At 45.7% G+C, this 60,948-nt stretch overlaps 1 protein-coding gene and 2 long non-coding RNA genes across 3 annotated transcripts in view; 1 reads left to right on the plus strand and 2 right to left on the minus strand.

Annotated features, from left to right (window-relative positions):
- Positions 1-9,160, minus strand: part of LOC309679742 — a 15,223-nt gene extending 6,063 nt beyond the window's left edge. Inside the window, exon 1 of the long non-coding RNA XR_014269844.1 lies at positions 8,969-9,160. This is a non-coding gene — a long non-coding RNA (uncharacterized lncRNA). The remainder of the gene's footprint in view (positions 1-8,968) is intronic.
- Positions 9,161-17,530: 8,370 nt separating this feature from the next.
- Positions 17,531-20,436, minus strand: LOC309679824. Its single transcript, XR_014269851.1, has 4 exons — positions 20,296-20,436; positions 19,620-19,680; positions 18,873-19,003; positions 17,531-17,628 (listed from the first exon to the last, which is right to left on the minus strand). It is a non-coding gene; the product is annotated as an uncharacterized lncRNA (long non-coding RNA).
- A 10,280-nt stretch (positions 20,437-30,716) lies between these two features.
- Positions 30,717-60,609, plus strand: TADA2A (transcriptional adaptor 2A). Its single transcript, XM_082493130.1, has 16 exons — positions 30,717-30,738; positions 32,667-32,851; positions 33,688-33,794; positions 34,904-34,963; positions 35,605-35,696; positions 37,119-37,276; positions 38,729-38,817; positions 39,591-39,663; positions 48,655-48,718; positions 50,655-50,698; positions 51,234-51,344; positions 52,721-52,792; positions 53,418-53,550; positions 54,274-54,317; positions 56,903-56,976; positions 59,046-60,609. Exons 2-16 carry the CDS (start codon positions 32,827-32,829, stop codon positions 59,229-59,231), a joined length of 1,332 nt encoding a protein of 443 aa, XP_082349256.1. The 5' UTR covers positions 30,717-30,738; positions 32,667-32,826; the 3' UTR covers positions 59,232-60,609.
- Positions 60,610-60,948: the final 339 nt, after the last annotated feature.

The raw sequence follows: 60,948 nt of genomic DNA on the forward strand, positions 1-60,948 counted from the left end.
ATGCAGAGCCATATGCAGATAGCACAGCTTTTATTTGATGCACACATATTCCAAGAGTCTGGGCAAATGCCAGGCAATCACCCAGGAGGGGATCACTCAAACTACAGGAAGAAGTACCTGGAGGGAAAGTGTCACTTTAACGTGATGACAGTGTGCAACCTTGAGCCCCGAAGGGCAAGGTGAGGTCGCTGCAGGAGACAGGGAACTAAGAATAGTCCAGGCGATATGAGCAACGACCAACACAGCAAGTGCCATGTGTCTGATAAAGTGCAGGCAAACAATTCTCTGGGGATCCAATTTCTTCCAGCATTGTCAGCAGAAGGGTAAAGGGGACAGCGACACACTGTGGCAGTGAAGAAGGCAGTCACAGTGGAATAAATCTCTTCACCGGACAGCGGAGACAAGAGATACCAGGGAACAAACAGAGTTCAAACAAACAAAAAAAAACCAACATCACATATCTACCTAATAACTAAATGCCTCTCTCACCTGTCAGCCTCTGTTCCTCTTTGAAGAACTACTCAAACTAGTCAACTATGAAGTACAGCAGAAATTTGCCATTTAATTGATTTTGAAACAGAAGTATGTAAGAAAAAGCAACTTGTCTTGAAATGTTTTCCAGTACTGGCTCCATCCTGAGATGCCCCCGTCACCCCACATTCCCAGTGTGGTACCGACCCTGGGTCCCTGCCTCTCGCACTCTGGCACGCACCACTCCGGCCACGGAACTCTGCTCCCCCAGGTTCTCTGGGCTCCTGCTCCCCTCCACCTCTGCAGGGAGGCTACCACCAACCCACCGTTTCACCAGTTCCAAACAAGCCATCAGAAAGATAGAGAATCATGAACCTAGAGACTCTGCTTGATAAAATCTGTGTCACTTTCTCTCCTGGTCATCACTAGGTAAGACCAGCAAAACCCAACAGACTTTACGTTACTCCACTGGGTATGTATTTCATGTAGAAACTGATATAGAATCATAGCACGGTTAGAGTTGGAAGGGACCTTAAAGACCATCTAGTTCCAACCCCCCCTGCCATGGGCAGGGACACCCTCTGCTAGCCCAGGTCGCTCAGATATATTCCATCATTTTCCAAATAGAATACTTGCATGATCCATTAGATTTCCTCAGTTCTTGATCCTGATTTGAGATTAAAATTTATACACACTATAACTGAAATTTTATTTTTCAGGTTTTGTGAAAACCGCTTCCCAAAGACTTGTCTGTGCACCTAAAAACCCCACCCACAGCCCCCAATCCAAACAGTTCCTGACCATTGTAGCTGCAAGGAAACAAATCCTACATGTCCACACAGCTCGATGTTAGAGGAGCAGGTTTAGCACTGGTTAAAAACATGCACCGTGCCTTCTGCCAGCTGAATTCCCTGCTATGAAATCAATAGACACGATTTGCTGCAGCATCCCTACAAAAATCTGCTACACAAGGATGTGTCATTCTGATACAATACTTACCATCAAACACACACACACGACAAAGCTCGTTTCTTAAATATAATGCTACTTCAAACCCAAACAGCAAACACCCTGTGAAAACCATCCCCCTAGGCCTGCTGTCAGACAAAAGGAAAGCCTGCGCAGTTCTCTTCTGTTCTAGCCTCCATGAAAAAAAGCATTCATTACGGACACATACCTGACGCACATCGCAGCTAGGAGCCCGCATCGATCCCAGCACTGTAACATGCCAAGTGCTATCAGTGACGTAGCCGTTTATTCCAGAGGCAGTGATGCATTAACTGGCTTGTTTGGAAGGCAGCCTTAAGGAGACTGCAGCACACACACACCCCCCGAGAAAGGATGTTTTTCCACCCCCCCTCCAGACTAGGCCTGTAAAGGGTGTGGAGAGAAGGCAGCTCTCATCATCAGTTTGGGCTTTATGTTTTGTAAATATGTAAGCGCTGATGTGGACACATATCTGATCTGGGTGGTAAGACTCAAGCCAGCTGAAGCATCCGTATGATCTGCTCCGGTTTTAGATCTGCCCATGCAACCTATTTCACATAAAGGCAGAGAGAGAGAGCAAGCATATATGTAGTCCACACAGCAATACAGAATTATGCAGCTGGAGTAAATGTTTTTTACTATGTCTCAGGTAAGGGACACGGGGAGGCAGCATTCTGCACTGATTCAAAGACAGTTTTTGCCTGGGAGTTTAAAGAGACAGAACAGTTGGCTTTAACGCAGACACTGCTGGACATCAGTGCTTCAACCTGTAAATCAAAACAAAATCAGACTTCACTCAGCTCTGACAAAGGACTGAGCCTAAGGACTTCAGGAAATTAAATAAAGGATGCAGCACACCAAAAAAATCAAAACCAACAGTCCTCTTCATGCTCTCTGGCTAAATAACTTCACTCTCATGCTAATACATATTTTGAATGGCCATCAAGGCAGGTCTTTAGCTGCAAGCAGTAACTTTGGTTCCAAAACTACAGACCCCAAAGTGGCCCAAGCTGCTAGAATTCCCCTCAACCAACCAAGTACCAACAGCTGCAATGGATGCAGATTCTAAGTGCCGAGACATTTGTTTGTCAGATATTTTCTTTTCCTAAACCATCTGCCATGCTGTACACATTCGAAACTGGACCATACCCACAGGATGCACACACCGAATCACCGGTGTTCCCTGCAAGTCTCAAAGCAACACCACAGTTGTTACTACAGGAGGGAACCTGTTGATTTAAAGTTCACTGAGCTCCTCTGGATCACACACTCTTATGTATACTGCGCTCAAAACCACTTCACTCCTGAGCATCTTCAACACAGCCCACGACCTGCTCTCCCTGACTGCTCCAAGGTATGCTGCACTCAACTTTATGAGTCTCGTGCCTAATGAGCCTCCTGCCTCCTGCACGTTCCGAGCCCCTCCCTTCTCCTTCAAATTCATCTTTCAGAACCCATTTCTTCATCATGTCCTTCCCGCTTAGAGCGATGGCGCCAATTTTCGCCCCTCAAAAATAACCAGTAAATCCAAATGTCAATCCAAATAAATAGCCAAATTTAATTGATATCCATACTCCAGTTCCTAAAACCACAAAGTACTGAAAGATCTTTACTTCTACATCCTCATGAAGTACAAACTTCCACAGATTCCTGGAGTAACAGCCTAACGCACTCCAGGTCAAGCCCTGCCACCGGAATAAGTTAACACCAACAACAATAGTTCTGCAACTGCGAAGAGAGCATGACTGGAGTCTCTGGCAAGGAGCCTTCCCAGCCCTCTTGGACAAAGTTCAAGTGTTGAACAGATCTGGTCTGCATGAAAAAGAGAATATATGTTTTTTAACAACCAGAATTAAGGGGATGGGTGGGGAAGTTTTGCATAAAATTTATCACTGTTTTGCCTCGTGTAAGAGACTCCAGTAGAGAAAGCACAGTGCAGCCCATCTCAGCAACTAGTCTTACAGACAGTTACCACATGGAGTCAAGAGATCCAAGTTATTCCCTAGCATGGAGATTCTTTGCTTGCCCACCTAAAATCAGTGTAACGCACCTCTTCTTTTCCCAGATTTGTTGCAAGCCTGCATTCACTGGGGATACAAGCGCTTGGCTGTGAGGGGATCCTGCAAAAGCACTTGCCTTTGAACACCTTCGCTACCTTTCCCAAGCTGGATGAAAAGCGAGGGCATTCTGCAAAATACAGAGTGGGGGGCCTAAAGTATTCTGATAGGGACAAAGTATACTTCCTTATCTTTTCAATTAGAAATACCAGATCAGTACGCAAGTAGGAGACACTGTCACTGCTGTGGTATCTCAGCCAGCTAATCTTTGCAAATTCTCCCTACAAATTACTGAATTTGGAGATGTTTCCAACGTTAACTGAGGTCAGAGAGAGTAAAACACATTACAGCAAAATAAAAAGAAAGCTACTTTTGAGAGGTATGCAGATCAAAAGCCCTTTAAAGTGCATTTGTTGACTAAATGGAGTAGAAAAAGTTATAACTGACAGGTTATCAGTACAACCAGAAACAGTTCAGAATCCAAAACACCTTACAAGCTTCCTCTTTTTCAACAGATACAGGAAGAAATTCAACTTTTCACTCCAGGTGGATGAAGTTCAAAATACAAAACACCACATCACTCACTGGCAGTAGTGGCAACAAAAGGGAACTAAATCCTTTCTTTTGGCAGGGGTTCCTCGAGGATGCACAGCTTTATTTCAATAACTTGCAGAAACACGCAATAACAGTATCACTCTCCCCCATCTGCTGAGCCAACAGCAACTGATCACATGCAAAGGAAAACCTCTCGGCGAGCAGCAATTCTGGTTTCATTAACGGCCTTCTGGTCCTGGAGACGCAACCCCATGCGAGTCGCCCGACAGAAGAACCTCAGCAGCACCATGGCAACTGAGAGCACCGACAGCAGGGCAAGAGCAGCCAACCGCAACTCCAGCAGAGAGCCTGGAACGGGATGGAATCAGTTCGGCAAAGGAGAAATCCTTTTGGATGCAGCTGGGACAGTCTCGGACACGGCAGTGAGAGCATCAGCCCTGCAGACACTGAGGCATACTTGTACTTCTGTGCACACATTTGTGCATAAAATTACAGTGGCCCTTATCATTTTACAAGATCAGTGCCCTATAGTGTAATCTCCTAACCGCAAACAGTTGGACTGGAAAGGAATTTTTTTTTAATTCAGAACAAGCTCAAAAGGATCCTTTATTACTTTTAGTACTCTGCGCAATCACTTCGCAACTGGTTTCTAAGCAGGCACCCTGTCCCCATGCCAGGCTGGGCATACTCAACACACTACTGCCCCAGTAAAATCGAGGCATTCTTCCAAAATTACTCTAATAGATGATTAGTTCTTCTTAAGCGTCTCAATAATTTATTGAGATTATTTACTGAGAAGTCCAAATACTATTGGGTGCTAAGAGCTAAAGTCTCTGTGGGCTTCACATCAGAGTAACAGTTGAGCCGCTTCCAAAAATTTGGCTTTCTGTTGATGCAAGTGAATTGTCAGGTGACTCTGTACACCCACTTCATCACTTATGAAACCAGAGCCCTGATGTATAAATACCAGAAGACATGCAGGTTTTATTCTATTTTAAACAAGAATTTGATACAAGATGCCATCTTTGAAGCCAGCAATAGTCAAGAACAATTTATTAAACAAAACGGACCTGAAGTACTTTCCAAGCAGCATTTATAGACAAGTTACTTAATCTACCACTAACTTGTAGATTGCTCCTTCAGAAAGGAGCATAGCATCTAACAGCTCACTACACTACAAACAAAAATGTATCCCAACAGGACTACTGCCTTCGGCTGGAAGTGCCGATGGAAATTTCTGAACTCAAAGACAACACAATTATGCCTGGAAGCAAACAGATTAAGAAAAAATGGTATGCTTGGTTTTGTTATCTAAAGGTGCAAAATGCAACAAAGGGCAAATTTTGTTGATGTAAACTGTACATAAGTAGAGTATTTTCTTCAATGTTAGATGCAATAATTAACAAGAGTGAGGAGGGCATTTACATGGTTTTTATTACTGATACTCCTAAAATAAAGCACAACTACAAGAGAAGAATCAGAACATTTCAGTCTGTATAGTTACCCTTCAAACACACAATTTCTGTTAAGTGCTAATGTTCCACACACCAATTTAAAGTTCATTATCAGAGCGTGGATTTCTCAATCCTATAAAGTCGCAGCCAACTGGCACAATCAAAGGTCTTCATAGATCTCCAGTGGTATGGAGGCCTATATTGTACAACCTGTCCCAGCAACACTGTCTTTAGCAACAGCATAAACACTTAACAAGATCAATAAGGTGATAGATGAAACAACACAGCGCACACACGCTCTGCATGCTCAAATGAAGAAACATGAGTTGGCATACAGACTGCCCATCGCTGGGTCAGGATATATCGATTAGACACCACAACCCCATCAGATGATAAGGCTCTCAGCAATGTTTTCCAGCCCAGGCAGGAGACCTGCAAATCTCAGGTACTGAAGATGTGCCAAACAGCCTACCAAAACACCTATGCTTCACAAACTGGCAACATGATGTCAGTTTTTACGGGGGTCTAAGAGCAAGGGAGAAGCAGCAATGCTGTTACTACACTCACAAACCCTTCTTCAGATGACTAAGTTCTGGATTTTAGACATCATTGTCCCCTGAACAGAATTGTTCCCTTCTCTGCAGCAAAGCCCCTCACCTCAAATACAAGCTTTCTCTATCTGACCAAAATTTCCTGTGTGAAACTAATCAGCAAATGGAAAAATTTCTGGCAGCTTCTTCAAGAAGATATGCTCCCTTGGACTTGCACCTTGTTTGACCCACTAGTCAAACTGTACAGAACTCTCGCTGAATTCATCTTTGTCACTTTTAGAAAGTGTTGTACCTTTGTGATCACCAGAAGGAAGCTGGAAGCAAGAATACCCATGTTCCACTAATTCACTGTCACAGCGTGACTTCAGGCAAGCTGTTGAACTTGTCTTTGTGTCAGTTTCTCCATCTGTAAACATTATTTGGAAATCTCTTGATGAAAGGAACTACCATCCTGGAAAACTATTTCAATACTTTATCTTAGAAAAACAGCCTATAATGCTGTAACTTTTTTTATTTGAATTGGCATTTCTCTCCAATTTAACTGAAAGCCAAGTACCCTCCAAAGAGAGTGCCAAAGTAAGCAAGTTGCAACAGAGGCGCTCAAGGTCGCACACCTATTGCATTATGCCTGGCTCTCTGATGCCAGGCAGTGCCCTAGAAGTTGCTTGATTTTCTTGCTCTCCTCTCGTCTGTTTCCACACTAATGGTTATGTGTTCATCCAGTTTCTTCTGTTCCTAAAATATACATAGTTACAGGGCTACATATTTTCCTGCTTCAAAATTACCTTTTGTGCTGCCAAATTATTATAACTGGCAGTCATTGGAAAGGTAATCCACTTTAAATTTGCGTTAAGATTTTACATCTGTCATATTACTGCCAGCTGGCTAAAGATGTCCATCAGTACAACCATAACAACTCTGTAAAGTACTGACTACTATCCCTCCTCTGCCTCAACCCAAAGAGTCTGCTACCATTTGTTTTCAGAGGCTGTCTCCCTAAAGTGGGAAGGGAACCACCAATAAAAGGGCAGATTAAAATTCCTTAATCTGCACAAGCAAAGAAACCAACAGAACAGAAGAACAAGCTGAAAGGATTAGCTAGTGGTATAAACATCTACTACTGATCAGTAAAAGCCAGAAGCCTTTTTGGAACCAACCATTTCTTCAAAAGCAACAAAGTAAAGGTAGCGAGGGATTGTTCGGTAAAAACTATAGCAGGATTCAGACTGTCCTGTACGTTCCTGAAATGGGACAACACCTTTTGAAAAAGCAGGCAGAAAGAGCAGCTCAAGAGGAGGCTCCCAGTTCTGACCACTGGGAGGAACTGCTGGGAGAATCGAGGGCTGAAAGGCCCCAGAACGAACAAGCACAAATCTATTTGTCAGGAACGAGCAGCAAAAAGGTAGTGAAGTTACAGCCAGCTGGAAGACATCAAGGACAAATCTTTCATAAACAAAAATGCATGTCCTTCCTTACATGCTAAAAGACTTGCAAACAAGGGACTTTGATTGCCACAGTAAATTTGGATGTTAGGAAGAATTTTAACACTGTCCAAAACTACGTTTTCATAAATAGAACAAGTATACATGAAACAACTGCAGGGTAGTCAGAAATTCAGATGATGGTGAGCAACTGTTCTGTTAAACTGGAAGGATGTATGAAGTGGGGCTTTGGTAAGGATCCATTCCAATACTGTTAACATTTTCTTTTTACATTCATCAGGTAGGAGCTTACCATCAAACTAGGAATGACTGAAGATGCTTTGGAATCATGAATCTAATTCTAAAGGAACTAGACAAGGTGGCAAAGTAACCTGAAATGAGCTGCTGCAATTCAGTAGTGCCACGTGCAAATATTACACCTGGTAAAAGATAACTTTATCAATATTCAGTGCGGTGATTGTTCATGGACTGCTGCTCCCCGTGTAAAACACCTCCTCACTCTGCCCAGCACTGACAAGGTCTCCGGCACAGTACTGCACACAGGTCTGGGCACCAGACCTCCTGGAATACAGGAAACAAATGAAGGGGACATGGAACCGATCAAACACCGAGAAACTGTCATCCGTACACACACGGAAAAGTACAAGACACCCAGCCTACCAGCTTATAACAGAGAAAATCCAATGGGCACGTCCCGCTAGTGGTATGCAGATCAGCAACACGGTAAAAATAAAGCGGCCTTTTGACAAGGAAATATTAACAACACGATCTCAAAAGCCCAACTTCATAACTCATTTGAGCCACAAAGAATTAGTAAGTAGGACTGAAGCAGCCCTTCTCCCAACTGTGAGACCTACATCTCCCTGAGCTGCAAGCAGCAGCTACCATACGAAGTCTCGGCTTATCACCACTTTGCAGGATAGTTTTCTTTAACCATCAACAAAATTTTCCCTATCCAAAACGAAAAATATTCCAAGCAATATGGAGTCACTGATCTTACCCAGGAGTACTGCAAATTCTTCGGCTACAAACAAAGCAGTAAATCCCATATGAAGACAAAATAAGCAAATAACACCCTCTCAGCAAACACGGCCCATCTAAAAGACATACGCAAGTGAAAACTTTAAAGATCTCAGTCAGCACATTTCAGTCTTCTGAACACCAGGACAAGAGACAGGCAGTATAAGCAGGCCCACCATAGCGCTCAACAGCTGAGATGTCTGAAGGGTGCTTATGGAATTTAGGCACGGATATTTCATTAAAACTAAAGCAAAACAGAAGGTTTTGATACAGACAAACATACAAGAGCTCATTTAGAAACAGAATGTCAGAAGATGTCTTGCGACAATGAAAACATCTGAAGCTAAACCTGAATAGAAAGTTGAATCTTTGAATTATCTTTGGAACGGACGGGATAAAAAGACTGAATCTGAGTACTATTTTATCCATACCTCATATGGCTTGCCAGGCCATCTTGAGCGTTAGAAAGTCCTAGATCAGAAAGGGAATCCGAGCAGACAGATACAGGCGACAAAGACCTCTCTTTCTCCTCTAGCAGATCAAGTTTCACCAAGGAGCTTGTCTCGTCTTCTGAGTTATCCTCTGACACAGAGCCAATAATAAAGCGAGAGTGAGGGTTCATCTCCAGGGGTTTATTGGGTTGGGAAGACTCTTCCATGGCTCCTACAAATTGGGCTCTCAGCACTGTAAAAGGGCAAAAAAAGGCGAAAAACCAAAACCTGAGGTTAATACCTGCTATTGCAGGACAAAGAAGAGAACAAAGCAAGGTTCACTTCTGATAGGAAACGCAATGTTAAAACACCACAGCTGAACCCAGAGAGGAGTCCAGGATCAAGAATAGCTACTTCTGCTACAAACATTGACTTTTCTATTTGCGCAAGGACTATGAGATCAAAGCAGCTGGTCATTCTGATCTGTTGCAGAACCTGTTAGTTTAGATAAAGCTGCAGTAGTCGCTTAAAAGGAAAAAAAAAATCATATACAAATGTATGACTAGAAATCTAAAATTTTTGTTTTACTATTATGCTTTGGTGAGTTATTGGTGACATTTAAAACCTGACTGGGCATGGTCCTCTGCAACCTGCTCCAGCTGACCCTGCTTAAGCAGGGGGTTGACTAGATGATCTCCAGAAGCCCTTCCAACCTCAGCCATTCTGTGATTCTGTGATTAAAAATCTGTATTTCAGCAGCATCTGAACGCTGGGACTCATTGTGCTAGGTACTGCACATAGCATTATTTACTGCTATTCAAATGATGGAGCTGATTGGTCAGAAACGCCCTTTTCCCAGCCCTTCCCAGCTGCAAGACACATTCTCTCTTATATTTTTTCAGAAGACCTTATGTTTCTTAGGATCCCTTTAGGAACCTGAGCTGACCTACCAGGATAAGGCAAGACCTAAGATCTGTTCAGCACACAAGCCCACCTCCAAATGTGGTCAACGGCAGACACTTGGGCAAGAGAAAAAGAACAGGCTGAACATATAGTTTGCCTCCCCAAAATACGATCTCAGCTTCCCATGCCAAGAGCTCAAGCACATCTCAAGCCAGAATTGCTGCCTTTGGGTTTGATGGCTTGAAAAGTTTCAACTGAGGCAAAGTGAGTAATTTTGAAGGTTTTACTTATAGAAGCATCCACAGATTCTGGAACAACTGCAAGATTAACTGAGTATCTTATAAAAAAAAATCTGCCATCTGCTTTATCATTAACCTGAAAAGATTAAACTTTAGGAAGACTTCAGACTTCAAATCTTGTTCCAAGTCTGAGGATAAGTCACCACCAGGATGACTGTAACAAATCTAACAAGCCACCATTGTCAAAGGGAAAGGTCTCGCTACTCTCATACCTACCTCTTCCTTTCTCTGCCCCAGCTACATGCTCACATTGCTGGCTCCCCACCAGCTCTGGAGCGTTCCAGACCACCCTCTGATCTGATTCTACAAAATCATCACAACTGTAACCAACAAAACAGGACAATTTCCTGCAAGGTTTGCAAGAGGAACTGGAGCAGCCAAGGGAGCAGATGGGAAGATACCGATAGGGAATGATGGGGACAGAAGCAAAAACTCCAGTTTTTGGCAGCAGTGAACTGTCAGAGCCATCTTCTGTAACTTCACCCTGACTTTAACCTCTTGGTCCCAGATCATCCATATCAGTTAGGGGATAGTATCTACTTTACAGTAGTAATACATTGAAACTTAGTAGCATGGTTTACAATTGTCAGAGGAAAATACAAAAGTTGAGGACACCATTTCCCATTGAAAAAATCATTACATAGAGAGAGAAGAATCTCTTAATACGGGGAGCTCTGAATATCAAAAATTCAGTGTTGGTCCAACAGGGGATGAATTCACTTTCTTCAAAATTAAAAAAAAAAAAAAAAAAAAAGAGAGAAAAAGAGAGCATGACGGAGAAAACAAAGGAGCACTTCACGGCACAAAGACAGGTGGGATGGGGGATAAACATTTGATACGCCCTGCTCTGCCTGACTTTGATGCCCTTATATGATAACTACACACAGCTGGAAGTCACATCATTATAACATGAGGAATGTACTAACCTCTTGTTATTCTTGCAATCTGAGCAGTTATCCACTTCCAAAACGAACTGGAAAAGAAAATAATTAACAAGTAAATATTATTATCGTGAAGAATACTCTGTATGTGTTTTCTCGACTACACCAATCACTGAACACAAAACTACTGTGAAAAAAACGACATGTACAAAACAGACGGGGTTGCTTGCTCCGGGTCGCAGAGTCAGCCAGGAACTGCCCCTGTGATGCTCAAGCCAAGCCATGGCACCTCCTCCTCGTCCGTCGTTCTGGCAACTTCCGAGCAACATGTTAGCACACACCTGATCATCCCACGTATAGTTTAGCTCTTGTTTCTAGCAGAAACCATGCTTTGTGCCAGTGTTATCTACTTCTAACTTTCTTCTCTGTCAGCTCTGAACTTCTGAATCTGCTGGTGAATTTCAGCAGAATTTGCTGGTCAGGAGTAAATCTCAACAATAATTAGAAATCTCATGAAAGCTGGTGGCTGGAAGACACAGCTGACATACCATATTTTTATATGAAAAAATCAATAGTTCACCTGTAAAGCAAACTGTGATACAGCAATACAGACAAGGACGAGACGAGGGGACATTTATCTCAGGGTCCCATTCTCCCAACAGGTACACACTACACAGAAAGGACTGTTTTGACACCCTTAACTGTCATGCCACATTGACATTCTAAACCGGTGGGAAAACCTTGTCAGTCCTGCTAATTATAGCCATGTTATGCCAAGTACAGGGATGCAGCATAATTGGTTTGATATGAACATGACAGCTTTCATTTGGTACACAAGCAAAACTGGACCGTGTTATAATACAAACAGGACATGATCGTAGTTTTAATTAGAGCACAGACAAGGAATCTATAGACAGTGCAATCCTTAAACACCATGCTCTTCCTTTTCATTAGTAACTGAGAATTAAAAACTGATCCAACTGGCTTATGCACTTTTACCATGAATGTACTTGACTGAATTATTTAGATCAAACCCTGTGTTGACACCACTACTCCCACAAACTCCAGTTTCACTGGGGCCACGGACAGTTCACTTTACAGACAAACATACTTAACCATTTTATGACTGAAAAGCCACAAATATCTGGCCAACAGAGGCATTAAAAGGGTGGATCGATCTGCCTTTTTCGAGGCTAGAGATGGAGAAGAAGGGGAAGCAGACTGTAAAGTCTCCATACCTACCTGTGATTTGCAGAAACTAAACCACATAGGAAGATTTCTTTAACGGAGGTGCTTAGGCCAGACTTATAGCTCAGATAGCACAAATTTTAATCAAATTTGGTTTGTGCCTATAAACATGAAGATAATATTTACATGTATATTTATCCTGGCATCAGATCACTCCCAGAGAAGTTCATCCAGACGGATTTATTGTTGGCACAATCAGTAGCACTGAAGAATCTGGGATACAGCCAAACTAACTTCAACTCTTTCTTAATGAAGAAAAACTTTTTCTAATTTCAAGAACTTACATGTTAATAAGCAAGTTTCAAGGCCTTTTTTTTTTCTTTTCTAAGCAGAGAAGGAAACAGAGGAACAGGCAGTGAAGCATTTCACTCAAATACTCCATGAGAAAGCATGAAACCAATGCCAAGGCTCCTGATCCCCAATGCCACGCTCAAACAACTTGACTCAAACATCTTGTTTGTACAACTCCATTCCAAAGCAGTAACCCAGGAAGCCCCATTCAAGTCCATTTACCAACGCACTTCCAGCCCCTCATAGTCCAGTCCCAAAGTCATGAGTTCCGCTAATGTTTTGCAATCAGCTGGTAACTCAACATTGCATTGAATTAGACATAAGCTCAGCTTGTTCTCAGCATGCTGAAATTCGTTATTTATATTTAAATTAATTTCAGCATTGTCTGGAGCCAAATAAAATGTAGACTTTCTCAGAGATCTCCTCACAGAAGCTTCTTCCTTTCAATGCTGCAAACAGAATGCACAAGTCTCACCAAACCTCTGCACATCGTATTCCCTATAGTTTCTAACACAGCATCCAGCTGACCACCCAGACAATGCTCGTGTACCACTAACCATTGCAGATGTACTGGTTGTTTTAATAACAGAATCACACAGAATCACAGAATGGTGGGGGTTCGAAGGGGCCTCTGGAGATCATCCAGTCCAACCCTGTGCCACAGCAGGGTCACCCAGAGCAAGTTGCACAGGACGGCGTCCAGGCAGGTTTTGAATATCTCCAAAGAAGGAGACTCCGCAGCCTCTCTGGGCAGCCTGTGCCAGTGCTCTGCCGCCCTCAAGTAAAGAAGTTTTTCCCCACTGAATCATTGAATCATTATGGCTGGAAAAGACCTTTAAGATCATCAAGTCCAAAACGTTGAACTAGACCATAAAACCCAAAATTGTCTGGCTCTTCAACTATACACAGGCCCTACACTTATTTTTGCAGGTCTGTCAAGCAAGCTAACTTCTGCAGAGAGAGAAGGTTTTCCTGAAAAACCCCTGTAGGTTACAGAAGGATACAGACTGAGAACTCAATCCTGCAAAGATGTAAGAACAAGTAACATCCTGCACTGAGCATATTCAGTTACATAAACATGTTAAATCACAGTTGAATCTCTACAGAACCTGAGCCACACTGTCCTCCCTCCTCCCAAAGAAATCAGCTCGAGAGAGGTCTGAAGACACAGAGCCCTTTCCTAACTCCCCAGCACTGCAGCTATCAAGGTGTTTGAGACCCAAATCCTGTTCACGCCACAAGCACTGAAAACTGCAATCCAAATTCAAAAAGGAATGTATCTGGTTTTGCTTGAGGTGAAACAAAACGCAATTCACTTCTCCACAGCTCTACTACCACCATCAGTAAAATTTTGGGCTTGACAGTGAAATGCACATGTAAAAATATTAGACTGTAGAGGTTTTTATAACAGTTTCACTTTAAGATCACTTTTGTGATTGTAACATAGACCTGGACATGAAACTTACATAACCCCAGCTGCAAATTAAGTTTCTGGTTTTCTTCAAACCACCTCATTCCGAAGACAATTACATGACTGAAAAGAACATTATTATTTCAGTGAAAATGAGTTGTAGGTTCTTTCAAAGCCTTGGAATAGTGCCTCTACAATATTGATAAGTCATATAAAAAGGAAATTAACAAAATAGTTTTATTTAAATTTCTCCTGCTTAAAGCCCAGGGATCTGTGGTATTGCTAATCAACACCAATAATTTTAAAACAATGAAATGGACGTGTACTTTCACTACCCTAACCAGGTAACAGAAAACAAAGGAACAAAAAAGGTAAAAACAAAATAAAAATAGATAGTATCTGTGTAACAAGTTGACTACTTAATTGCTTTTACCAAACAAAAAAAAATCAGCAACATGCTCACCTATACCAGGGCTGGAAGTGAGTTTCCAGATTAGAAGAGGGCAGAGACACAATTTTTGCACCAAGACGGGCCACCAAGCGTCAAACCGTTTCCCTGCAGAGCTCCCTGCCCGTGGTCTTCGGTCAGGCCAGCGGCCGCTGCATTTTAAGACTCACTCAGCCTCAAAACCTCGCCAGCAAGTACCTCTAGGCAACCGGTGGGCCACAATTCAAACTCTGCTCCGCCTGAGCCATGCCTCCTGGTTAATAATTGGGCATTGCTTCACTGCCCATCCTAAAATGTTGTCAGCAAACATCGAACACCCCGCAAGGTTCTTCTGCTTCTTCGGTCTTGAAAGGTGTTTCACAAACTATACGTCCACCAGTTAGAAGTTCTAGTTAGTTAGTTTTTAGGTGTACTGTATCAACATTAAACACATAAAGCTAAATATCCAAGTGGAATATGCCTTTCCTAGGTCTCCTCAGGTAAAATATGTCTGTGTCACTTCCAAAAAGAACAAAAAGACAAAAAAGCCTATATTTACAGCTACCCTAGTTTGCTAAAACACTCAAGGCTGTGTCTAAACCCTGCTGTCTTTGAGAAAACTGGGCATAACTGAAATAGTTTGCTGAATTTACAGCCCGCAAAACGGCAACAGGCGACAATTTCACTGTGGAACGCTTTTTAAACGTCGTCTACTTCATTTTCGAACTTTCAGGGGCAGATTTGCGGGACGCGGCGGAGGCAGAGCACAATAACACGCTTTGCTCCGCAAATCCGCTTTTACAACTTGCTATTTCCGAGCGCCCGGCGGCGCCTTCCACGGGACCTCCCCGGGGCCCCCCGCGGCCCCCCCCCCGGCCCAACGGCCCCCGGCGCTGCCCCGGGGACCCCCCGGCCCGGCGGGGATGGGGGACTGGTGGCGGGAAGGCAGCGGGCGGCCGGGGCGGGCGGAGCCGGCCCCGCGCCCCGGCCCGAGGCTCGTCTGGCGGCTCCCGCGGGATTTTTGGGGTGAATTCCCCCGTTCGCACGAGGCGAAGCCCCAACCGAGGCGCCGTTCCGTGCCGGCGCCGCCACCGCAACCCCCGGGATGGACGAGGCGGACGGGGAGGAGGTGTGTGTGGGGGGGGTGGGAGTGAGTTGGGGACTGGACACCGGGGAGGCCCCACCGGCGGTCGGACCGGCGGCACGCGAGAGCCGCCCGCGCCCGGCGCGGCCCGGCGGGTCTCCGCCTCAGCAGCGAGGCACCGGGCCGGCTCTTCTGCTCGGCGGGAGCGGCCCCGCGCCGGGCGGCTGCAGTCCCCCCAATCCCCCTCCCTTCCCGCCCTCCGCAGCCCCCGAGCCCCGCGCCCGCCCCGCACAAAGCCGCCGCCGCGGCCCGCGCTCCCCACACGGGCTCCGGGCCCACACCCCTTCCCGCCTTCCCCGCCGCCACGCCGCGGGCTGCCGATGCCCCGCAGGCCCGGCGGGGCGGGGCGGGGCGCTCACCTCAGGGTGCCGGCAGCGGCGGAGGCGCGGCGGGCCCCCGGCCTGACGCTGGGCAGCCGAGCGGGCGGGGACGGGGCCGCGGCGCCACCGCCCCGTTCGCCGCCCCGGCCCCGCCTCCCGCCGCCGCGGTGGTGTGATGCGAGAGGTTACCTCAGGTCAGACACCTCTAACCCCGCCCCTCCCGGGGCCCGGCCCTGCGCCGCTTCCATTGGCTCTCCGGGGGAACGGAGCGGGGGGGCGTGACCAATCAGGCGGAGCGCGCGGGGCGTGGCCAATGAGGAGATGTCTATGGCCTGAGCGGCCGGTTGGGCGCGCCCACTGACTGCCGGGGGGGGGGGGGGAGCGCTGCTGGCCGGGCTTCCTCACACCCACACACCCCCCCCGCGCCCCCTCAGCCCCGCCGGGCCTCGGTCCTGCACACTGGAGTGCCTCAATACCCCCTCCGGACCCAAAATTGCAATTCTTGGGGGGACAACTGCACTGTGGGGGGCTGCAGGGCCAACAGGCTAACGGGGCCCACCCTGCAGTGGGGGCCTGGCCCGGGCAGGGGGCCGGCGCAGGCCGCGGGGCCGGGCGCGAACACGGGGCCGGGCACAGGCCGCGCACGGCCGGGCCCGAGGGCCAGGCGGGCCCCGGGCGGTGGGGCGGGACACCGGGCCCGTCACGCAGCGCTGCGGGCCCCGCACCTCGGCACCCTGCGCCGGGGGACATCGACCCGTCCCCTCCCGGCGCGCAGAGGGAGCAGAGAACGTGCAGTTGGGAGCGGGTCCAGCTGGTGCTTCGACCTTTAGCCACTTCTGTAGATGGACAATGCTTCAAAGAAATACCCCTTCTGCTATTTTTTTCTTTTTTTTACTTTTTAAGTTTTGTTTAAAGATGGCTGCATTACAGGGTTGCCAGAATTTCAATCAAAGAAGCGATGCAAGTTTTCATTCCTAATGCTACGGGAACCAGTGATCTGTGTAGGAAGATCCTCTTCCTGCTGGGGGTGGCAGTGGTGCCAAGGAGGTATAAAAGCATAAGTACCTGCACAAGGGAGTTTGGGGGTCCATCCAGTGTTCAGGCGGGGTCGTCCCTGTGAGCACCTTCCTGCGGTGCTCAGAGGGCCAGAACCGACACTCGCATGTCATGTACCTTCCTCCCCACCATGGGGAAACGGGGGTTTGTTGTATGATTGATAGGTGCACTGTGCTGTTTGTTCCTGCGCTTCGAACAAAGGGTGGTGCCAGGTTTGAGAGGATGCTCCTGGCAGAGCACGTCCCAGGTCTGGGGACAGCTCTGGGACAGCTGTCTCGGACTCACAGAAGCTTCACTCCAGCAGCATGAGTGATAGCAGAACAGTGAATTTCCTCAGCCACAGACTTCAGTTTAAAACTGCAGGCAATTTCTTCTTAAAATGCATTTTAAGTTGGAGCCGATGGTTACCGGGGATGTGAGACTCTGCTCTGCCTCCTCGGAGAATACCTGGACTTGGGAGCACGTGTTGGAATATGTGCCTACTGCAGGCATGTATTGCACATCTAGAAAATCTTGTTTGTAGCTTTGTGGCTAATAATATTATTAGAGGGAACAGACCATTTTCTCCATCAGGACTAAATCTGGACAACTGTTCAGGGCGTGGACATTTTTATTTAGATTTCTGTAGACTGGCTTTTACACAAAGACTCTTCCTCCATTTAAATATTTGCATGAAGGAGCTAAAAGAGAAGGCCAGTTGATGTTAGCTTAATCATACACAGCACTAAATCCCAACTCGGGCAAAGTGAGGGGGAGTACTTGGCATGCTGAGGGACTGTGTCCTAAATCACTGGTAATAACTATATACAGAACTTACAAAATCAGAGATTACGACAGGTGCTTAGTTCATCCTGTCTAGTGTTCGAGTACTCTGGTCATGCTAAAACCTGCATGCTGCTTGTCTGCCCTGCCCATTTCATCCATTCAGTTAATAGATACTATTCAAATACTGCTGGAGGAGTGATTGCTACATATAATTAAATCCCTTAGCAACTCCCCCGTTCAAGGGCAAAGAGAGAAGAGAACATTGAAAACAGCAAATGAAATACATTAACCTTAAAAATAAAGCATAGATTTGGATGGTGCTTTTGAAATTAAACAGTAATAATAGCCCTGGGCTACCCTCAGCTTTGATGGCCTCAAAGCAGCACTTCATTTATCATTGTAACATTAACCGTTGGGCTTTTTCACAGACGGGTCCTAGGGCACATCGCACAGAAGGACAGTTGTTAGTAGCCTATATACATACACCACAGAATGGATCCCAAAATATACCATTATGTGAATTTGACACAAGCAAATAAAAGCTTTGGGCTTTGTCTCTTTTACCCCTGCTCTCACCCAGTGAGGCCAGCAAGGAAATCTCGCCACATTGTGAACGAATGTCGGTAGAACACTTTTTACAAGGAAAGACAATTTGGGAGGAATATACTGCAGGGTAAGGAATAGCCAGCAATTACTACTGGCCGTGCTGAATCAGATCCCATATTTAGGACACCTGGTGAATTTTGCTGTGACTTGCATGGGAGCGGAAACAGGTTCAAAATTTCCCTCAGCTCTAGCTTGAAGTAGTTACAAAGGACTAGTTAAAAATGTGTTCAAGCTTCAAATTGTGGGCAGCAATGATGCATGTTTTCATGCGAACACCATGTTTCACAAAGTTCAGATACACTTTCCAACAGTTGTATCAGATTTTGAACTGTAACCGTATTTCTGCTTTGGGGGAAGGGGGTTGATTAAATGCATGTCCTTTTTCTATTGTGTGCAGAAATTGGACTCAGGACATTATTTACTCTTACATGACTTTCGAGTGCATGCATTGTTTACACATGCAACCCCCCCCCCATTTTCTCAAAAAAGCGAGTGTAGCCTTAATAATGCAAGTAAATCATTTCCAAAAAAAATACAGGGAAAATGTTATTACCTTTTATGATGCCAAGTCGGGGTTACACGTCTCTTCCTCGGGCCCTGATAACATCGCAAGCGCAAACACAGGAAAGATCATCCTAGGTTAGGGGGGTTAGTGACGCCATCCAGCCTGGCACAGCTCACGTCCTGGCAGGCAAGTAAAAGAGAGAAAGGTCAGATCACTTTTTAAAGCAAAATCACGTTTTAGCTATTTAGAAAATGTTACAGAAGATTTTGAACATCAAAACTGAAATGTTAATCCTCACAACGCTGACGATCTCTGCCCGTTTTCAAGGGTAACCACTAACAAAATACCTCCTCCTCTCCAGTTAGCAGGTTAGCTGCCATCGCTAACTCAGTCCACAAGATGTGCTGTTACTGGTCCTAAGTTTTCTTACAGCTTCAGGAAGCGCCCTAAATCGTCTTGTAAAACCGCACGGTTATGCTCGTCTCGGCATTCCCAGCCCAGGAACAGAAGCAGCAGAACTAATCAGAAAGCGAAACTGAGCACTGTAGATGAGATGGTGAACATGTAGTAATGGCAGTGGATAAACACGTTAAAAATAAACATTTAGTTGTTTGAAATTATTCATAATCCAATTCTCTTTCCAATATTTTTGAGGTTTTATTTACAAGGCTGAGGAATTTTGGATTCCTAACGGTTTCTATCTTGAGGAAGTTGCATAAAAATTAGCAAGTCCGGAAATATACCTTAAAAAAAGGCTACAGAAGTGGCTGATGAGCTGAGTGAGAACACACTTACTGACAAGCTGATGGAATCCTCCTCTATAAAGGCTCCTAATAGGTCTCCCTTGATCTATGCACTGCAGAGAAATGGGAGCAAACATTTTTATTTTGCATTAATATGCTATTTCCAAAATAAAAGATTCATTAAAACGGATAAGCATTTAAATGTGTTGATTTGCAGCTACATATTCTTCATGCTACACTTGATGTGAGGGATCGTGTGGGGTTTTGTACGTCTCAGGAAGATTCAAATTCTTATGATTTTTTTTACACTGGAAAACAGTGAATGGTATCCTCATTCTGCATTTGTTCTTTATGGTTGGTGTCAAGTTACAGTTTATGGTAACTGGACCTCAATTATAAACAAACACAGCGCTTTAGAAAAATGCTTACTCATAAATATGAGGGTCAATTTATCAGGAAGCCCTCCTAGGTACAGAGCGGATGAAACGTACCTCACACGAGCCATGATATTTGAGATTCTAGAACTCTCTTACCTTTTCACACCTTTACCATAACAGGATTTTTTTTTTCAATTCTACTATTGCTTTTTCAATTTGAAACGAAAAGATCGTTAAAGTAAAGCAGCTGAATACACTAAAATAAAAATCCCGCAGAAGATAATCTGTTTTTTACACCACCTGATAGATTGTAAATATTGAATATTTATACTAAAATCCATCCTTACCCACCATGAATATCTAAACAAAATCGCCATGCAAAATGAACGCTGACAGGCAAACCCTTGCCACTCCATTGCTCTCTTTTTAAAGATGAACGTCTCCCGGCATCACCAGTGCTTATGGAACGTTTTCTTGAGTCTCCAGAGTATGAGTCACTTGAAATGTCAGGCGTTATTTTTGATTGAACAGGAATACGCTATCCTTCCGAGACCGGGGACATAAGCCTGTGGTTACTCAGCATTTTCAAGCCAGAGGCTTCGGGGGAAAGAGGGATTTCCATCGCCACCTCGTGTCCAATACAGAAAATGCCCATTCTCCAAAAACACCCAACAGCCTACAGAAACCTCACCGGGACTTTTCCATTCACGCTGCAGACAGTAGCCTGATATTTTTCCCACTTATTTCTGGATGCTGCCTTTATGTATTCCCCCTGAATTTGCTGGGCTCGGCCGCCCCCGGGAGCTATTGCACTGCCCCCCACGGCACGTGGGGCTCGGCCTGGGCTCCCCCCTGGCTCCGGGTGGCAACCTGCACCGGGGCCAGCAGGAGAGCACAGCCCTCCTTCATTTCTGAAGCAGTTTTAGGCTTTATCTATTATCTAAAAAGCCCAAAATGGCCTGGGACCGGCCTGCGTGGCATCGCTGCGCCCTGGGCCAGAGCGTGGGTGCACATCCCCACCAGCGCTTGTGGCCCTTTGCAGTGGGTCTGTGCCCCGGAGCCGCCCAAGGCAAGCAGGAAGGCTCAGAGAATCACGGAATCACAGGATGGTGGGGGTTGGAAGGGCCCTCTGGAGCTCCCCCACTCCCACCCCCCGCCAGAGCAGGGGCACCTCCAGCAGTGGCACAGGACACGTCCAGGCGGGTCTGGAATGGCTCCAGAGGGGGAGACTCCCCCCCTCTCTGGGCAGCTGTGCCAGTGCTCTGCCGCCCGCACAGGAGAGAAGTCCCTCCTCAGGTTGAGATGGGACTTCCCACCGTCACGTTTGTGCCCGTTCCCTCTTGTCCTGTCACCGGGCACCACTGAAAGGAGACTGTTCCCATCCCCCGGCCCCCTCCCTTCGAGTATTGATAAACATTGATGAGATCTCCCCTCAGTCTTCTCTTCTCCAGACCGAAAAGCCCCACGTCCCTCAGCCTTTCCTCGTAAGAGAGATGCTCCGGTCCCCTCATCATCTCCGTAGCCCTTTGCTGGACCCTCTCCAGCAGTTCCCTGTCCCTCTTGACCTGGGGAGCCCCGAACTGGACACAGTGCTCCAGATGTGGCCTCACCAGGGCAGAGCAGAGGGGGAGGATGACCTCCCTCGACCTGCTGGCCACACTCTGCTTGATGCACCCCGGGATGCCATTGGTCTTCTTGGCCACCAGGGCACATTGCTGACTCATCTTTACAAAAATCCCGTGAGGGCAGGCGATGCCGGCTGTGGGATTACCACGTGCTGGTTTTACTTCACCCAGCGGCATGGCCACGCTGGTGCACCCAGGCTCGCCGTTGTGGCCAGTGCCTGGGAAGGCTCCAGCCACCCCACGGCTCTCAGGAGCTTGCGAGGACCCTCTCTTTGGGGGAGAAGGCTGTAGGAAAGGGTTCTGTTTGCCCCCCCAGCAATGGGGCGGCTGCCATGGGGCCCAATTCTAGAAGTAGCTCGGCCCCGTGGCAACCAGCAGCCCCCAGCCCGCACCAGGAGCCCAGTGTGGCCCAGACCCCTCTGCCACCAGACACCGCATTTACCCGTTTTGCCCATTTCGGTGCTGAACTGTGGGAGACGTGTTCAGGACCAGCGTTAATTTGTGACATACCAATTGAAAGGAGATTCCACTGACAGAGAAGATTTTTTTTCAGATCCCATTTTTTACCAAATTCCACATCTGTCCTGACTGGATCAACACTAGAAATTAGTACAATCTACAGTGAATCGAAGCTCTAACTTCAAACTCTCCATGCATTGACCAGGTTAAAGGTGCAGGAGTTTGAACAGGAATACGTGATTACACAGCTATTTGGGGATCTCCACTAATCAGCTCGGTATCTGCTTAAACACCTTTACAACATTACTCAAAGGAAGCAGTAAAGATAAGAAGACCTTCAAGATTATCAAGATAAGATGTAATTATGCTCACAATATTAATATTTAGCTTAGTGTTTGCGCACAACAATCTCAGCAGAAAAGGTGAGTTGCTTATGTACCTGCAAGTTCTAACTGAATAAAACTAAGGATTTTGTAAGAGACTAACTTATGTAATATTAGGAATAAATATATCTTTGTATGTTAACTTTCTCTCCTCCACCACATGCTGAACTAAGTCTTTAATCCATACGCCCTCACCTCAAATTCTTGTACCTTTGCTGTCAGCAAAACGCTGACATTTGAAATTAGTCACTAAAAGAGGGTAGTACTGACTTAACCGTGCCTCGTAATTAAAAGTGGTTCATCCTTCACTCCACTCCCTCAGACCCCAGGGACTACAAATGCCATGTGGAAAACGCCTCAGAAATATCTGGCAGCGTAAGAAGCCTGAACGTCTTCCTGCAGGGTAAGGAGTCAACGGGAGAGGAACGCTGTCGGGGCTCCTCATGGTGTGGTTAACAATTCCCGCTGTCTCAGCTATTCCTCAGCCACCTGGCCAAAACAGATGCGAGAGGCCATGAAGAACGTTACCTCTGTTTTGCTAAAAATCAAAGAGATCGTGATCATACAATCATAGAATGGTTTGGGTTGGAAGGGACCTCATCAAGCTCCACCCCCCTGCCCCGGGCAGGGCCACCTCCCCCCAGCCCAGGTTGCTCCCAGCCCCGTCCAACCCGGCCTTGAACACCTCCAGGGATGGGGCAGACACAGCTTCTCGGGGCAACCTGCACCAGGGGCTCACCACCCTCACAGGGAAAAATTTCTTCCTAATATCTAATCTAAATCTCCCCTTTTCCAGTTTGAAGCCATTCCCCTTCATCCTATCACTCCATGCCCTTGTACAAAGTCCCTCCCCAGCTCTCCTGGAGCCCCTGTAGGGACTGGAAGGCCACAATAAGGTCTCCCCAGAGCCTTCTCCAGGCTGAACCCCCCCACCTCTCCCAGCCTGTCCTCCCAGCAGAGGGGCTCCAGCCCTCCCAGCATCTTCGTGGCCTCCTCTGGACCCTCTCCAACAGGTCCGTGTCTTTCCTATGTTGGGGCCTCCAGAGCTGGACGCAGTACTCCAGGTGTGATCTCAATAGTAACTCTGATAGTAACCTTGGACGGGCTGGGGTCACCTGCCATCAGTAATTATGCATAAAATCTGAAAGTTTCCGATTTCAGCACCTGAGCGCCTCGATGAAGGACCTCAGTCCTCACACAGCTGTTTGAGTCCCCACAGCAGCAGGGACCCCAAACAGAGGGGTCTGTCTGTCGACTGCTCAGGGAGTTGCCCATAGGTTGTTATGTTACTATAAAGACAGACGGTGTGAATGTTGTCCTTTGAGGTGTAACCACTTACTGTGTGCTTGGGAATTAAGAATAAAGCTCGTCCGACAAAAAAAGAATCACCAAAGGGATTACACATAGAGAACTGCTGGAATTTCCCTCACTGTAACATGAACAGTGACCCATCTCTCAGGTTCCTTCCCAGCAGTATGTCCCTTACAGCTAACTTTGTTGGCCTGAACCTTTTGCGAGAAGAATTGCAAATAAGTCCTTTCTAATGTTTCTTATCCTTTTCCAGCCCCTGGGATAGCAGCAGCCATTGGGAAGTTAAGCAGAACCCAAAAAGTCATCACTCTGGAATGCGTTAGTCTTCAAAGCCCCATGCAAGCAAATGTGCTGTATTTGGAGAAGATGCACAGCGATCTGACAAAGCAGACAGTAGAGAAACGTACCCTGCGGAGACTGAAAGTCACCACCAGCGCAGACACAAAACCTGCTATTGGCCACACCTGTGTTTTACTACCACACCGCAGAAAAAAGTTTCAGAGAAAAATGATTTTTAGAGAAAAAGGTAAGAAGTCCACTGTAGCAAATACATGTTTAGGTATGTCAGAGGATGGCAGTCTTCAATTTCACATAGCTGATATTTTAGCAGTTATTAAAAAAAGACTATTTCTACCTTTCTATTAAAAAAGAAAAAAAAAACTAGGAGAAAGTAATGATCCAGAATTAACACTACTGAAAGCTTCGGGTTTTGGAACAATTCTGTGCTGTTGTTTACCCTTCTTTTGGGAGGGCCAGAAGGTTTTGGCCAATATAGTTTCCAATATTAATATATACTGAAAATTCTGTACATTGGGAAATTGCATACAAGGAAGAAAACTGTCTCTAGCACTTCACTGCAAATGGGCAGGTATGCTGCCACCTCTTGGCAACTGCGTCAGCGTGCATGTAGTTCTAGCCTTCGACTGCTTCTGGTTCTTCAGTTTAACCAGAAACATCTGGTTTTAAAACTTCTTTTTATTTCCAGTGTTTCTAGCAGGGATATCGAATTGTGTTAAAACAGCAAAGCTGTCCAAGCTGAAAGTTTTTGCAGAGGGTTTGACTGTCCCACACGTGCACCAAGAAAACCAGACTTTAGAGAGTAAGTACCAATTCTCCCTCCAGAGTCACAAAAATCGCACAACAGATGTAAAGGATAGAAAAAGATACTGGCTTTCACACACACAACTTTGATGAAGTTCTCCCACACAGCAAATTCTTTGAATAGCAGTATTGCCTCTACCTATAAATGCACTGGCCCAGGTGCTTCGTCAACCCATGGCTGTAATGAGGAAACAGTATTTAAGCAGTGACTTTCACAAGTTATTCACGCTCCAGCGTGCCCCACGAGGGCTCCCAGCTCCTCTTAAAACCCTCACCTGACTTCAGCGGGAAGTTACAAGCCTTATTACTGGGACTGAGCTTACACACCAATTTCATCTGGGGACCGAGGAACTGAAAGATATTTGAAATATTTTAAAGTAAAAAGTTTCCGAGATTATAGAAAGATTCCCAGCTTCCTGTGAAAGCCTACAGGAATTGTGCCTCTGCTCTGGTCCACCTAACTTAGCCCAACCTAACCAAAATGAAGAAAATTTTGAACTGTTAAAGACTTGTAAACACATCTGAAATATTCTTCTCTATCTCATTTTAGAGGGCATTCCATCCACAAACAACAAAGATATGCTGCACAGACAAAAAATAAGTATCATCATTAAAGTGTTCATTGCGTGCATCCTGTTAGCCTTTGCAATACCCTATATCGTGTTCGTTATCTGTGAAGTTCCCAGCCCGGTAAGTTTTTGAACATGATAGCTTCTCCTCTCAATCCCCCACACTCACCCAGAACACAGCCTTGTAAATCTTGCCGAAGTGTAAGACCAACAAAAGATGTTCAAAAAGTCAGGTTTTAATAGTGTCACAAAAAAAGGTAGAATGGTAAAAATTAATAGGGATCTTATACTACAAACACTTCAGCAGACATAATTTTTACAGGTTCAGGACGTCAGTTGGGAACTATTATTACACTGTGCGTAGTAACTCTGACCTTAGAATGATGATACAAAACACACAAACCACTCACCCAAAAGGTGAGGACACTCAATCCCAGGGAAGTTACTTTGGATGACGTCTCAACCCAAAGGGAGGGCTTCCCATGACAGACCCACTGTTTTGAGGGGGGTTTCCGGTGGGGACCCCATTTTATAGCCTGCTTTGATCTGAACTGCGGTCATCCAGTGGTCATGATCACGTAGCTTCCATTGCTCAAGGGGTCTCCAGGTGGCCTCACTGGCTGAGGTGGTCTCTAGGGCTCAGGTACCTGGGGTACATGGCTGGGGGTTGTTTGCAGAGGTGACCAGCAGCTCACGAGCTTCTCGCCAAAGAAGCCACCATGCCCCTGTACTGTACCATTAGACCCGCAGAGGGGAGGAGGGTGCTTCTGCCATAGTAAGTATGACTGATGAGTGGAAATACGTTTATCAAGTTCTCAGGAGGGGTGAAGTATCTTTACAGATACAGACAGAAGCTGTGCGCTCAATACAGCGAGACAAGAAAGATACACGGTCTGAGATTTGAAGACCTCCTGAATTCACTGTACTATGATGATCGTAACCATCTCACAACCTTCTTGATATATCAGGATGCTGCTCTTCCTAGAGGAAACCTTGTTCCTCCTCCTCAGCAGCGGTTAGCAGCAGAGTAATTCACTAGCTGTCAACCCAGCTACTGCTTTATGAGAGACATGTCTGATTTTTGGTTGCAATCAACTGTTCCCCAAATTACTGCTGTCAATGTCAGGCAATTCTGTCAAAAAGCAGCCCCGAACAACCTTGTGCTCTTGTGCACGGAGAGCTGCTGGCCAGCGGGGAGAGGTACTCCTGATGCCAGAGGAAGAACGCTTTAGGGGTGCAAGAGAATAGGCAAGACTTTCAAAGGCCAGGTAACCCTCTCTCTAGTCTTCTAGCCCGCAGGATGAACTATTCAAGCATGCTGGTTGAGGGCGTATATACAAGATACTGAGAACAAAAGGTATCACGGGCTGCAATATGCCAACTTACTTCTGTAAAGCCACATTACTTTAACACCTAAAAATCCAGCAGCATTCACCATGGCCCCTCCAGGAACACAGAGTCTTTTGTTAGTTTTGAACAGTTGGTGTTCTCCACCATCCCCGACACAGCCCTAACTGCTTTTCCTTCTTTCCCGAGTGCTCATGCCCTGCCTGGATGAACAGCGCATGGAGCGGCAGCAGAAGGCAGCTATCTGCAGCCTGTGTCCCGGTGCACGACCAAACAGGAACACTTTTATCCAAGTTTCTTAAGGGCACTGAACAGAAGCCACTGGAAGCTTTTGTCTGACCCTCAGCCTCCCTTCCCCAGGTACTACTGGTCAGTGTCAACCAGATTTGACCGAGGGATAGCAGGCCTCAATGCAAGCAAGTCTCCGAGTGAAGATGGGGTTGGGTAGTAAGGAGACAGCTACATCTGTCCCCTGGAGGAGCTGGGTGGGCTCAGCTGTCCCCATGGTGGCTGGCAGCCATCGGACAAGCCTTGCCTACCTCCTGGGCAAACAGCACACGCAGCACATGCCTGTGGTCACCCACGGAGACGGGAGGGAGCTGAGTGAGACAGGAGGGAAGCTGGGATGGTCGGCGTGGGGAGGAGGTACGGGGCCACTCCAGGCTCATCCCTTCTGCTCTTCACTGGGTAACCTGGCTTTAGCTGCACCTAAGCAACAATTACTGTGCTTGAAGATAGACCTATCCCTTCCCCCTCAAAAAATTAAATATCCCTGAATTATTAAGGTGCCTTTTCAGGAAGAAATGATGTAATCTTATGCTTCCTACTTCATTAAGTGAACGGCTGAGCTTGAACAGTTATACTCTACTCCCACCTCTCACTGTGACTTGGGATCAAGTCACTTCACTTCAGCTTATCCAGTTACTTGTCTGTCACCCAGTTCTAACAACTGCCTTGTAGTGAGACCAGAGGGCTTAGCCCTGTCAACACACGAGTAGCCCTCTGGATATTACACGTACAGAACAAACCACTTGAGAGCATTTAATTTGCAAAAATTATCAGTAAATAGTTTCAAATAGCAAATGAAAATTACCTCATCTGTTAAAACTTCTGAGCAGAAAAAGGCAGCATATGAGCACATTACTCATTACAAATTATCCACTTAGATCTTCCTGGAGTGTAACTATAGTGAGAAATGTGCTATAGCGAGAGGTTCAGAAATTGAACCGAGACCCTTAAGAGCCATTTCACACAGGCTATTGAACAGCCATCAGGTGGTGCCACCTTTGGGCCTCTACCAAGCTGAAAACCATTTCAACAGACTTAAGGCAAAAAGACTTCTTGTGTCATTGCTCCTTCCAGGAGACACGAGATGTGCTGTAACTTCAGTTCAGTTCAGCCAGGAGATGTCGCACCACTAAATTACTGAGCTGAAAAACTCAAGCAGTGGTGTAAGACTCTGGGATTAGGGTTGCTTAACATTCCTCACAAATATTTTTTCTTCCCTTGCCAGACAGACGCGTAATAGCAAGACCCTGACATGAAAAGATCCAAAATCATTGTCATCCATGAAACCTCCCTGTGAAAAGCCACAGGCCTCAGAGGAACACCCTTTTTACCTGCGAAGATGCATCACCTTTCCCTCACCACTTACTGGAAACAGCAGAAAGCAACTTTTGAGAAGACACCCATATGCTGATTCCTTCCATTAGCTACCCAGATTCTTATTTTAATTCCCAGATACAGGAAAAACCTGTTAGCATAAGCAATAAATATTTCATTGATATTCCAAACTCCGCCTCTCCAAAATTCTTAATTTTTTCCTGTAATTTTTCATGTGCACTTGGGGCCTGGGCAAAAGGAAAAGGAAATAATTTCCAGTATTTTTAGTCTTGCAGTTAAAGAGTTCAGACAAGGAGCACACATGTAGCAAACTCATCCTGGCATACCAGACCTTCTCCTCCAGCCTCAACAGGAATAACACAGATATTAATTATTGAGCTTTAGCCTCCGCCTAGGTCTGAGTAGGTGCACATTTTCATGTGCTGATACAAAATGAATCTGATCTATTTGCAATTTACTTACATCTCATGCAATCTTCAGCTCTCAGATATGAACTGCCAAAGGCTACATCTGTCTGCTACAGAGAACAGCTCTCATCTCAAGTTCCCATGCAAAGGATTAAATGCTTCAGAATCTGCATAAATGAATGGAAGCAGCCTTTGAGCCCCACAGTGAACAATACACCACTTCCCCACAGCGATGCAGATCTTGTTCATCTAAATCAAGATCGTGCATGCTCTGAGGGGCACCAGAAGAATTTCACACAAAATTAGTAGCTCACGACAGCATAAAAAATGTTGCACAGAAACAGTAACGACAGTTTTTTGTGGAAGAGGTATGGGCTCACTGAGCTATGGGGGGCAGACGCAGCCCTGGCCACGTGAGGGGTTCCAGGCAGGTCGAATTTACTGCGCCCAACTATAAGCAAGTACTTGAAATCCATGAAATGCCACTTACATTTGCCAGCACCAGGGCACTGTAAACATACAGAAAATCGACTTAATGTCTGTGTTAAACCACATTGTAACTGTCAGCATTGCTGTTACAATTGCACCAGGCTCTGAATGAGTACCATGTCCCCATGGGAACACAACAGAGCACAGGAGGCTACCGAGAGGGGATGGGATACCGTGAGGTGTGTCCTGCCGCTGTGCCAGGTTGGCTGGGCAGAGCACCTCGTACCAAAACAAATGCAACTAGCTAAATCATTCCCAAGCTTTAGGGTTTTATGCAATGCAAGACCCGTTAAGCCCTATTCAAATCCCTCTGACGGGATGTTCTCAACAAGCCCAAGCCCACATCTGCACCTAGTTCACAAGGACGTCCACAGTATATGTGGGAGACAGCCACGAGAAGATCTGGTAGGCAGGACAGAGCCTGCAGGCAGGCAGGGAAGGGACTGCAGAGCCCTTTCTCAAGCGAAAGTGTCGTGATTTAACCCAGCCAGCAACAAGGAACACACAGCCTCTTGCTCACCTCCCCTTCTGCCACCACAGGGTAGGGAGAAGAGGGAGAAAAGGAGGGGAAAGGGGGAAAAAAACTTGTGGGTTGTGATAAAGACAGTTTAATAGAACAATAATGGAAAAGGAAAATAACAACAATAATAATGGCAAGAGAATATACAAGACACAAGTCATTCTCACCACCTGGTGAACTGGCACTGTCTTGAGCAGAGAATGACAGATCACCACCCCCAACCCCCATTTAAATACCGAGCAGGGCATCTATGGTAGGGAACACTCCACTGGCCATTCCGCTGTTCCATCTATGCTCCTCCTCAGCTTCTGCGGGAAGCTTAAAAAAAGACCTTGACTAGTATAAACATCACTTAGCAACAACTAAAACAATATACATTACTGACAGTCCTTTCACACCAAATCTGAAAACACAGCAGCCACAAGAAAGAAAATGCACTCTATCTCAGTGGAACCCGGGACAGAAAGTCAGCCAAGATTTGCCTTCACTCCCTCAGAAACTTAAAGGATGAACCCAAAAAGATGATTCCATTGGCAGGAACCATCTGAAAGCCGGTTTATCAACTGCTACGGGAAGGAGTTTTAAGCCCTCCCCGGTGCATCCGCAGTGCGGCACAGGGTGGTACCGAAGGGAGAGCTGTGGCCCTCACGACCTCACCGGTACACCCCGTGCACCCGCGAAAGCGACGGGTGAAAGGCGGACACGGGTGGCGGCGGGGGGGCCGGGGGGGGGGAAGGTGGCGGGTACACCCCGTCCGGCAGGCAGAGCCCCCGGCGCCTGGGAACGCTGCCGGGCCCCGTGGGATCCCCACGCCCCCGCCGCCCCACGCCGAGGACCGGCGGCCATCGAGGGGCGGGGCGGCCCCGGCGGCGCGCGCGGGGGCGCGCACGCAGCGGCGCACGCGCACGGCGGGGCGCGTCAGGCCGCGGCGCGCGGGGCCTACCCGCCGCCCGGCGTGAGGTGAGAGGCGGCGGGGGCGCGGCCGGCCAACCGGCCCGGCCCGTGAGGGGCCAGGGGGAAGTCGGGACCGTACCATAAGCGGGGAGGAGGCGGTTCCGGGGCGGGGGAAGCGGGAAAGGCGGTGTCCGGGCAGCCGGGGACGTAGCGGGGGGGGAGGGGCTGCCGGGAGCGCGCGCTTCCCTTACCCGCCTCACCGGCCGCGCTGGCGCCTGGAGGGGGCGGGGTCTGGAGGGGGCGGGGTCTGGAGGGGGCGGGGTCTGGAGGGGGCGGGGTCTGGAGGGGAGAGGAGCGCCGCCTGGCGGTGATGGGGAGAAGCGTCCGCCGGGGCTGGACTGGGGTGGGATATGGGGAATGGGGATTGGGGATGGGATATGGGGAGGGGAAATAGGGACATGGGGAGTGGGGATGGGATATGGGGGAGTGGGAGTAGGGACATGGGGAGTGGGGATTGGGATATAGGGATTGGGGATGGGGTATGGGGGTGGGGATTGGGAATGGGATACAGGGAGCGGGAATGGGATATGGGGAGTGGGGATGGGATATGGGGAGAGCGGATTGGGAATAGGATAGAGGGAGTCAGAATGGGATATGGGGAGTGGGGATCGGATATGGGGAGTGGGAATGGGGTATGGGATATGGGGATTGGGAATGGGATATGGGGGAGTGTGTGATGTGAGATGGGGGAGTGGGGATTGGAGATGGGTTATGTGGGAGTGGGTTATGGGGGAGTGGGGATTGGGAATGGAAACGGGATATGGAAGAGTGGGGTTATGGGGAATGGGTTATGGGGGATTGAGGTTGGGGAGTGGGTTATGGAGAGTAGGGCTTGGGAATGGGATATGGAGGAGTGGGAATGGGATAAGGGCAAGTGGGGATGGGATATGGGGAGTGAGATTTGAGGAGTGGGATATGGGGGAGTGCGTTCTGGAGAGTGGGGTTTGGGAATAAGATATGAGGGAAGTGAGATTTGGGGATTGGGATGTGGGGATTGGGGGGGGTATGGGGAGTGGGGATTGGGAGGGGGGTTGGGGAGTGGGTTATGGGGATCACAGTGTTTGGGAATGGGATATGGGGGAGTGCAGAGGGCTGTTGCAGGAATGGCCTGTGCTGCTGTGCTTGGTGCTGGCACGGCCCCGGTGGGTTGGTGGTGCGCAGGTTCAGGAGCCCTGGAGGCCGGGCGAGAGCGGTTTGCAGTTCACGAGTGAGTGAGTGAGTGAGTGCCCAGAGGTGTCACTTACACCCGCCTGGAAGTTGCTCTTGGTTCTCTGCGGATCCAGGCAGAGGTGCACGGATGCATAGCTGGGATGGAAGCAGCTGCCATCTGCGTGGAAGGGCTGCACAGCGTCAGGGGTGTCCCTGGACACGGGACCGTGGCTCCCCACATGGTGCGTGCAGGAGAAAAGTCTAGAAAAAGAAACGTGAATTTCAATAAGTGGAAAGCCTGAGCCATTCCCTGCAAAAATACCTTGTGAAAGTGAGACATGTCAGAGATCCCACAGTGGAAAGCAACTCAGTTCCCCGGTGGTGGACAGCAGCGTAGACCCTCACTGCACGGCTGCTGGTGGCTCAGGCCTGTCCATGGGAGCTGCCACACAGTCTGCACTGAAAATGCAGTTAACGTGAGCAGTGTAGATTTTTGCACTGCTGTGTCCACGCCACCTCTAACCTGTTTGTTCTCTTCCCGGTGCTTCTTGGAGGTGCAGAACACTTTCTTGCACGACAGCTGTTCAGAACTCTGCTCAGCACATACAGTCCTGCTGAAAGCCTCAGTTCAGGACTGGCTGATACCCCCATCACCTCACATCTCCTACGCTCTGTCCCCTCTCTCTGCATTTGATTTCTTCTCATATGCACAAAACAGACACTCAGCCATGTCAAATGGTCCCTGTTAGGAAGGCTGCTGACAGCCCTTTTGCTTTCGTGTCCAGGACGCTGTGGGAGGATCTCGTCTGCGAGGGCTGTGGGAGAGACGTCCGCAGGGAGAGAACACCCTTTTTGGACACCCTGGTTGGGGCAAGGCTTGCGCTGCGGGCTTTTGGGCAAGACGGGTTTTACTCAGAGGAGCAAGAACAGCACCAAGGGAGAGGAATGGAGCGTCTGGCCTCCTTCGGTAGTAAGTACCATAAGATGACATTTGGAAAGTGTTTGCCATTGTTAAAAGACATTAGCTGCCATCTGTGAGAGGGAGACAAGAAGACTCGCAGTATTTGGTCCACAGGGTCACTTCTTTGATCAAATTCTCAAGAGCACGAGTACATGAATGATTCAGTGGGAATTCAGATCTTCTTTTCTGTCTCTATAGTTGGGCTAGTTCAAATCCATTTTCTTGGAAAAAACGTGGCTTATAACTTGACAGTCTGTTTACTTTGACGACTTTGCAATGAGCAAAATAAGAAAAGCTTGCAGAGCAGTGTTTCATTCCTTCTTCAGCAATCCGAGCAGAGTCTGAGGTTTGGACAGGTTACAGAACACTCTTATTGATGCCTTTGCGACCACAGCAATGCGCTTTACGAGTCAGACTTGAGGATGGGAGACGGCAGCTTTCTGTGCAGTATTCTCCACAAATAAGGCCTTGGGTCTGGTCTTCGGTGCAGAACACGAGCACGGGCAGTGGATCCAATCCGCCAGCTCGCGCAGCTCCTGGCATCACCGCTGAGTTGTACCGGGAGGCTGCTGCAGAGAAGGTTTTCCTTTGATTCCTTTGCACAAGTTTAGGTTTATCAGGTATCAGTGTACCTCAGTGCATCAGGTCTAGCGGAGAGGCAGTGCCAAATCTCTCTTACAACTCTTGCTGAACATGGAACTTCTAACAGATATTTGGAGAAGACGCAGTAGGAAAGAGGTTGTATACAGTTGAGTTCACTTAAAATTATTGGGCATGAGCGAAACTAGGTGATGGCAAACCAGTGCCTTGTTTGTGTTGCATGAGATTTACTTTTGGCTTCACAGATGACCCTTTTGATAAGCCTCCATGCCGAGGTTGCTCTTCGTACCTCACGGAGCCCTACGTTAAGTGTGCGGAGTGTGGGCCTCCTCCCTTCCTCCTGTGTTTGCAGGTGAGTGCAAGTATAAAAGCAAAGGCATTAATTTCTTCAAGAAAGCCATCAAAGGCCTGTCCGGTGCCAAGCTGTTCCATAAACACATTAATAACTGGTCTCTGTAAACTTGTATCAACACACTTGTTTGCTCAGGGACGGGGAAATGACAAAGAAAATGTTGGAGGCTGAAGAACTGAGGCATGAGCAGCTGAAGGAGATCTTTGCGAGGGCGGTCAAAGCTACCTAAAGGCATGCAGGCAGCCTGGCAGCGTAACGGAGCGTGCTGCTGCCTGTCTAGAGACCTGTCCTTTCTGTCGATCTTTGTGGCACGGAAGAGAAAAGCCATCAAGAAACACCCTTTCCCTGTCACCACACTTTGGTTTTTTCCTCCCATTTGGGAGGGAAAAGAAAATTTGGGGAAAGTTTGCAATATTGACAGTAATTGTTTCTGGCCGGATATAGTTCTTTAAAAATTATGTGTGTGATCTGGTAACCACAGAAAGTACTGCTAATTTTAATTAGTAAATAAGTTTGCATTATTTATGATTAAAAAATGGCAATAACCTCTAAAACTGAAAAAGGGGCTTAGCCTTGTGCTCAAATAGGTACAACATACACAAAACCACATTTTCTATATTGGGTATATTTTTGTTCATTTACCTGTACTTAAAAAACAGTAATATAACTGTTGAAAATAGCTGCAAACCATGCCGGTGCTTTTTAAACAGAAAACGAAGATTAAAGGGAAACTGTGTTTTCAATACTTAAGGAACGTTCTGCTCTCTTCCCGGAACCATCGACTTCGGAACGTAGCACCAAGCTTCTGTCACCTGCCTCACTTTGGCAGAAATACTTAACAAAAAAGTATGTCGATTCACCGGAGTTATGTCTTGGTGCAAAAGACAAGTAAGATACAAAGAATTAACACAATTTTAACAAAGATTTTTTTTACCATTTACTGTTTTTTTCTAAAATGAAATCAGAAAAATTGGATGTATTTTGCAGCATATCAGGTGGTCAGTTTTGGATACCCGGTGGTCAGAGAATAAAAGGAAAACAGGGACCAGTCAAAATGTTTTCAGGGCAGAAGGAAGAGACTAACGTAATGCTAATCTTTTGTTCTACAGTGTTTCACACGAGGATTTGAATACAAGAAACATCAAAGCGATCATACTTATGAGATAATGGTAAATATTCCTTTTAGATAACACCTACTCAATCTTGAGCTTTCATAACTTCCCAGGAGTTAGACCCTTGCTTACTAATATTACATTGAAAAGTTAAGTGATACAATTCTTTGATTCAGAGGTTTAGAACTCTTAAAAAAAGAAAAAGTCCTCCTTGAAAACAAAGGAGAATCCACCTGGAACATAACAGAATAGTGGAGACGTTTAAACCTACATTTTTTTATTGTGCCTAGATAGCACAGTGCGTCCCACCAGGCTTCCAGTTCTTTAACCATGTGAATCAACTTCTGTTTCTCTATTCTTGTTTTTTCTTTCCCACAATTAGTCATTTAAAAGGTCTGCAGTAATTTTTACTGTGTTTCATAGCATAACATTGTTGAATTACAGCTGGTAGATGCAACGGGTAACAGTATATTCAGAAGATCTGTAGCTACAAACTGTAGTTTTACTGTAGTTGATGACCCGCCCAGTGGCCTAAATAATTCAACAATTATGTGATCAGGTTTCATGGGACACAGTAAAAGTTTAAAACTGCCAGTATTATATACCATGTTGCCCTGTAGTTTAGAAGTTCTTTGCTCTTCGTGTGGTGGATTATAACAGCGGATCACAGCAGTTTGGTTTGCTTTTTTCTTCTCTAGACTTCCGATTTCCCTGTCTTGGATCCTAACTGGACAGCTCAAGAAGAAATGGCTCTCCTAGAAGCTGTGATGGACTGTGGATTTGGAAACTGGTGAGAATTTAGTGGTTCAGCCAACCTCAGTGGGTGATGGGTAGTTTTTCCTTTCATTTCACTGGATCTTACTCTTGAATACGTCGGTGCACATTTGGTGTTCAGTGACTTACCGTGGGCGGGACTCTAATTTAGCAGCTAAAGTGGAAGACTGGTGTAGCAGATTCTGTTTTCAAGTCTGCTGTTAGTTATACAAGGAAATTGTTAAAGGCTTCTTGTGAGATGCAGGGCATCTCCAGTGAAGTACAAAGTTCCCTCCGTTTGCATTAAAGTCACTAGGTTTTGAAGGAGCTCAACTATTACATAACATTTACCACTATGTAAAAACCAACTACACAATTTCTTATCTTGTGTGGTTTCCATTTGCTTACAGTTGACTAGCTAGGTATTGTTATTTTTGGAGGTTTCCTGCTTCTCTCTCATATTTAGCACTGGAAATATTTAATATTTTTACATTAAGTTAATTTCTGTAGTTGCTACAGGCGTTTTATACATTTGTAAATAAAGGAGCTCTGTAGTCATGAGTTATCTCTCTTCATGAAAAAATAGCTGTATTAAAAGTATAGAACTCCAGACTTCACTGAAACAGAACTGTGAGTTCTTATGTGTACGTTGCTGTCACAATTAAGACTGAAAACTGGTTGCAGTTATGTTCTGCAAGCGTGCTGTCTAGTACGCTTTGCCCTACTTAGCACTACAAGTAATCTTAGCTTTTTCCTTAAACACTTGGCTTTTCTCAGCCTTTCCCAAATAGAGGAAAAACTGACTTTTCTTCCTGGAATCCCTTGCATCCAGTTTTTAGTTTAACAGAAATTAAAATCATTGCTGCTGTGGACATGTTTTTTGTGTAGTGCTCAACTTACACAGCCATTTTATTGAGGCAAAATACTCCACGTTTCTAGTCAACCACTTTTCCAGGAAAGTTTGGCAAAGTTTTCTAGAATGTTTTGTACAACCATTTCAGTGTTTAAAAAAAACACTTGTTTTAACATCACTAAATGAATGGGGAAACCACTATTCCGTTAAAATCACAGGAGAAACTTGAGAAGCAGAACGCAATTCCAGACTTTAAATTTACCATTACCTGGAGTTAGTAAAATGTATAAAAAGCTCTCAAATAATAATTATAATAAATTTCAAGCATATAAAAGTTTTGGTACATTCCATCAGCCAGGGAGTTTCTCATGTAAAGACAGTGAATTGCGTTACTTGTGACCACCAAAAAAAGCACTTCCTCGCCCTGTATCGACCAAGTATGTATTGGCTCAGTGATAGTACACAAAATGTGACTTCAGACGTTATCACAGGTCAGTTCTCTGTCCGAATCTCTTGTCCGAAATTATCTTTTCCCACTAGAGAAAGAAAAAAACCCTCAACATTTCTGTGTGCTTCATATTAAGCCTCCCCCTCTCCCCACTTCAGGCAGGACGTAGCCAACCAGATGTGTACGAAGTCCAAGGAGGAGTGTGAGAAACATTATATGAAACACTTCATCAACAATCCCTTGTTTGCGTCGACGCTACTGAACCTGAAGCAGGCGGAGGAGGCGCAGCAGAACGAAACAGCCATTCCTTTCCACCGTGAGTATCCCCTGCCCGCGAGCACACGCAGGGAGCTTCCCCGCAAGGTCTCTGCTCTTCCAGGACTGGAATGAGCAGCCTTTGGAGAAAGGCACACACCACACATGCCATTTGCTTTCATTCCCAAAAAGGAGAGCTTGCTCTGATGGCTAACTTGACTAAAGTTCATAGTAGGGTTTTCCTCACTCTGTATTAAATCATTGGTGTATCAAATAGACAAGACTGCCAGTTCAGAGGGAAAAAGGAGGGAATAGAGTGGTCTGATATAAACATCAGGTTCTCAAAACCAGAAGTTGCCACGCAGCCAGGGGAAATGGTCACTCACAGAAATCACAGCAAAAGCCTGGAGACGCATATTCATTTAAAGGATAAGCTACCTCAAAGCTGCTTCACACGTGGCACGATGTACCAGCGTGTCCTTCACGGTAAATGCCGTGAGAGTTCCCCCCCGATGCTGGGTGGTTACTTTTCTTGTCCAGACCCTGCGCAGGGATGTTAACCGAGAAGGGACTGCGACCTTTAAAACATTTCATCTGATTATCCGCTGTGAGGCCCAGGGCCTCACTGCTGATGTGATTTGTCATAAAATCGTTCCCTTTAAATTATGCTGATTTCTCTCTTTAAAAACGCCTTTTTAAAAGTCCATGTTAAATTTCAGCAATTTAACACATTTTCAGTTTTTCTTAAATTTAACATCTTTCACATTCCCCCAGTCTATCAGCTGTTCCATTACAGAGCTCCCCAAAATGGCTGGGTGGAAAGATTGCTTGGTATCTGGAGGTTTAAATTTCACGATAAAATGGTTAGAGCTGAAGCGGTAGGAACTGGACAATTTTGGTTCTGTCCCTGGCCGTCATTGATTTTTTTTTATGTGACCCGAGCCAAGACAAATTCTCTGTGCTTCAGCTTGCTTTAGCTGCAGCGTGGGACATACAACGCTTAGCTCCTTCACAAGGGTGTTGTGAGCCTGGGCCCGTTATCGTCTGTAAAACACTGAGCGCCTCAGCTGGGAAGCGCTGTAAAAATTCAGAGTTGTATAGCTTTAATTGCAGTTCTCTGTAAACGGCACCCAGAAGATGGCAGATTTAACACCCCTGTTGCTATTAACTAAAAGAACTTGCACGCTGAGACCGAGTGATCCGCAGAGGTTTACCGGCGGGATGCTGAGCTCCGAAATGTAGAGTTTACATTTTATAACCTATTTATTACCTTGAATTTCTGTGTTTGACTTTTGAAAATACTATGAAGATCTCAGATCACTGCATTTTTCTCTGGGTGAACTCAGTCTTTTTCTGACTATAACGCTGAATAAAAGCCCGATCAGGGTGTTTTTCTTCAACTAATTATTCCCACTTCTCCTGCAAAAGAAACACCTATTTACAGATTGCTCAAAAAAAAAACAAAAACAACACCCAAGCCCTACACAACAACTAAAAACCTTTATTTTTTCAGCTGCTGATGATCCCCCCCGGCCTACTTTCGACTCCCTGCTCTCCAGGGATATGGCTGGGTACATGCCAGCGAGAGCTGACTTTGTCGAGGTAAGACTCTCTCCTCTCCCATTATTTTAAATTTGCTACTGAACGCAAGATCGGCAAACGTGCGCTTGTTTGCCCCGGCCTGTAGGTCTTTACTCTTCTTATAAAAAACATGAGAAGAGAGGACGTGACAGAGCGATTAAAGCGGGGATTTAATTGCAGAGGTGGCGCTGGAAGCCCGGGAAGCCGCCGGCCAGTGCCTGTGCGCGGGGGCTGTGGGGCTGCTGCTGCCACCAGATGTCCAGCCACGAATGGCTCTTGCGTAAGCGCGCGGGATGTTGTGAATTAGATGCTTAGCAAAAGGGGTCAGCTTCAGCGTGCTTCTGTTTCATTCGCCTTAGAGAAACGCATGGGAGCCTGATCCAAAGATGGCTTGAAAGACCTGCATTGTTTTCAGTGTTTTGAGCTGTGGGCCCGGGGCCCCAATTCCTGTTGCAAAACAAGCTCCTGTACAGGAAGTAATGAATTCAGCCATATAGGGGCTACTTGGTTTTGTACGTTTGAGCAGAATTTCCGCCACAGTGTGGGAGTCAGGGAGATTACCTGATTAATTCTCATTATCCTATCGCAGCATCCTGTTCCAGTTCCAGCCATGGGGGTGCATATTACCCGCTCCCTAGTTAAAGCTCTCCCGTGATGTATGTTGCTCAAGGAAGGAACCTTGTACAACTGTGCATGAGTAAATATCTCTGTTTTCAGTACTTCTACGGGTACCAAAACGTGATACCAACTTGTTAGTGCTAGTTAATGACAAGTTATTAATCACATCTGAACAGGAGTTTGACAACTATGCTGAATGGGATTTGAGAGATATTGATTTTGTAGAAGATGATTCAGACATTTTGCATGGTAAGTCACATATTTCTATACGTTGTCTGAAAACAGCATTTCAGAGTGCCTACGCAGCATTTCATTTGGTCTCCTCTGCACACTTTTTAAAAATTGAACATACATTTTTAATGATCTCACTTCTGTGCGCTGGGATTTAAACACTGGCATTTCTGTGCTTCTCACTTTCAAATCTCTTTTAAAAGCTCTTAATCAACTGACATACAAATGGTAATTACATATAGAATAATGCACTTCACTCACTACTGAAACGTAACCAGCTGTAAAGTAGAACATGACTGAAATCGAACAGTCCCCACCAGTAGTAGGCATCTCTTAGGAAAGACACAAATGATGTTTCGTGCCGTATAAACTCTAGAGGAAGTTTAGCTAAGTAGAAGCAAATTCTCTGAGATAGCAATTCGTCTGGAAACAGGTACAGCGCAGCAGTACATCAGTGTTTGAATAAACAGACCTACGGGTCTATTAAAAACCAGAAACATCGACGCCTTGATATTACTTCCCCTCCCTGGCTGAAAGATATTCTTTCCATCTACATAACGTTTGTGAGCATCGTAGCAAGGCACAACTTTTGTTCTGATTCAGGAAAAGGAACACTTTGTTCTCTGTTGCTAAAACTCCTTTCCCTTACTATATGTAGTTTCTTAGAAGATCATAGATTCATAGAATCACAGAAGGGTTTAGGTTGGAAGGGACCTTGAAGACCATCCAGTGCCACCCCCTGCCCTGGGCAGGGACACCTCCCCCCAGCCCAGGTCACTCCCAGCCCCGTCCAACCCGGCCTTGAACACCTCCAGGGATGGGGCAGCCACAGCTTCTCGGGGCACCCTGCGCCAGGGGCTCACCGCCCGCACAGGAGAGAATTTCTTCCTGATACCTCATCTCAATCTCCCCTCTTCTAAGTTGAAGCCATTCCCCCTCATCCTGTCACTCCATGCCCTTGTAAAAAGTCCCTCCCATACATGCTGAGTTATAGTAGCATTAGCTGTATGTGACAACTTACTTTTTTATTGTGAAGATGATGGTTGTTGTATGAGTCCAATTACTGCTACTGAGTGTCTGTGAACGTAGCTGCCTTAATACCAAGTAACAGGAATTATTAAAATGACATTTTAATCCATAGAGAAGAAAAGATCATACTTTTCCCCACATTTATAAGTACAGATGGTGTTTAAAAGTACTGTGTTTATGCTTCAGAATTCTCCCATCTATGTCAGGCAGTTCTAAGCTAAAGCCTTAGCATCCCTTGGAGACAGAGAAATCCTGTTATGTACAGACAGACTTCCCAAACTTAAAAAAAATCAGTTTGAAATTTAGCAGTGTACACAGAGCTTTAAGGAATGCAAACTCCCTTGGCTCAAAAAAGGGTTATGAGAATCGTATGTCAGTCTCTCTTCCCTTTTAACGTTTATTGAAAGGGGGACTGGCTTGTGGACATGTCACGGATTCATCATGCCATCTCTCTACTGTTTCTTTGCATTACTATTAAAAGATATATTTTCTTGCTTCCACGTCCTATTCTGAGTCCTGGTAAACTGAAAAAGCAAAATAATCTCCTGGGTCTGTTCATTAATAGCTTAATATTCATTCAAGTTGGTTAACCAGCACTGTCTTCCTCCCACTGCGCAGTTCACCCGTTTATCTCCTACCAGCCTCCTGTTTAAATTGTCAATCTGAGTGCAAAAATCAGCTTTCCTCATCTCTTCAGAATATCATAATGCTGTGCAGGGCTGGACCCTTTGGTCTGTCTATCTCCCTGTCCTGTTAGTATCCCATAGCAGACACACAGAAGAACGTAAGAAAAGGCAAGTACAGGCAGATGCTTTTCCTGGTGTATCGTCCACATTTCCTACAGTGACACATTCAGAGACTTCTTGAGCCATAGGTTGTGTTCGGACCATTTTGACCAAAGCGCCTGTCCTCCATGAACGCAGGGAAATTGGGAGCAGGGGACATTACAGTGGGGGTCTGCTACAGGCCACCTGACCAAGAAGACCGAGTGGATGAAGCCCTCTATAGACAGATAGGGGCGGCATCAGGTTCACAGATGCTGGTCCTCATGGGTGACTTCAGCCACCCCGACATCTGTTGGAAGGGTAACACAGCCAGGCATAGGCAATCCAGGAGGTTCTTAGATTGCATTGAGGACAACTTCCTTCTCCAAGGAGCCAACGAGGAGAGGAGCTATGCTGGACCTTGTTCTTACCAACAAGGAGGGGCTGGTAGATAGTGTCAAACTCAAGGGCAGCCTGGGCTGTAATGACCATGAAATGGTCGAGTTCAAGATGCTCGAGGCAGCGAGGAAAGTGCGCAGCAGGCTGACCACCCTGGACTGTGGGAGAGCTGACCTTGGCCTCTTGAAGAACCTGTTTGGTATGGTGCCATGGAATGAAGCGCTGGAGGGAAGAGGGGCCCAAGAAAGTTGGTTAATATTCAAGGACCACCTCCTCCAAGCTCAGGAGCAATGCATCCTTACAAAGAGGAAGGCAGGCAGAAAAGCCTGGAGGCCTGCATGGATGAATAAGGAGCTCCTGGACATGACCAAAAGGAAAAAGGAGGCCTATAGGGAGTGGAAACAGGGGCGGGTAGCCTGGGAAGAATACAGAGGAATTGTTCCAGCAGCCAGGGATCGGGTTAGACAAGCTAAAGCCCAGATAGAACTAAATCTGTCCAGGGACATTAAGACAAACAAAAACTCCTTTAAGTATGTCAGCAAGAAAAGAAAGATTAGGGAAAATGTGGGCCCTCTCCAGAAGGAAATGCAAGAACTGGTTACCCGGGACAGAGACAGAGCTGAGGTACTCAATGACTTTTTTGCCTCAGTCTTCACTGGCAAGGACTGCAGCCACACTGCCCTTGACGCAGAATGCAAAGACGAGGATTGGGAAAATGGGAAACCGCCCACTGTAGGAGAAGATCAAATGCGAGACCACCTGAGGAACTTGAAGGTGCACAAGTCCATGGGGCCTGATGAGATACTTCCGCAGGTCCTGAGGGAACTGGCAGATGAAGTTGCTTAGCCACTAGCTATCATATTTGAGAAGTTGTGGCAGTCTGGTGAGGTTCCTGCTGACTGGAAAAGGGGAAACATAACCCCTATTTTCAAAAACGGAAATAAAGACCCAGGGAACTACAGGCCAGTCAGTCTCACTTCTGTGCCTGGCAAGATCATGGAGCAGATCCTCCTGGAAACTCTGCTGAGGCACGTAGAAAACAAGGAGGTGATTGGTGACAGCCAGCATGGCTTCACCAAGGGCAAGTCATGCCTGACAAATTTGGTGGCCTTCCTTGAGGGGGTTACAGCAGCAGTGGACAAGGGAAGATCAACTGATGTCATCTACCTGGACTTGTGCAAAGCACTTGACACTGTCCCACATGATATCCTGGTCTCTAAATTGAAGAGACATGGATTCGACAAATGGACCACTCGGTGGATACAGAACTGGCTGGATGGTCGCACTCAAAGAGTTGCAGTCAATGGCTCGATGTCCAAGTGGAGAGCAGTGACGAGTGGCATTCCTCAGAGGTCGGAACTGGGACCTGTACTGTTCAACATCTTTGTCGGTGACATGGACAGTGGGGTCGAGTGCACCCTCGGCAAGTTTGCCGATGACAGTAAGCTGTTTGGCGAGGTAGACATGCTGGAGGAGAGGGATGCCATCCAGAGGGACCTGGACAGGCTGGAGAGGTGGGCCCAAGCCAACTTCATGCAGTTCAACAAGGCCAAGTGCAAGGTCTTACATCTGGGTCAGGGCAATCCCAAGCACAAATACAGGCTCGTCGGGGAATAGCTGGAGAGCAGCCCTGAGGAGGACCTGGGTGTGCTGATTGATGAGAAGCTCAACACGAGCCAGCAGTGTGCGATCACAGCCCAGAAGGCCAACCGTATCCTGGGCTGCAACAAAAGAAGTGTGGCCAGCAGGTCAAAGGAGGTGATTCTGCCCCTCTACTCCACTCTCATGAGACCCCACCTGGAGTACTGCATCCAGCTCTGGAGTCCCCAACATAAGAAGGACATGGACCTGCTGGAGTGTGTCTAGAGGAGAGCCACGAGGATGATCCGAGGGCTGGAGCACCTCTCCTATAAGGAGAGGCTGAAAGAGTTGGGGCTGTTCAGCCTGGAGAAGAGAAGGCTCCGGGGACATCTTATTGTGGCCTTCCAGTACCTAAAGAGGGTCTAGAGGAGAGCTGGGGAAGGACTTTTTACTCGGGCATGTAGCGATAGGACGAGGAGGAATGGCTTTAAACTGGAAGAGGGCAGGTTCAGATTGAACATTAGGAAGAAGTTTTTCCCTGTGAGGGTGGTGCGGCACTGGCACAGGTTGCCCAGAGAGGCTGTTGAGGCCCCATCCCTGGAGGTGTTCGAGGCCAGGCTGGATGGGGCCTTGGGCAACCTGGTCTAGTGGGAGGTGTCCCTGCCTATGGCAGGGGGGTTGGAACTCGATGATCTTCAAGGTCCTTTCCAACCTAAACCATTCTATGATTCTATGATACTATATATATATGTGTACTTCTGCCCCCATAACATCCTGTAGCAGTGAGTTCCACAATTGAGTTAGGAGTTCTGCAATTTAATTATGTGTTGTGTGAAAAAATACTTCCTTCTGTCTGTCAGATCTTTTGCCTGGTAATTTCATTGGATGTTCTCTAGTCCATTCTTCAGTTGTCTTCAGTGTTTAGTATGGGATGTCAGGCGTTTGCCCTGTGAAAACTGTTTGGCAGAGGTTATGGAGCGTGACCAACTACATTTTCGATCTCTCAGCTCAGGGACTCTGGCAGCTTCCTTCCTGCAGCTGTCCTAGACCTGCCCACGAGAGAGAGAGAATGCCTCGAAAAAATGAAGTCCCAGGGTCTCGCCAGCTGTTTTTCTTTTACATCAGACATCTTGGGGAGAGAAGGAATTATTTTCTAAAAGAAACTTTGCAATTACATCTTTCCCTTCTCCAAGTTAACACAAAAAAGGAAGGGGCCACATCCTCCCTGTCCTGCAGTTTTAAAGATCTCGGATGCGGACTTTGCCTGATTGCTTGAGAATATTTCGCAACCTAATTGTAGGATTTCATACTGTAGAAAACGGCTAAGCAGGGACGGGGGTTTGGATGATTTAAGAAACCTTTTTACTTTCTATTTAGCAGGCAGGGAAGGTTGTGGGGCAGCCCCGGAGGCTCAGGCTCCCGCACTCCCTCCCACGGCTGCCAGGCAGCGGCTCCAGCGTGCCCCCCTACCCCAGCCCTGCCCGCGGGCAGACTTCTTACTCTACATCTTACAGAAATGTCCTTGAGAAGCAGCCCTGTGGCTGTCCTCCACACCTGCTCGAGACACATTTTTTGCTGGCCAAACAGCAAACTTTTTTTTTTTTTAAAGGTAAAGATGTAAAACTGGGTTTTAACACATTTTATAACCCAGAGAAGCCCAAATGAGGTCTTGCAGCATAGATTAAGTATCAGGTTTGTGAAAAAATTTCTTGGTTTGTTTTTCTGCCATGCATTAAACCTCACTAGGTTCAAGATTGATTTTTAAAAACTACTTTTATATTCCATTTTCTGAAAGTTACTCAAGCTAGACCCTGAGAACACACCAACCAGCATAATTTCTATGGTCTCTCTTTCACAAGTCACAGATCAGCGCTGCAGTGTCTGGGTTGCACGTTAACTCGGGAATATATGATGCTTTCATTGGAATGGAATTCCCCCTTCTTCCCTCTCCTTTTCTTGAAATTTTGTAAAAATCATTTTATAAAAAGTTCTAGAACTAACCTTCTTGATCTCTGTTTCCCGACATCATTGCATTTTCCCTGTTGTATTTCCCTGTGTCACTCTAAACAAGTTCTCAGTATTTCCACAAGAAAGAAGAATGCAATTTAATACAAAGTGGAAAGACTCCCAGACAGCCTTTTACGGGGAGCACAGAAACCGGTACGCTGTGACAAAGCAGCTCCTCCCACCACCCAGCAGGTCCCAGACATTGTTCAGTCCCTTCTTGGCGTTAGTGAGGTGGTAGAAATTGTACGAAATCTCTCATATTTCAATTAACTTATTGAACTGTTAACTTTGATTCAGTACTTGCAATATAATAAGGGCATGCATGTATGTATTGCAGTTAAACAAAACGTAATGGACGGATCAAAAGAAACAACTAGTTACAAATCTAATTCAGCCCAGAGCGCTTGAATATTTCATGAATTACAAGTTTTCATCAGACTGAATTATAACACTACTAATTTATCTTTTTCTAGGCTTTTTCTCCCCGTTCCTTCTCATGTAAATGATTTTTACCTCTAACACTGGGAAGTTAATTGCTGAAACCACAAGTTTAGAGGCGCATGGAAATAGGCTGCAACTCCGGCTGTACAGTAGTGAAATTATGAGATACAAGGCAGTCGATGTCCTTCCCAATATTACATGATGTTTATTCTTTGGTGGAAGTTCCTGACACGCTGGGAAGGCAGAGACTCTGTTTGCCCAGGGTCCCGCTTTCCTCTAGGGAGGGCAAATTTGGATTGCGGCCATTAAGTTTGTACCAGCCGAGGCGCACACTGGATACACAGCCTGTTTGCTTTGATTAGTTTGCATTCTTCCCATTATTTGGACCTTGCATGCCAAACAGAGGTTAGCTAGCGTGAAACAAAGGTCTCACTCATTAGTGTTCAAAAAAATTTTTGGAGACCAAACGAGGCTGAAGAGGAATGAAAAGCAAAGAAACTATTTTGGACACAGACTCTTGAGAAACCAAAATATTTTGATTTTTTGGAATGGAGAAAGGAGCCTTGAATTTCTGCCTATCACTGGATCCTTCCAAGCTGCCCTGACCATCTCAAAGAGCTTTATCGTTTCCCAAAACGGATACTCCGAACATGACGTCAGCTTGGATTATCTTAAGTTACCAGCACAAACAACTGCCTCCCTGGTGTTATCCATGGGGAAAAGCACAGACAAATCATTTCCATTCGGACAGCATCTCTTTTCTCATTTCAATGCAGCGTGTAACAGTATAGTAGTGTGAGTTATTCATGCATTCCAGATCTTGTAATTGGCTGTTCCTGTGTGAATATGTCTATTAAAAACAAAAGCCCCTCCAAAAGTGCATGTGGCGGCAAATACTAATTTTTCTGTAAGCAGAAGCTCCATTTTTTCCCCTTCATTTGTTCTCGTGAATGTTCCTTCCCCTCCCCAGTTGATCATAATTTCTTTCAGAATATTGTGCGCTCAGGTGAAAGCATCAAAATGCAATGGTTAGAGGTGCATAATTACTTGTGGTATTTATAGAGGTTCTCCAGTGCAATTTCTGCATATACTTATTAAGTTCTGCCCACACAAACCCCAGAAAATAACACGTTAGCTTAGCTTGCAGAGGGTTTAAAAATATAAAAATATTTTCCATAAACTGGCACCAATTCCAACACTTAGTAATATATTTCATTCATGTTTAACTTGCTGCATTTCCCGATTTCTTGTCCCCACATTTAAGTAAGGAGGAGAATTTGCTACCTGTGCTTGTTCTTAAATTGGGAAACTCAAATACCTCTTTACGAAAACACATAATGATTCTTGAACACTCTGGTTTTGCAAGAAATTTGCAAAAAGAAGTAAGAACGTTGTACCACCCCTCCCGTCTTCACGCGGAATCTTTTGCTCCTAGATTAACATCAAATCCGTTTTGTAGAAAATGAAGATTCTTTTGCTAGTACAGGCTCAGCGAGCGTAACTCACAACTGTCGGCTGCTGAGCGAATAGGCGCAGCCTGTGGGCTTTAGCTGTCCCCGTTTCTAAGAAATTTTATCCCCCAGAGGACGGCACGGATGAATTGCCCCCAAGGCTGGGGGCTTCCTGGTGTTACATATTTTAAAAATAGATGCATAACCACACTGCTTTCTTAATTGAGTTATTAATTATTTATTGGAGAGCGCAATCAATAAACCGCCGGTATCAATTTTGCTCTTGTCTTGTAACTACAGACCGAGGGGTGGGTTCTGGACGCTGTCACGCTGGGGCCACCCCTGATTACATGGCACAGAGGGCTGAAAGGGGATGTGCTCTCGCTTGGTTTGAGAGCGCTGCGTGTTGTCTCCACAGACTGCAAACCCACTGTCAGGTCTCAGCCTCCTCCCTCTGAGAGCACATTGAAGTGATTAACATAAAGGGAAAAAAGCCAACGGAGAAATCAGCCAACTCTATGCTTATTTAATGACCTAGAATTTTTTGCATTATTTAACAAAATGAGGGAAGGGAAGGTGATAGGTGTCGCCTTATCTTTTCTTTCAAGAATTTACCAAAAAAGTTTATTAACCTAATGGTTACAGGAAAAAGAAGCAGGAGGATCTCCGAGTGGATCGGCCAGACTGCAGACAGATTAGATTTTGAAAAGGATATGATTTTTAATGAGCACGGCTTTTTCCTGTGCTTCTTCACATTGCCGTGAACTGTTCTCTTTGTTCTTCTGGCAGACAGATAAGTTTAGAAGCTAACAAGCTAAAATCCTGTAGATGTTTTTAAGAACTGTAGCAAAGGCTACTTTGAATCTTCGCAGTTCAGAACTGTGTCCTTCTGGTTTTTGGAGCTCCTTGTTCTATGCAAAGAAGCCTTTGTCCAAAGATGATACCTCAGGTCCTCAAATCCAATAAATTTGCTTTTCAGGAGAAGGAATACTTAACAATTGCATGCATGAAGGAACAAATAAGTGCTAATGGTAAAACAGTCCAAGAAGGAAGAGGAAGAGAGTTCTCAGGTTCTACCCAGGTTCATATTTACAGGCATACGGTCCGTATGTGTTTGGAAGGAGTAAGCAAAGGAAAGCTTCTGCAGGTAGCATGTATAGTCTGCAGATGGTTAGACTCTAGTGAGTTTATGCCCCTGTAAAATTGCCCCGGGATTTTTAAAACAGCAACGTAGAGTGACCATTTCAGCTTACCATAAACATAAATGCTTGAAAACGCCTAACACAGTGATTACTTCTGTATTCTGTAATTTATTTTTTTTTTAAATTATTTTGCAGCTCTCAAGATTGCAGTTGTAGACATCTATCATTCCAGGTTAAAGGAAAGACAGAGAAGAAAAAAGTGAGTTTTCAAGCAGTAACTGCGTTCCTTTGCTTTGGTATTACCATATTTTTTCCCCCAGTGTTGTCCTAATACTAAACTTAATTGATTTCCTATAGCACCCTTCCAGACAATCCCCACGCATGGAGACGTTCTGCTATGAGATGTCATGACAGACTTCATCTTCGATGTGTGCTCCTCCCTCTGTGCACCAGCCCAGAAAACACAGCTTAACACACCCTGACGCTTATTCGTACACATGGTTGGCAAAGGACCTCTACACACCATAACTCTCCTTTCAACTCTCAAACCAAGTCACTAATTGTGAAAAGCCTATTTTCCAGTCCTTTTTAGCACGAGAGTCACGTGCACAGCGCTCTTCATATTACTTGCCCAAATGCAGTTATACATAAATAACTAAGCTTCTGGCACATCTTATGAGATCACGGAGCCATTTTGCAGAATGAGAAACTGAAATCCCACCTGGGAAACCGGTCACAGATCCAGGGCTGGGAACCAGAAAAAAGAGGCGCAGCTCTGTTCTGTGTAATGGCGGTGGACTGTACATAATTCATTTTCTACTTTAGGAGGGAAAAATAGCTGCCAGTCTGTGACTCATTGCTAGACCCCCCACTTTCTCCATAGAAATGGTTTGCATCATTATTTTTAATTCTTAGTAATCCATAAGTTAGTTTCCACAGTGTAATGAAGATAACTATACTGCTGACGTGAGTTTGAATAATTTATTCAGTTCATTTGACAGCTTTTTAGAATGACTCAATCTATTAATTAAATTCAATTTTATTATAACTTTCAAATACTTTGTTCAATATTTAAAATTATATCTTGCCGTATTACTTTCTGCTGGAAGAATTAGTAATTTGGAGTAAGACTCCTCTATTCCTTCTCCTCATAATACAGCATAGTTCTGCTAAATGACAGGTAAAAGTTGATATGTATTGACCTGGTTCTTTATAATTCATAAATAAAAAAAAATATTTATGGGGTATAATTTCCATTATGATAAATCATGTCATACTAAAAGAAAGTGCCATAAGGCTCAGTTACATAAATCAAATAGGTGTCAGTTTTTGTAAAGTTTCTACAGCAGGATGGGACAAAAATCTGGAAAATTACATAAAACTGCTGATGTCAGTCTCGGAAAATCTTCTCTACATGGGACAGGAATATTCTTTTATACATACTAAAGAAAACGTAATGGATTTTATAGAGCAAATTCCAACTTGACCTTGACAAGCCCAACTTTGTAGTATCTCTTATCATCTGCAAATTTGGGTGTTTACTGAATCACCACATAGCAATGACCGCATGACATTTGCTGAAACCCGTCACGAATGGATTTGTCACACGCTTGTAAATCTCGTACCTGCCTTTTTACTCGGCTCGTTTCCCTGATCCTGTCAGGAACATTTCAAACTTATGGGTCACCTAAATCATTTCCCTCTTTTTCAAATCTAAACTGTCTTGGGAAAATCCCTTCATCCTGCTCCCAGTGGTGAAATTTACGGTCCGTCTCTCACCCTTGCGCTAGTAGAAGAACATTTGTCTCTCCCTGAAGCTGGAAATCACACTTCATGGGACGTTCCTTTACCTCCAGTTTTGGAAGGATACGTTACAAGACTCTGTAGGTGCGAAATCTGTGCCTACAGAAGCCATCTCAAACCTTTAAAGCGATTGTAGCCCCCTTTGCGCTCAGTGCTGTCAGAGTTGGACTAATGCACACCGCTGCCCAAAATTTACCCGTGAGCAAAGCCGCGTTGCATCACTACACCACGTTTCTCAGCTCGCCAGATCAAGGGTTAGGGAAATTTCATTTGTGTTTAGTTTTAGGCCCTTCTGATGGTCTAAATCAAAGTTTCTTCTGAAACCTCTGTATTTATGAGGTAATACATGAGTTAATGCCTTTTTAGTAATACGATTTTGCTTTCAATTACAGAATTATAAGAGATCACGGCCTAATCAACCTCAGAAAATTTCAGAGTGAGTATCAGGTGTAACTGCTTAACTTCAAAGTGGCCTCTACTCGGGAAGCAAAACTTCGCGTGTTCACTGTTTCCAGTGCACCGCTGTGGTTTATTCATACTGGACCATATTCAGCTGGTCTGGATTCCAGCAGATTCCCTGCCTCGACTGCTTCCAGCCAGCTGGCTCCAACGACTCCCAGCTCAGTGGTTTAGTTATTGCCTTGGAATTGCGCTTCAGAAACGTTTTGGGCTCCACTGCGTAGGGAGAGGGGTGAAGGTGAAATCTCGGCCGTTTAAGTGCATCTCGCTATTCTAAGAAATGATCAAACAACATTTAAATATCATCCTTTAAGCTTTTAGAATCTTAAGGGCTATATAATTTTGTTGCTTTTTACTAATCAATTTGTAGTCGTGACACCAAAACGGCCAAGAAGCATACCGAAGTCTGGATCTTTGGGCAGTACACAGAGACTGGCAGTCAGTCCAGGTTCCATTGAATTTATTCTCACGGTAGTAGTGATTATATGTGTCACTTTTTTCCCCCCCTCTAGTTTTGGAAAGGCGATATCCAAAGGAGGTTCAAGACCTTTACGAAACAATGCGACGATTTGCACGAATTCTTGGACCAGTCGAGCACGATAAGTTCATTGAAAGCCACGCATGTGAGTAGTTTGAGGATTTTAGCATATACGTTCTTCAATAAGCATAATGAGTGGTTGCATCACCTACCTTTCCTAAATATATACCACTCCAGGAGGTTGTTTTTCTCCTCCTCCCCCATCTAACTACCTCAGAAAAACAAATACATTTGTGGTTTGATACATTAAATGAGCAGCAAGTTGGGTTTCTTTACTAAACTGTATGTGAGTTCTTTGATTTCTCAGTTGATTGAACATTCTGGTCGTGTGTTAGAGGTCATATTTTCCTATCAAAAGACCACTATTCATTTACGGGGACTCTATGTCACTGAAAGAACAAAATCCCTAAAATTTATGTCTGTATTGAGAAATTGGGAGCTGGCAGCAAATTGCGAATTCTTTGAAAGATACATGTTAAACTATTGTATGTGTACATAATTATCCAGTACAGCTGTCATTATGTCCCTTACCTTAAAGGGAGAGGCATTGTTCCATCAGCGAATCATCTCGAGCCTTTATGCATAACCATGGCATGCATTTAGTCAAATTCCAGTACGAGTCATTACATCCTGCTTAATCCTCTGACTTCAACGGGGAAAATGGGTGCTCATTAGAAAGAACAAAGCATTTAAACAGTTGTGACTGTATTTTCGGGACACCCTATGCGAAATACCAAAAGTATGATCCTGCAAAATCATGAGTCCCCGATGCGAGTGCTACTCCTGAGCCTAGCTGTGGTGGTGTAGTGACAGCAAAGCCCTCGAGTTGACCTGATAGTCAAGTACACACATTGTGCGGATCTCCTGAGTAGCGCGAGTAAACAAATTTGAGACAGGCAGACTTGCCCGCTGCAAGACTAAGCACCGCCTGGAAGCCAGCTGATAAAAGCTATCGGCAGTGAATATCGCTGAGCAAAAGGAGCACGGGTATTTCAATCTGACTGACTGCAGAAAAAGAGTTGTCTGCAGGGAAAAATTTTGGAAGGTTCGGTTAGGAAAAATCATAGTTCAAAGACAATATTAGAGGCTGTAAGGAGTCTGGGTGGAGCATTTATTCAAACCTATTGAAATGCCTTCCAGATATCCTACGTTATTGTTGTTTGCCTCGTCCAGGATATGGCAAAGGAACTGTCAAAGCATGAAAAGAAAATAACTTCTCTGAGCACACATATGCTAGAAACCAGCCTAAATCTGTGGTCAAGGAGCATTAGGACACAGTGAGTTTGAGATCTGATACAGACTTGTGCAGAGAGGTCAATCCTGTCCGTGGTTCTGTACGCTTCATAGCCCGACTGTGCAGACAAATAAGAAATAGCAATGTACACCACGGTTCACTGCCACCCCCACTGACCCACATTTGTTTTCTGGATTCCCCTTCTGCTTACTCTTGGGGTGAAACAGTGGAATTTGAGCTGCGAAGGGAAATAAAGCGCCTACAGGAATACAGAGCAGCAGGAATCACCAATTTCTGTAGTAAGTACCTGATGCATTATTCAGCCCGTTCCCATTCATCAGGGTGCGGAAGGATGATTTTACAACACTGAGGATGTGTTGAATAAAAAGACACTTATTTTTGAAATGCGTTTGCCTAGCTCTTTAACTGAGCAAGGCTTTAGCAATAATGCTTCGGTCCAGCTGTGCTTTTTTAAAGCTAGTTTGAGCCATCAGCTTGGAGAACGCGCTGTCTAGCAGAGCTCTGCTTTAGTCACCGCTTTGCAAAAGATTCAGAAAAAAAAAAAAATGTATGCCATGGCACAGTGGTCTCCAGTGCTTTATCTCTGGACACTTTCACTGGCGACCAACAAATGTGATATCTGGAGAGAGGGCTAAGACCTCTACATAAAGGAAATGGCCTGTTTTATGCTGGAATTGGATCACGGAAGCCTTTTTTGTTTGTTTTTGGCCTGAAATTAATGGGGGAGGGGTGCCGGGTGGAATCTAATCCATTCCCGTGCCAAGTAGTTGTCATGAGGGAGAATAGCAGAGTCTGGTCCAGGGCTGGGGAACAGTTTCTCACTTATTTCCTAAAGCGGAAAAACAACAGTCTGAAAATTTTGACCCAGGCAGCTGGTGAGAACGTGGTCTCCGTTTGCCGTAGGTGCCAGAACATACGATCACCTTAAGAAGACGAGAGATGAGGAACGGCTGAAGCGCACCATGCTGTCTGAAGTGCTGCAGTACATCCAGGACAGCAGCGCCTGCCAGCAGTGGCTCAGCCGACAAGCTGATATGTACGGTTACAGTAAGACTGCGCGTTTTACGTACCTGTGCTTTAGTCGGGTGCGTCCGACATATTTTTTCTGCCTGGCAGTAACAAATGCATTCCCAATTTAGTACAGTAGGAACGGTCTGCAAAATTCAGAAGGGCGAGAAACTGGATAACAGCAATAGTGCTTGTTGAAGCGCGGGCAAGAAAATGACTAGTAAGGGCTCAAAATCTGTTTTCTGTATTTTATATTTCAGGGACTTAACTGCTGTTAATAAAGTCATGGAGGGAAATAAGGTCCTTATGGATATTAATGAGGGCACAGATGACACTTGAAATGTTTCAGATGATTTTAGATGTAGCAGCATTATTAATGTGTAGTCACCCTGCACAAGCGCTTTGATTTAAGGAGCAAGCCGCAATGCAAAGGAAGCGCATCCTGTACGCTACAGGCTCTGAGCAGACGATTTGGAATTTCCCTAGTCAGTCTCCACTGAATTTTTTATTTTGTCCCCCACCACCCCCTCTTTAAAAAAATATAAGTGGCCTCAGACCTGGTCTTCAATGTGGAAGTGCTAAATATTTAGAAATCCTGTTGACTTCAGATCAGGGCCTGGCTTATGCAAGTTGGATTGTATAATTATTAGAAGTTGGGTAAAAAGTAGTTTCAGGGCCAATATATGCAGTTATTCTAAAAAAAAAAAAAAAAAAGACATGAAGGCAATTTGAAAATTTCCTTTCTTTTCAGTGATTCGGGCCTGAGTCCCACGGTACCAGTTCCTTCAAATTCAGGTAACTGTTAGACACTGGTCTGTGATAAAAAGCCAGCCGTACACCAGTAACACCACTCTGGCAGCCAGTTGGAGAGTGACTCTCGCCTGAGTGCCAAAGCGTCAGTCCTCAAGCCCCGTGGTTAAGCACTGTTCAAGTTAACATTGCCTCAATCTGCAACTCGTTCCATGTGCAGATCCTGGAGGGTTCTTTTGCTGAATTTCTAGATTTTTTGGGCTACAGATGGAAAACCCATCCTAAAGCTACATTAACAAGGCAGGAAAGAAAAGAATTTTCACATGAGAACAAAATTTTATCTTTAAAAGATAAAGCTAATCCATTTTTTTTAATGAAGCGGTATAGCACGTACCATAGCAATATGAACCTGAGAGAAAGCAGGTTTGGGAGGGCAGAACCAAAAAACAGTTGCCTGAGAAGCAGGCAGTGGTTGCAGCATCAAGCACTCCAGAGTGAGAGAATGAGATGATACAGATTGCCTCTGCAACTTCAGTTTTCCTCTTCTGTGAGTATGTTTTCATATTCTTTAATTCCATAATCACAAATTATGGTTTTTTCCACCAAGAGGACCCCTACTTCTCCCAGAGCCCGGTAAGGACAGATTCAGGGGCCACTCAAGGCCCTCGTGAACAAGACCTCTATAAAATCCCATCTCATTTGTTGAGGACACAGGATGAGAGTAAGGTAAAGTTTTACTATAAGGCTGTTGCCAGGAAAAAATGGCTTCTAGCTCTGTCTACATCCAGTTTTTACGGGGATGCGAATAAGCCACTTGAACCGAACTTGTCCAAGTTTTTTGAGACGAGACTTTATGTTCTTCCTCATTTCTACCAGAAGCCCTGGAAATTTGGGTCAGAATACCGAGCAATTAGTCCTTGCAGAAGTCAATACGCACTGTGTTTTAAACGTATATGGTGATAGCTAAGATTGGTGTTTTGGAGAGAGGACAGCATTGTGTATCTCAGGCTGGGCATCCAGAATCCATGAATTGGGGACGGCATCCCCTCAGCTGAAGGACTAGTATGAAGAATGAGATTAATTTTTTGTCAAGTATTCAGTGGGCGGTGAAGGAGAAGAGCCCAAGAGAACATGAATTTTTTGCTTATGGAACTCGGATAGCGTGCAGTGTTTACAACCAGCATCATATGTTGAACAAAACCCAAACAAAATACCATATAGTTGGTAATTAAGCAGACATCCTGCATACTGAATAAGGCAAGGGTACTGCGGAAAAACTGCCACGTGTCTATATAATTAAAGGCTGCGTCATACTGAATATACAAGAGGGCAAATTAGTGTTGCTTAACTTTGCTTCCAGATTTTGAGATCTTGACTTTGCAGCCTTAACGTGTTTTCTTTAATGTAGTTTGTGTGCGTGTTATTTCCTGGGTTTATAAAAGAGTAGAACCAAATTCTGTCATGTCTCGCCACAGCACGCTCGGTCCAGGCCACAGAAAGAGGGAGCAGCGCTGGGAAATAACTTCCTCTACCAGAGACACACTAGTCCAGCTTCTCCCTAGCCCTTCAGGTCTCTCTCCCATCGGGCTCCCCTCACCCAGCCGGGCTCCCACCTGTCTCCTACGCAGGAGAGAGAGAGAGAGATGCTCCCCAGTCCCAGAGGCAGGACCCGGACAGGGCAGGGTCTGGAGCAGCGGCCAGCCCAGTCTTTGGGAAAACGGACCTGTGAATTTCCCAGGAGCTCATCACTTTGCCAAATTTAGGAAATCTGTCCTGGGATAGAGAGACCTGTCTCTTAACAGTGCTAAATATGCAACCCACGGCACAGGGGCAACAGACTTTCTAAAAATGTAAATAAATAACCCTGGCTTTGTTTTGAGCTCTGGAAGTTTAAGAAAAAAAAAAAGGGGGGGGGAAAAATAACACACAAACCTGCAAGTAAACAGCCCTTGTGAAAGTTTAAGCTGCACCAGTTAAAGTTCAGCACTTATAAACAATAGCGAGTGAGAACTCTCAGGCTGCCTTGCGACAGACATTTCTTTCAGTATTGTTCATCATAACAGACAAAAATAAATCCACAAACTGCATTTGCTTTACAATATCTGCATCATATTTAAAGAGAACTCTGCTTCACGAAACTGTCGGTAATGCCGGCGAAACTGCCCGCTAATCACACCGATAACTAACCTGGGCATCCTGGCGGGGCGCTGCGCTCACGCCTGCTGGGAGGCAGTCCCGCACGCTGCGCCCCCCCGGCACACCCCCCCTCACCCCGCGGGAAGGGGCGGTTTGGTCAGGAGGGGCAGTTCAGCTGAACGCCGCCGCTGCCAACGCGACAGAACGCCGTTGTCCGTCCCTTCCTCCTGAGCGCCAGGAAGCCGGCGCTAGCAGCGCCAGACTCCTCCGGAGTAGTTGAGTACAGTACTCAACTATGGCAGTTGCAAAATCGTACCTTTTATCAAATGAGCACAGTTTTTATGTTAAGCCCCAAATAAGCCTGCCTATAAACACTTGGATCGTACCGGGTTACCATCCCGGGCTTGTGATTGCCTCTGTGACACTACACCTACGGAACAGCCACTGCCAAACTGCTCAGAGTTCTTCAGGGTTTTCCTCTCTCCTCTCCGCAGGTAGACGGAGTGCCCCACCGCTGAACCTCACGGGTCTCCCGGGGACGGAGAAACTTAACGAGAAGGAGAAGGAGGTAAGGAAAGGGATGGAAAGATAATCTGTTATCTTCACAGCGCAGGGGTGCCCGCACCATCTGTCTGAGGTGCTGTGAACGTCACCCCAGCTGCATGCCCTGACTGCTCTTTCCTGCTCACAAAAGTCATTCAGGTTTTCCGGTTGGCTTCTCAATTTCAGCTACTGTACCATACGTACAACATTTTGCTGCAGCAACTTAGCTTATGTAGCAAAGGAAGGCGGAGAGCACAAAGGTTTTATTACGTGCTATTATAACATCCAGAGTATGGCATTCTCTCTCCCTCCGTTGTGAGACTGGGGTGAGCAGAAGGGCTATTTCTCGTTAATGAACATTGGTTTTAAAACTGGCAGAGGATTTAGAATCATAGAATCACTGAGGTTGGAAGGGACCCTTGAGATCATCAAGTCCAACCATTAGCCTGCCCCGACAAAACCACTTCTAAACCGTGTCCCCAGGTACCACATCTACCCTTTTTTTAAACACCTCCAGGGATGGTGAATCCGCCCCCTCCCTGGGCAGCCTCTTCCAATGTTTAATAACCCTTTCAGTGAAAAGATTTTTCCTAATATCCAATTTCATCAAGGGCTTCACTGGACAGATCACTGAACCTGAATAGCGGAGCTCTTCCTATGTTACAGATATCCCACAGCCAAACCTCAACCACTTATGGTTGTTTTTTTCACTGTAACGCTAATGTCAACCATGGAGGCGATAACGCTGTACTCTTCGTGTTTTTTCCATATTTCTGCTTTTCAGTGCATACACCATGCTTTTTGCATGCACACATGGTAGAGAATGGAATCTGGCTCTCTTTAAGGTTTTAGCTTGACCTGGTGTTGGAGTTTGCAGTCTCGCATAGAGCGCTCTTGCACGGTCACCTAAAGAGATCAGAGGTGCAGAGATCAACAGAGCAGAGAGAAATGGGACTGCAACCCACGCGGCAGCCCCCGGGAGAGGTGCGCACCGCAGCAAGGGGCCTGCGGCTATTTAGGGCTCAGCTGCTTCTGCACCCAGCGTAGACCTGCCCTCTGACTCAGTGAAAGGCAGCACTGGAAAACTATTAAAATAGAAGATTTTATTTTTTTTAAATAGAGGTCCTAATCCGTCGTTAGGTTGTCTACAAGGCAGATTTCAGTGTATGTGAAACACAGATGTATTTCAGGCTTTTCCCTCTGTGTGGAAGCTGTTTCCCCTTCGCTGGAGATGGCAGCATTGAAAATCAGATCACAGGTTCACCACGGAACATGGCATTTCTGGCTCCATTCGGCATATAAATAATTGTGACTAGGACATTAGTGTATATGGGGAATCTGATTTCCTCGTCAGCTGAGACATAAAGTCTGAGTTCCTCTGAATTCTGCAATTTCCTATCAATGAGGAACAATCATTAAGCATTTCTTATTAAAAGGAGGAGACAGCCAGTATCTCCGCTGGGAGCAACCCAGTGCACCGTCTAGAAGGCGGCTGGTACTTGGAAGCGAAACGGGAGCGTTGCAGCCCATCAGCAGAGCACGGGGGCTTTCGAAAGCAATTCCTTTTACCAGACTCCCAACCACGTCATGCCCTCCCTGCACGGTTTCCATCCGAGGCTTCCGGAGGGGGCAGGCGTTGTGCGCAGAGCTGCTTTTGTAGAAAGGTATTAAAGACTTAGTCTGCAGGGGATTAATAGACAGATGCCCTCCCTGGCTCCCGTCCAGCAGGCTGAATTGCCGGTTGCAAGTCTCTTTGGCATGTGTACTTCCCTTGGTTTGTAAAGAACAACGCCCACACAGGACACACTCATAGTTACGCTCCTGTGAGCCGAGCGCCTGCTTTCATCCTCCTGGTTTATTTTTCAGTCAGGAATGTTTTTGAATGCAGCAGCCAGCAAGCTCAAGCTCCTCCCCTCCCTACCTGTGGATCGAAACAGCTCATAATGCGATTACTGTGCGCCTCCCCCATACAAAAAAAACAGACTTAAAATGTTTTCAGAAAAAGACTCGCAATGTTACTCCCCCAGCGGGGATCACAGAATGAAAGAGCGTGACAAGTGTTAGCGTTTATTAACTTCACCTTTTGTCTTCCAGCTCTGTCAGATGGTGAGGTTGGTCCCCGGAGCCTATTTGGAATATAAAGCTGCTTTAGTGAACGAGTGTAACAAACAAGGAGGCCTGAGACTGGCGCAGGCTAGAGCGCTCATCAAGATCGATGTGAACAAAACCAGGAAAATCTATGACTTCCTTATCAGAGAAGGGTACATCACAAAAGCCTGAGGACAGACATCAGTGCTTCGGCTGGAGCAGGCTGATGTGGAGAAGCTTTGAAGTCACTCTGACAACGCGGAAAGATTTTAACAGTGTTGAATGAAGGACATTTCCTTTTGTTTAAAATCTTTGGGGGCTTTTTGTGGTAAAAACAAGTAGGGAGCTTTGTTAAATTGTATGAATACTGACGTTTCTTTGTCTGGTTTCCTTTTGATTCTGCTGTTTAACACCGCTGTTGTCAGAATTACGCTGCCACGTAGCGCTGGGAAGAGTCATATGCCATATAAGCTCATCTTAAATGTGAATGGGCATTCATTTCTAACACCTCTTGTAACTAAAAAGAGAATCACGGTACTTTTATGCTGAGAGTGACCCAGAATAAGGGCAGAAGAGCAGCACGTAATGAGAGTCACCCTTTGACTTTGTGCGAGTACAGGGGTATAGAAATGCAGTCCCCTCCCTTCTTGTACTCCTTCCTAAAACGGTGGCAGCTTTCAAAGGAGATAGCACGTGCCCGAGGGTATAAAAATAGAGCTTGCAGTGGTCCAGTCTTTTTAACTTAATTGTGATAAAGGATGGGAAAGGACGTGGCAGGAAAGCTCCTCAACAGTTGTTACTTTTATGCGATATTAGCACATATCACAGCACGAGCGCACCGTACAAACCAATAAGCTTCATCTGCTCGCTACTTGATTTGGGATTGTCAAGTTATACATAATCCCTCGGTTTCAGTCATCGTTGCTGCTGCTCGTTGGACAGGCTGGATGTCACAACCAGAGCAGCCTTTCGGAACATAAATAAAAAGACGCTCAGCACCCTGACGTTCTCTCACAAAAGATGACAAGCAAAGAGCATGACAAACTGCCCGGAGCCCGCACCAGCCCTTCCCGCCCTCCTGTTCGTGGGGCCGCCCTCGCACCACATCCCGCATCAACAGCGATGTGCCCGGCCGACCAACAGAGCAGTGACGAGGGGCAACGAGTTCCTACACACCCACACCACCCTGTCACACCGGGTGAGCCATTGTCCTGCAGTCGTACAAAGCGTGTTGTGTTTGAAAACACAGCTGGGTGATGAAGATGGTTCTTTTCAGATGCAACTCGGCGTGGTTCACCAGACAGTAAACTCCTGATCAAACAGCTTCCATTGCTAACGTATAAAGCGGAAATAACACCCCGTAAGTCACCTAACAGCCAAAGCAGGTGGGGGGTTGGGTGCTGTCAAATTTGGGATCTCATGTGGAAAAGCCTAACTGAGCTAGAACTACACTGATACCTGTTTAAGGTGTTTAGGTTTTGGGTTGGTTTTTTTTTTTTTTTTTTCCCCAAGAGTAACTATCCCCTGTACCTGAGGTGCCATTGAATGTGAAGTGTTTTGGTTTGTAATAAAAATCAAAATTACTTGAAACAATCCTACCTCCGTGTTCCTGGACTCCGAGCGAGACCGTAAAGGTCTGCAGTTGTCTGTATCTGTACCCATCAGCTTCTCAGCATGAGAGGGAAGAGGTAAATGCCCAATGGTGGCTGTATGGATGCAACCACTAAACTACCTAGAAAATAGTACTATTTAAAGAAAAGCAGCAGTAATAAATTACCTGTTGAAGATTAAAATCTGTAGAAGTTGAGACTGTGTAGACTGGGAACGCCAAGGGAAGGGACAAAGTGAGCTGTAAATCCTTGGGAATGTTTTCCCCAGTTGTCTTTTAACATTAAAGGAACAGCCAAAC

This window comes from Vanellus vanellus (assembly GCF_965231255.1).
Source record: "Vanellus vanellus genome assembly, chromosome: 19".
NCBI classification, from domain to species: Eukaryota; Metazoa; Chordata; class Aves; order Charadriiformes; family Charadriidae; genus Vanellus; species Vanellus vanellus.

Bases quoted from the DNA above. Each gene is read 5' to 3' on its own strand.
- TADA2A (XM_082493130.1), top strand. From the start codon at position 32,827: ATGGAGCGTCTGGCCTCCTTCGGTA. The intron at 48,719-50,654 runs GTGAGTTTTCAA...TTTCAATTACAG, and splicing joins GAAAGACAGAGAAGAAAAAA to AATTATAAGAGATCACGGCC. The intron at 51,345-52,720 runs GTGAGTAGTTTG...GGGGTGAAACAG, and splicing joins GTTCATTGAAAGCCACGCAT to TGGAATTTGAGCTGCGAAGG.